We start from the raw sequence: 72,089 nt of genomic DNA, 5'->3' as shown, positions 1-72,089 counted from the left end.
AAAGTGTCAACCAAAAGGTTGGTGAGTTCATTAGTTTATCATAATCATTTATTTCCATCATTTTAATAGACCACAAGAATTTCATTTCCAGTTCTCATAAATATACGTCCCATGCATAGAGACAAAAATAATCATTCATATGGTGAACACCTGGTAACCGACATTAACTAGATACATATAAGAATATCCCCTATCATTCCGGGATCCTCCTTCGGACATGATATAAATTTCGAAGTACTAAAGCATCCGGTACTTTGGATGGGGTTTGTTAGGCCCAATAGATCTATCTTTAGGATTCGCGTCAATTAGGGTGTCTGTTCCCTAATTCTTAGATTACCAGACTTTAATAAAAAGGGGCATATTCGATTTCGATAATTCAACCATAGAATGCAGTTTCAATTACTTGTGTCTATTTCGTCAAACATTTATAAAAGCGCATGTATTCTCAGTCCTAAAAATATAAAGGGTAAAAAGGCAAATGAAACTCACCATACTGTATTTCGTAGTAAAAATACATATAACGTCATTGAACAAGTGCAAGGTTGGCCTCGAATTCACGAACCTAAATTAATTATATATATTTATGTGTTGGTAAATATTTGTCTAACAAATTAGGTCAAGTCATAGTGTACCACAATCCTAATGCTCGAGACTAATATGCAAAAGTCAACAAAAGTAAATTTGACTCAACATAATTTCCAAAAATCTATACATGATTAATATATAGTTTAAATATCGTCGTTTTATATTTTTAAATATTTTTAAAAGATTTATTAGAGTAAATAATATAATTTATTTATTAATAAATAAAATTTTATATTAAAATTATATAATAAAATATACTTTTATATATATTAAGTAATAAAATTTATAGGCCAGGTTCATTTAATATCATAAAGATAATATGATAGGTATTATTAAAGTAAGTTATTACACGTAGTAAAATATGTTTGTATCACATATTTATTTGATAAAATAATATCTATAATGATAGTAAGTAAAAGTTGTATTATTTTGTAATAATAATTATTATTATAAAAATATCAATATTTATAATTACTAAGATGACATTATGATAAAACGATAATTCTAATTATGATAACTTTAATATTTACGATAATTTTTAATATTATCTTTAAAATAATAATTCTATTTAAAATAATAATAATAATAATATTTTATAGTAACAATGACATTTCTATTAAAATGATAATTTTTGTTAAAATGATAGTTTTAATACTAACGATACTTTTAATAATAATAGTAATGATAAAAATAATAAGAACGATAATTTTATCTAAATCAATATCTTATAATATTTTAATTTTATCATGATACTCTTACTCATTATTTCCTAATCGTTTCGTTTCATAGCTTTTAATCATCTTTTATATCGTGTTCATAATAATGATAATAATAGTAATCAAAATAATTAGGTGTTACAAATATTTGTTTTAATTACACTAATATTAATAATGATAGTTACTATAACATTATTAACGATAATACTAATAATTATCTTAATGATAATATAGTAATAATAATAATAATAACAATAACAATAACCATTTTTAAATAATGGTATATATATTAATAATGATAATAATAATAATAATACTAATAATAATAATAATAATAATAATTGGATAATAATAATAATACTAATTATAACTTTAACGATAATAACGATAGTAATAATAAAAAAAATAACAATTTTTAATGATAAATCCCTTTTATTGATAAAGATAATAATAATGATAATAATAAGATAAAACTAGAAGACGATAATAATAATCATTTTTAATAAAAATATCGAAAATTCAATTGATTATAACTTCTAATCCGTTCATCGAAACCATTCGATATCTAAAGAAAAAGTTCTTAATTTTTCGCTAGCTTTCCAAGGACATGCATATCTTATACCTTATCTCAACCGCAAGTGTAACTAATTCAAGATTCAACCTAACCTGTCTAAGGGCAATATCAAAAGTACAAGCATGCATAATCCTAAATACTCGAGCATTAGTCAGGGATACACTATTAGTATGTAAAAGTTAAATTATGAGTACTCACGTATCAATATTGAGATTCAATATTGCAGGAAAGGTACGTAGACGCAACAGAAATGATAAACACTATATTGACCTCACGAGCATACCCATGAACCATACTCAATCACCTCCATAGCTATAACCCATAATTTTCTTAATCCTATCCTACTCGAAAAACAATTTCGAAATCACTCGGACAGCACTCCGTCGTAATATTTTATGTATGCTAATAATATCTTGAAATAATACGGAGTAAATATATATATGTAAATCGATTGAGAGAGTTTAGAGAAAAATATTTTCAAGTTTTTATGAAATAATGAAACCTAATGAATTCTATTTATAATAGATTTTTGAATTATTAAAGTGAATTATTAAAGTATTAATTATTAAAGTGAATTATTAAAGTATGAATTATTAAAGTGAATTATTGAAGTATGAATTATTAAAGTGAATTATTAAAGTATGAATTATTAAAGTGTATTATTAAAGTTAAAGTAAAGTAAAAATAAAGTAGAGGTAAAGTTTAGGTATAGTAAAAGTATAAAACTATGTACGTATAATACGCGTATAAATATATATAATATTAATTTAAATCATTTAATAAAATAAAATATAAATATCGTTATCTTTATCATACTAGTTAAGTAATGAGTTGTCAAAAGTGGTTCTAGATATTTATAAAAGTTATATACGTTTTAATAATAAAGTTCTTTTTAAACTGAAAACGTTTTTGTACGTTTGAAACTAAATAGATCAATCGAGTCTTTATGAGATTCAATCTTCCACTATCCTTTGTCTAGTTTTCAATGATTGACAATTTGTTCTTATTTATAAATCACTTTACCATTTTACGAATATTGTTAAAATGGAAAGATTTCTCAAATCAACGTGGGCCTTTCAACAGAGACTTGTAATCATAATTCAATATATCTGATAATTCAATCATTTGATCTTATCTTCTAATTCCATTGATAAACATTTTGAAACAGATACAATCATATAAAGTATTTAATCTAATATTTTGTTTACGTTTCAAGTTATAATATATATACACATATACATATATAATCATATTCGTTTAATGGTTCGTGAATCGTTGGAACTTGGTCGAGGTTGAATGAATGTATGAACATAGTTTAAAATTCTTGAAATTTAACTTAACAAATATTGCTTATCGTGTCGGAAACATATAAAGATTAAAGTTTAAATTTGGTTGGAAATTTCCGGATTGTCACATCACCTCTGCATTCTCCTTAATCCTCATTATCCACCTGTTATTTTCTAATTGGCTGTCAATTAATTTTCTTAATAACCATAAAAAAGACAAGTGTTGCATTCTTATTCGCCACAGGCTACAATTAACCACCCCATCTACTCCGTATACTGCATAACCTATCTCTTTCACTTAGAAACAACCTCATCTTCTTCATCGGCGTTTGGTCCCTCCGACGACGATAAACCACCTCGCCGCACCCACCAATTTATCCGTTACATTTTTTCGAACATTACGGTATAAATTTTGTATATTACTTCGATTTCAAATCAAGGGCCGCTTCAAATTAAAAAACCTATTCATTCGTCTTCATCTTCTTCCCAATCAAAAACTGAATTTAAGTCGAATGATCGGGTTGCGAGTTGATTAGGGTTCCAAAAATTATACAAACGCCCTCAAAATTATCAATCGATGTTTGAATTTCTGATTAATAGATTCAAACTTTTTTTTAGGGCTAATGGCAATTAGATTACTGTTTTCAAAATTCTCCACAAACCTTGATTCAACCAGGCTTTTGATTCTACTTTTGGATCAATCGATGATTCAATTTAAATCAGGTATGTAAACCATCATATGTAAATCTTCGTTTTTAATTTTTACACTTCAGTTATTGAATTATTTAAGGTTAATCATTATACCCGGTTGTGTAAGATTGACATTCATAAATTAAAGATTGTTTTTTACGCAAATTTAATTTCATGAATTTCACATATATGTATGCTTTCTTATCAATTATATATGTTTCCAGTTTTTTGATTAAGAGTTGTTGGATCAAAACGTGTAAGTTGGCAGGGACACGCTAACCCTGTGTGCCGTAGCACCCACCAATCCCACCCCGAAAGAGACCTGTGCCGGCAAAGTACCTCCTCCCAGGTACTACAGTGACGGCAAGGCGATTTTTACCCCAGCTAGCTAGACCCCCGAAACACTTCACAAATTTCCCCCCGGAGGGAGAAATAATTCCATGCGGGGCGCCCAGACTGAGAATCGAACTTGCGCCTTTCTTGGATCAAAGCTTCCCCTAGTGTAGGCCCAGGGATCAAAGGCATCGGGTACCACATAAGCTCGTTGGTTGATTAAGAGTTGTTGTGCAAGGCTTTAAAGGCTATTAAACATGTATGTTTCCAGTTTTTTGATTAATGGTCTCCGAATTTGATGGGTGCCTCCATGGCCTACGTTAAATGTCTATTCTAATCAAAGGGTTAAAAACTATATCTTTAATCGTTATTATATTCAGATCAACATATCTCAAAATCTTCCCCTGTAAGTCTGTAACACGTAATTCAACACCCAAAACCACTAAAATTTATTAACAAATAAAAAAAAACAATTGATCAATAACAAGCACTGATGTTATCAAAGCTACTTAAACAAAACATACGATTCAAGGCTCAAACTTCATTACTGCCCAAACCCAATTTACAAACTTGGTGCGATAAAAGACTTGATGTTTGAAAGGAAAATAAATAAGTTAATCCCTTTGAACCAACACCTAAAAGGCGACTGTTTGATAACGAGAAATAATAAATTAACAATTACAAAATTATAAATAACACTCGTTCGTTTCACATTGTATGAGATGCACGAATCAGAGCACAGACAATTAACTGGAAAAAAAACAATTATAAAATAAACTGATAAACAAACACGCTTATCAACATATATGTAGCAGATGGTCTCCGGTCATTTGGAGGTTTCCGATCTCGGCCTTTATAATCAAGACCCCATTTTCAAAATCGAGCAGATGCCTTCAATTCCGGCGTCTTTCGTTCTTCGATTTCGACGGTGGTGGTGTACGGCGGTGATTGTGTGCTTTGATTCTTGAGTTGAGATCTTGTTATTGAAATGAGTAATATACGTTCGATGTTATTGAAATGAGTAATATACGTTCGATGGTATATATGCGTTGGATAATACAGGTGTTAACACAATAAATAAGGTGAAATTGGAATGCAGGAAAAGATGTGTTTAATTGAGTACTTCCATAAAATCAGAAAGTAATTTTGATCTGATTTGGTTGAAAGGTTTGTTCAGTTTAGTGTAATGTGTTATTAATTTGAGTTAACATTGTGTGCATCAGTTAAAAAAAATATGTGAGGGACTAATGATTTAATATTGTCTAGAAAAAATAAATGATGTAATATTTTGACAAACATGAGGGACTAATAGTATAATTTTGAAATTAAGGTGACTTGAAGTTTACCTATTATAACAGGTTAAATACATAGAATAGAACAATTTAAAAAGTTGAATACTTACAATAGGAGATTTGAAATTTGAATGTATACAATAGGAATTTGATGAAAGTTCGATGCATTTTCAAACAATTTTCCCAAATTAAAAATACAACTAAAATCAAAAATAAATCAGGGCTTATATATATGAGTTTGTTCTGAATTTAATTACAGATTCAATTACTATAGCGTTTAACATAGCATATTGAAAAAAAAAACTTATAAATAGTTGTAATTAAAATCACAATGTGCTCAAAAGAAAAATCGTTCAGTAAAAAAACACTCTGATCGAGATACGTGCTACAATGAAGTGAATCATACCAAACTATCAAGCCATTATGGAATTTAAACCGATAAATTACCTGTTGAAATTGATTGAGAATTGCGATTGAAGCTTAAATAAACGTTGCCGAACAAACTTCAACCGTCATAATCTCCAGCAATTGCAGCGTGATTGATAGTTTCAAGTGTACAAAACCCTAATATCATGTTACACCTAAAAAGTTTTTGAATATAATTAGGGATTCGGATATGTGAACTCAGATGGAATTTACACAAATCGTTATGTAATTTCACCTGGCAGGAGTTTTTGTTAGGGTTTAATAAATTTGTATCTGGGGATAATATACAAGTGTTAATAGCCAATTTTTTATATCGATAAACATAAAGTACATTTTAGATTGAAACGAGACTGATAGTAGGGCACGTATAAGGGAAGACTGATGAAACTGAAAATGGAGAAAGGGAAATCTAAATTATTTGAGAAACTGAGAGGGATTTCAAAAATCTTTGGGAGACAAAGGAGACAATTTGTGCGCCTAAATTCTAAACTTCTAAATTACTCCTAACACTTTCTATATGTTTTATTATTTTTTATTTTAACTTTTTAACTGATTTTTAAATAATTAATTAATTATGAAGGACATACTGTAAAATAGTTAGACTAATGGATCTTAAATATATCATTTTTATATAATACTTTATATTTTGTATTAACAAACTATTAAATATGGAGTGTTAAAATAATTTTTAATCAACATTACATAATTAAATAACTAAAATGATTTTAGCATTAAAAAGATATCAAATCCGAGAACCCGTGTGTATACACAGGTTTAACCTCTAGTATAATATAATAAGAAAAGAATTGGTGGTTGTGTTATGAAAAAAATCTGCTAATCTTACATTAAAAATTATATATGAATTGTTCTAGTGACGTGATGACTTTTGTTGTAAAAAGAGAATCGTCTCTCTCCTATTGTGGTTTATGGTTGTTCCAATTGGCCTTTGGTGGTTGCACAGCCTAGTTTGTAGTATTCTTGTTTAATTTAATCAGTTTAATGGTTGTGTTGATATGTTTTTGTAGTTGTGTGGTTGCGTCATTCCGGTCTGCCATTATTTGAAGTTTAGGCTTAAGGGTAAATGTGATGATCGCTCCAAATCCATATGGACGAATACGTCATTCATCGATTTCATTGCGAGGTATTTGACCTCTATATGATACGTTTTGTAAACATTGCATTCTTTTGAAAAGGCACACCATAAATGAATATTTAAATCAAAGGTTTTCGACATCTGATGATTTCTACATATAGACAATCACCGTAAATAATAGTTTACAATAGTACTTCCATTGACAATGCAGTCAAAATAAGATACATGGTGATGATTTGGTGAATGCAACGTTTCCTTGAAAAATATGCCATGTAAGACTCCATGCACATAGCTTGTCTAACATATAAGCAAACAGCGGAAGACTTCTAGGGAACCTGAGAATAAACATGTTAACAAGTGTCAACACAAAGGTTGGTGAGTTCATAGTTTTAATGTTTTGCATAATCTGTACATAAAGGTGGATCACAAAATTTCAGTTGTTTCATCCAGAAACGTTTATCAAAAGATTCTACGAAATTGAGCACCATGGTAACTAAACTTAACGTATATATATTTTATACCCTTTGTATAATCATCGTAATAATACACGCAAACCAACGTGTACGCTTCTCAAATAGCATACGTCCGTTAAAAGGCTAGTGCTCTAGCTCGGACGGGGATATCAAGCCCTACGGATCCATATACTACTACTCGCGCCCACCAGTTCTTATAACCGACAGTTACTAGTTACCAAAGCTAAGGGATTTTCGGTTCAAACTCAGTGTAGAATTTAGTATGTACTTGTATCCATTGTGTTTAGAATAAAGTGCATGTATTCTCAGCCCAAAAATGTAGATTGCAAAAGCAATTAAAAAGGGAGCAAATGAAACTCACCTTAGCAGCACATAAAGTCGTTCACCGAAATGTGACCGAAACTCGGAATACCAAATAACCGTAGATCTCAACCTAGAGAACATATGTTGGTCAATAAATGTCTATTAAGCTAGATCGGGTCATAGTGTATCACAATCCTAATGCTCGAGATCGACATACAAAAGTTATCAAAAGTCATTTCAAAAAAATCAATCTGACTCAATACTATAGTTGAATGATCACGGCAATCGAAACATTTTAACATTTCACATAGTTTTCAAATTCTTGTAAAATTAAACTATGGTTTTTATAAGGCTTTAAAATATGATAAAACAATCAATTTTGACAATTGTTCAACAAAACGCGACATGCCTTATTTAAGAATCCATTTACTCGGCTAGTAGTATTAAAAAAAAACCCAATTTATCAATCTCGTAAACAGGTTGTTTAAATATTAAATGCAGATTCAAACACAATTCCAGTTAACGTCAATCATAATTCAGTTGACCATATCTTTTAATTCGTTAATCGAAATTACACGATTTCTAAATGAAAAGTTATTGATTTTTCGCCAGCTTTCCAAAAACATGCATATCATATACATTTTATCAGTAATATATATTTAATTCGTGATTCATCATAAACTGTTTAACGAAGAAATTTAGCATACAAGCATGTATAAACATATATACTCGAGCACTAGACATGGGTACACTAACAATATATAAAAGATAAGATATGAATGCTCACGTATCAATATTGTGATTCAATATTGCAGGAAAGCACGTAGACGCAACGGGGATGATAAACACTAGTTTGATTCACGAGCAAAACTCACGAACCATACCCATAATCTTCATAGCTATAACCCATAATTTCCTTAGCTCTATTCCGCTCATAAAACCCGTTTTGAAATAACTCAATCAAGACCTCGTCGTAGTATTTTATGTAATATACTAATAATAATAATACAACTTAATAATAATACTAAGATTAATAATAATCTTTATAATAATAATCATATAATAATTTTAATTATAATATATATAATTATATATATTTACAGAGAGATAGATAGAAGGATGTATGCTTCTCACAAACTGAAATCGATTGAATTTATAGGACATTTCCAGTACCAGACTGCCATGCGATCGCATGGCCTTCTAGCACCTTTCCCATGCGATCGCATGGGGAGGATTTACAGCTAACATTGTTTTAACGTTTTGTTTGTCGACATAATTTAATAATAATATATATAATATATTTAATTTATATAATTAATTATATATTATATTAAATTCACGTGCATAGTTGATTTGTAATTTTTGGTCCGTTGACTCGTACGTTGTCACTCGACTTATGTCCCGGTTCCGGTTTCTTGAATGCATTTTCGTACCCTTAGAAAACTAGTACTTTTCGTTACGCGACGTGTACCTTTATCAAAAATTAAACTTAATCATTGTTAAACTATGTCACTCGAAGTGTAGCTTTAATCAATTAAGTATTTTGGTTATTTGCTTCTATAAATCATCGTCTCGTAGTATATACATATACATATATACATTTTCATTTTGAAATAGTGTTTACTGTAGCAAAGTTTTTTACTGTAGCAAATAGTGATTTTCGAAAACACTGTAGCTTTTCGGGTACTGTAGCAATTCGAAAATACTGTAGCAAATTAGTGTTTTACTGGTTCATCTTAAACATTTTTGTTAACTTCTCTAAATATCAATCGAATCAATAATCGAATGTTACTATCGTTTACTAAATAACTTGAAATCATATATATATATATATATATATATATATATATATATATATATATATATATATATATATATATATATATATATATATATATGCACATTAAGTTATATATATATTGTTCGTGAATCTTCGAGAACAGTCAAAGAATAATTGTTTACATGAATATAGTTCCAAAACTTTGAGACTCAACATTATAGACTTTGCTTATCGTGTCGAAAACATTAAATCATTTAAAGATAAAGTTTAAATTTGGTCAGAAATTTCCGGTCGTCACAGTATAGAGTTTAGATTATAAGGTTTAGCGTTGAGGGTTCATGGTAGAAGGTGTAGGTGTAGGATTGGGTTTATGGTATAGGGATTATGGTTTAAGGATTTACGGATTTACGATATAGGTTTAGAGTACATGGTTTAGTATTTGAGGTTCCAAGGAAATTCATAAAGGTTATTGTAACGACCCTGAATTTTTCAACTTATATAATTAATATTTATTATTAATACTTGCGTTGTAGTAAATGTATTCTTATACATTTTCCTTGTCACCGTAATTGACTTTCCATTGTCCCTACTCGTCTTTTCGACACGTGCTTTTCACGAATAATATTTCGAATATTATGTACGTTCATAATTACTTATTTTTAATTATTCCTAATTAACTAATGTAAGTAGTTAATTACTTGGGCTTTTTATTTAATTGTTGCATACTTATACATGGGCTTTTATTATAGGACTTGGGATATCAATTCCCACCCTACACCATTTAATGGACTATTTAATGAGCTTATCATTATGCTAATGATTCATTAAGATTAAACAAGATTAATTAAGTGAGGAGACAAAGATGTTTCAAGCATGCATGACCACATTCCCATGTATTTAACTTTATACCTCTTCCTAGCATTCACCATCCTCCCACACATGAAAGAACAAGTTGACCACCACTTTTTGGAGCCTAAAAAGTGTCGGCCTATGGGGCATGGGGAGGGAGTTCAAATTTTTTTTTTTTTTTGTTACTTATATGCTAGCATAAACTTCATTCCACACACATCATTCTTACACCATTTTACTCTAGACTTTTCTCTCTAATTGTAAGTAAAAACTTTAGTTTTCTTTCTTCTTCTTTCCTTTGAAAACCGCCAAGTTCATCATCATCATACTTGTTGTTGTTTGTTGTTAAAGATCAAGCTTTATAATTTGTATCTTCATGTAATCTTGCTTCTTCCATCCTTTGTTTGATGAGGAATCAAGAACAAGGATCTAAGCTTGTTAGCTTATGGTTCTACACTTGAAATATTATAAAGATCTAAAGTTCATAAGCTTTAAGATCTTACTTGTGTTCATGTTTTGGAAACTTAAGGTTTATTGTCTTAAGATACAAGCTTTGACTTGATTCTCCTTAAGTATGAAACAAACATGAACTTGTTACTTATAACTTTAGTTTATTTCTTTTTTTTTATTATTTCAATTCATGATGTTATTAATTTGGTCAAGTATTACTAGTTAAACTTGATCTCATTATTTTTGAAACTAAAGTTTAAACTTTGTAAGTTCAAGAACATGGAAGTTTAACTTTCTAGTTATAACTTCATGCACTTATGTTGGATCTAAGTTTCTATAGCTTATGGTCTTCCAATTTTGTCTAAAACAAAAGCTTATAAGCTTATATATACATTCTAGAAGATTAAAATCTAAGTTTCATAACTTATGGTTTTATTAAAGTAAAGATCCAAGTTCCATAACTTAGGGTTTAACTTAAGAACACTAGATCTAGACTTTTTAGTCTAGGATCTTCAAGATCTAACTAAGATCTAAGTTCTACAACTTAAGATCTTGTTTATTTAGTTTAATTACAAGTTTATAGCTTAATATTACTATTAGAACTCATATATGTGTCGGATCTAAGATCTTGATGTAACATTGGTTCATCAACCTACTTACAACCTTTAAATGAGTTGTGCTATTTATCTTAGACACACACTAGTGTCATGATGGTCAAAACTTGGTTAAGGTGATGCAAACACATCAACGAGTTGTATACTTGAAGCTACAAGCATCAAGGATGAGAACCGTGATGAGCATCAAGCACCAAGAACCCACCGGAACACTTTGCTTACTGTTGTTGAGGTCTGATAAGTCACCAGGGCTACTGGAAAAGTTGATTTCCAGTTAGTTCGGTTCGAGTAGATGACTTTTATTTTAAGACTAGTCTTAATCCGATTTACGGTTTAGGATTTATAGCCTTCCAAAAGTCACTACACCCTTGTAACGTTGTGCTGAAATTTCTGACCTACTCGCACTTAAACCGTCGCCACGGTCAAACGAAGCCGAGTTTGATTCTGGAATTTGGTCAGCAACTAGGGGACTCATATACGGAGCCATGGCCAATGGTCTCACCTCATTTTAGTTTGTATACAGGTCGTGGCAGCTGAACGAAGTCAGCCTTTGTTTCGATCTCTATTCTTGATTGAAACTTACTTTACCCTTTTTGACTTATGATGAATGATGATGATACTTAAGACCTAATTTACATACTTTTAAAACTTTGGGAACGATTTACTGACTTAGTAACTTTTGACTTAGGTTGAGGACCTTTCGGACCAACTACTTGCTTACTTATCTCGTATCGACTTTACTACCTTTCACTGTGAGTTATAGTATCCCTTTTTACTTTAACTATTTTGGGACTGAGAATACATGCGCATTTTACGTTTTACATACTAGGCACGAGTACTTAAACTTTATATATGTGTGGGTTATACAAGGGCATAAACTTTCCCCTTAGCTCGGTAACGTTTAGTCATTGGTCTTTGAACCGGTGAACGCGAATCTTAGATATGGATCCATAAGGTTTGACATCCCCACTCGGGCTAGTCGCGCTAGCATTTAACGGGTGTTTAATACTTCGTAAACTTACGTACTCTCCAAGTGTACTTTTAGGGGGTGATATTTACGTTAAGTTAGTTACCAAGTGCCCACGGTTGAACATATACTTTTCATACTATTTTGAAATACGAAATCTCGTGGCCTACCTTACATTACTATTACATTTAAACTATAGCTCACCAACATTAGTGTTGACATTTTTAAGCATATTTTCTTAGGTGCTTAGAGGTTTGATGCTTCCGCTGTAGTAGTCTTGCTGTGTAGACTCCCGCTGCTTTTGTTAGAGATGTCTCTGCATGAAACGTTTACCTTGCATTCACAAACTATGTTACTTTTGAAACAATGAATTTGTAATGACCATTGGGTCACGTACTATTATTATTGCCTTCTATTCGTAGAAGCACACTATCGGTTGTAAAACTTTTGATGTTGGTTAAGACGTCACCTCTTTTATGAATGCAAACTTATTTTAAAAGAGCATATAGTGTTTGACCTTGTAATGATCCTGTTGTTGATGATCCGTACACGTTGATTTTGTGCGGGGCGTCACATTTGGTATCAGAGCATTTGTTGTAGGGAATTAGGTTGCATTAGTGAGTCTGGACCGGACAGAGTAGAATTCACTAATAGGACTAATCTACAACTTGCTAGTTTACTTGTTTCTGCGGAACTTGCTGCATGCTGCTGCTTACTTTTACTGTATATGTCGTATACTGCTACTTGTTTTCACTACTGCATGATACTATTTGCTTTCGATTGCATGATACTTCTGTAGGATTCGTTCTTATTGCCATGCTATTTACTGCTATAGATGATCTCGACTGTCATAGTTACTTTGCCTAATACATGCTTGCTATATGACTTACTGACATGGAAAAAGTTATTTTTCCTTGTTCAGATGTCGGATATTCCGCCCATTATCATTGATTTGGAGAGCGACTCAGATTCATCTGCCACCTCGACTACCATTGTTGCTGACTCACGGATCCCGTCATCGCTACCCTCCAGCGACTCTGGCGATTCGTCCTCTGGGGACAGTAGCCACGCACCTGACCTGATGATCATCTCAGACGGAGACGAGGATCCAGAGGAGATTCCAGCTCCACCCAGCCCAGGACTCCCGGAGCCACAACACCATTCCGGTGGTGCTGTGATTCCTGGGGGAAATGAGGAGGGTCCTTTCCGTAATGAGCGTGGGCATTGGGTTAGATGCCTTCCTGATGGATGTGTTGTGCCGATTCCACCTGGCAGATACCGACTTATGACTACCACATCCACCTTCAGATGATTCAGACGACTCATCATCCGATGACTCCAGCGACGAGGATTTCGACGAGGATTCTGATGAGGACCCTGCGGATGCGCCCGTGCAGCCGCCCTCTACCCCGCTGATCCATTTAAGCGGGTTTACCCGTACCATGCTGATCCATTCGTGTGTAAGGCTTCCCGTTATGCACCATCTACATCTGGTGCTGGACCGTCTACACCACCGGCACCACCTGTACCATCTGCACCGCCTGCCCCACCAGCATCTCCCTCCGTCGAGGAACTGACGAGGGAAGTGCATATCCTCCGTGCTCGGGTAACCGAACTCGAGGACCAGATGTCCCATATAATGGGCATCCTATACCCACCGTCACCATATGGCTATTGTATTAGATTTCATTATGTAATCCCGTTTATAGTTTCATGTTTTACTCATGTATTGTACGAACCTTATGCGGATATATGCAACTTTCTTATTAATGAATGGAACTTAGTGTTGTTTAATTTTTGTACGGTGTTCTATTTACGTTACTGTATGATGATTTTGTGGTATCTGTATCTAGTTGCATTACTTAATTAAAATGTGTTGTGTTGATTCCATGATGGTTACCATATACTGTATTATTATTATTATTTATTGTATCTGGTTTGTGGTATCTGTATTACCATATATTGTATTATTATTTATTGAAAGCTGGATTTTGACTTAAGTCAAAATTTTTGTTTCCAAGATTAATGGCAAACGGAAGATCAACGCCCACAGCAGCACAGATTGAGGAGATGATAGCTGAACGAGTAGCCGCAGCTATAGCGGATATCAACCCCCAAGCTCCACTAGTTAACCAGCACATTCATAACGGTTATAAGGAATTTCAGAGCTGCAAGCCCCACAATTTCAGTGGTACTGAGGGGCCAGTTGGGCTGACAAGGTGGTTTGAGAAATTAGAAGTTGTGTTTCCGTGTGAGTAACTGCTCAGAAATGAACAAAACTAAGTATGCCTCCTGTACGCTGTCGGACGGCGCTATAACCTGGTGGAATACACTTGTCCAGGCTAAGGGTATCGACGAGGCTTATGCTACACCGTGGGAGGAATTTAAGGGGGCTATGATCGAGGAGTACTGCCCCAGAACGGAGATTCAGAAAATGGAAGCTGAGTTTTGGGAGTTGAAGGTTGTGGGAAACGATCTTGATGGTTATAACCGAAGGTACATGGAATTAGCTCTGATGTGTCCCACGATGGTTACCCCAGAATTTAAGCGAATGGAACGGTATTTGTGTAACGACCCGGAAATTTTCGACCAAATTTAAACTTGATCGTTATATGTTTCCGACACGATAAACAAACTCTGAAATGTTGAGTCTTAAGATTTGTGAACTGTTTACATGAAACAATTGACCTTCGACTGTTCCCAACGATTCACGAACAACTATTTGTAAATGGATTCATATATGTTTAAATATATAGATAGATATAAATAATGATTTGAAGTATAACTTAAGATATTATATGTTGTTAAAATTAACTATGTAAAGTAAAAATAAAATATGATATCATTATTAAAATAAATATGACTCTATATATAAATAAAGTATATTAAAAATAAATAGTAAATGATTTTAATACTCGTTTGATGTTTCGATTGATATTAAGCAAGTTAAATTCAAACTTATGTAACTTTAAAATAAACGGTGATACGAAAATGAGTTCTATAAATTTTAGGCTTATTAAAAAATATATTTAGGAACTATTTGTTAAGTTTTAACACTTTTTATATTTTACCCATAAATGAGAGGGACAGTTGATGTAATTTTTATTTAATAGTTAATGATCGAATTTTATACCATAATGACAAAAATAAATAAATATAGTTAATTTAAAAATATGAGATTTTTCTGGAGACTTTTATCCGCCACTGATTTCGCACGATATACAGCCCGTGTCAACTGTGGGTAGAAATAGACATATAGAGACGGCTAATATGCCATACTGTGTGCATGTGAATGATTTAGATTTATTATTATATTAATATTATTAATAATAAAATTACTATTTGTGTCTTCTTTACAATAATAATTTACGGAGTAATATATTTATTGATAGACATTATATCACCACCTAACATCACTACTACATCTATTTAACTTCTTTTACTCTCTGCAAATATGGCATGACCAACCCACTCATTCACCTTTTACCAAACCCTCAATCCCCCAAGAACTCAAAAACCTCTTCTTGTTCCTTGCCTTACTTCATCGATCATCACTAACACATATTTCACTAACTATTATTATTACTAGTATATTTCTTATGCAATTAATGATAAAAACCATTGACTATCTATCTAAATACCTATTACCATTTTCAATTGATACTTTAAGCATGGAGATATTAAAAACATTCATATTGCTTTCCCTTCGACAAACCATATCCGTCACCTCCACCTTCAAATATCGAAACCCATGAAGATACCATTCCATTTATTTCTTGTTCTTACTCGATGGAATCACCACCACCATCACCAAACCCGTCACCATAACCACCACAAAATCATCACCCAGACCATCATAAAAGGGTACTATTCCTGCTTCGATTATTCTGTTTTTATGCTGTGATCTTTAACTCAAAACAATCATCTCTCGATCACAGCTTCAGCTGTTACTTGTACATACTTGACTAACAACCAAACTAAAACCAAACTTGCAAGAAGTACTGCTACTCGATCAGACCACCTACTCCCACTGCACACAGCTTTTTTATTTTTTTTATTTTTTTCGAACTGCAACTACAGCCTGCTGCTAGCTGCGAACTGCTTCAGCTTCTACCGTGATATTCTGTTTCAAACCACTTCACCGCTGTAACCATACGAATAATGACGTGAATAATAATGATGATGATGATCATGATATACAGACGATGATGATGATAATGATATATGATGATGATGATACATGAATGATGATAACGCATGATGATGATACATGAATGATGATAACGCATGATGATGATACCGTAATGATGATGAATGGAGAAGACGATGAATAATGAAATTTGATGATGACGAGATGATATACGATTATGATATTGATCATAATATTCGCTGTTGGAGATGATGGCAATTTAGATGATGATTATACTATTTTCGTGATTGTTCCTGTATACCGAAACCCTTTTGTTAATGCAACTTGGGTCGATTATATTGCTTTTGGATCGGACTCATATTAAGGTTGTTTAATCGGGCTTGGACATGTGAACATATAAGCCCACTTGTTTCTTAAATAGGAATTATGGGTTAAGTACTATATGTGCTATATGTAAACAGAAAAATGAAAGGCAGTTAGATGGTTGAGAGAGTTGATGGGGTTTCAAGCGGTCTTGGGTTCGAGTCCTGTCTCGGGCAGTCTACTTCTTTTTAATGCTACTAAGGTATAACTTGATTTTATTATTATTATTATTATTATTATTATTATTATTATTATTATTATTATTATTATTATTATTATTATTATTATTATTATTATTATTATTATTATTATTATTAATTATGTTATTATTATCATGATAATGATAATTAGTGATATCCCTAATAGTAATATAATGAATGTTATCATCATTAAAGTAAATAATATTATTATTCCCATCATTGTTACTATAATTACTTATTAGCATTATGTATTATTAATTATTATCAATATTTTTATTAATACATGTTTACTAAAGTTATTATCATTAGTATAGTTTATATTATTATCATTACTAGTATTATCAATAGGTATTATTGTTATTGTTATTATGATTAGTATTATCAATCTTATTATAAATGATACAATTTATTAGTACTTTCATAAATATTAGTATTAATACCATTTTATAACTAATAGAATTATTATTATTACTAACATAAGTATATTATTAATGTTATTATATTTATCATCACTAGTATTAACTTAGTATAATTAGAACTACTTTTTGATAACAAATGAAATATATATATATATATACATATATATATATATATATATATATATATATATATATATATATATATATATATATATATATATATATATATATATTTAACACATATGACATAACAAAATATTTTTTTTTTATATATAAAAGGAATATATGAATCATAAATATATTACTAATATAAAAATGATATAATTAATAAGTTATATATATAAAAACTTATTCAATTACGATTATGTGTGTTAATACATATATGAATGATATAGGTTCGTGAATCCGAGGCCAACCCTGCATTGTTCAGTATCGTCGTATGCATATTTTTACTACAAAATATCGTATCGTGAGTTCATTTGATTCCCTTTTACTCTTTACATTTTTGGGACTGAGAATACATGCGCTACTTTTACAACTGCTTTATTAAATGCTTTTGAAATACATTTTGAACTGCGAATACATGAAATACTTTTATAAATGTTTGGCGTGATAGACACAAGCAAAACATTCCTCGAATGAATTATGTGGACGTGATAATTGCCACCATTAAATTATATGGACGTGATAATTGCCACAATTGATATGAATATTTTCCCCCTGATTATTATTGCTTGGTAACCTAAGAATTAGGGAACATCACTAATTTTGAGAATTAGTGCACGCCTAATTGATGTGAATCCTAAAGGTAGCTACCGGGTTTAACACCCCCACCCAGAATGTTCACTAGACGGAAGGGCTAGTGGGCATGGTGTTTAGTACTTCGAAGTTTATATGATTATTACACAGACGAGATGTTTTGTTTTGGGGATATTATTATGCGCATTATATGTTAAGGTCGGTTACCAAGCCAAGTTATGAAAGCAATGAAAAGTGAATGTTATGTATCGAGAGAATAATTTTATACACAGGTTATGTGTATGTTATTTTTGTGCACGAGATATGTGTACGGTTACTAAGATTTATGAAAGATGATTTCGTACACAAGAAAGGTGTACTGTATTTAAAAGATATCGCATGTACATTACATGTGGGTATAGGATTCGGGCCCATTTGTACCATGCAGCATTTAAATCTTGTGGTCTATCAAAACGATGAATTTTATTGTTTTATGATAAACCTATGAACTCACCAACCTTTTGGTTGACACTTGAAATCATGTTTATTCTCAGGTATGAAAGAAATCTTTCGCTGTGCATTTGCTCATATTAGAGATATTACTTGGAGTCATTCATGATATATTTCAAAAGACGTTGCATTCGAGTCTTCGAGTTCATCAAGATTATTATCAAGTTAATTATAGTTGGATATATTATGAAATGGTATGCATGCCGTCAACTTTCGATGTAAAGAAAGTTTGTCTTTTAAAAACGAATTCAATGTTTGTAAAATGTATCAAATAGAGGTCAAGTACCTCACGATGTAACCAAATGTAATATATTCGTCCAGATGGATTAGGACGGGGCAATAGAGTTGGTATCAGAGCGATGGTCTTAGTGAACCAGGTCTTGCATTAGTGTGTCTAACTGATAGTTGTTTAGATGCATTAGTGGGTCTGGACTTCGACCGTGTCTGCATGTCAAAAGTTTTGCTTATCATTTCTAGTCAGAAATCATCTATTTACCATCCTTAGAAAATTACCTGCTTATCATTCTTAGTCTAGACATATTTTACTGCATTGACTGCATGAATAGTGTATAGACAAAATTCATATCTTAGCGTATCTGTTAATTCATATCTCAGCATATATTACTATAAACTTTGCCTGACAGCTTCCGTAGATTCCTCCGTAATTTATGAGATTTTAATATTATATATGCATATATAAATTATGTATTGCAGGGTACTAATCTACATCCTATAATCTATTTCTTATCAAAAATCTTTCATCTACTCGTACGAGATGAATCCCTCAACCAGTTCAAGTTCCTCGAATTCCGACAGCTATTCCGATATGGAAACACACTTGAGCTTCAAAAGCAGTATAACCGGAATGGATCAACAAATCAGTCATCACCAATTCTGGATGAATTGGCGATGGGTTCGTAGTTGACTTAAACAATGGAGACGCAAATAAGGCGATCCTTTCCACCAACCAAATTGCCCTCTTGGCGAAGAACCTGAAGCACTTACCGGCGAACCTATTCGGAATACCATTTTCTCTCTCATTTCCAGAGTATCTCGTCATGATTATATTCTATCTAAAATTCTAAACCTTATTCATTCACTCGTTCCGACCGACAATCATCCCAGAATAATGGAAGAAGTCAACGAGCTTCGCGCTCGAGTAATCAATTTAGAAAACATGGTGTAAAACTTACCAGCTTCAGCAACATCACCAGCACCAACAGTACCACCAAAAACCCAAGTTTCAACATCATATGCCTCAATATCACATTCTGTACCACGAGCATAATCATCGTTCTACGTATCGTTCTATCTATTTTATCTTCGTTCTTCATGATGATTATGTAATCTCTAATATTTTAGAGATTATATATTCTTGTTCTAACGGTAAATCAAATGAGTTTAATATCATATTGACTCGTTAAATCCATGATTATATCTGAGGAAAATATATATGTATATATGTTTTCATAAAGGTTGTAATTAAAAATTCTTTTGTACAAACTGTTAATGGTGAAAATATTTTAACGGGTAGGTAATACCCGAGGAATATTTATATTTCACATTAACAAATTACACTGTACATTCTTCGATCTGATTCAACAGCCATTTATTATCCTACTCACATCCACAGATATACGAATCCGTTCACCACAGAATAACCATTTTCATTCAATTTCATGTTTGGATTTTGACTTATCAGAATTCAACAAGTGGCATAATGAAGAAAATATTGGACAAAATAAAATTTGTTAGAAACAAACAAAGTAATTATGAGAAATTTTGTTAAGAATCCACGCTAACTATTCCTAGCTAACTGTTCCTAGCTAACTGTTAATTCTGTATTACATTTTATTTATCGCAATTTATTTATCGCAATTTATTTATCGCAAATTATTTATCGCAATTTAAATTCTCGCAATTTTATTTATCGTCATTTAATTTCTGTTATTTATTTTACGCACTTTAAATGTCGGGACACATATACAATGTTTTGACATATCATATCGACGCATCTATATATATTATTTGGAATAACCATAGACACTCTATATGCTGTAATGTTCGAGTTCGCTATACAGGGTTGAGGTTGATTCTATAATAATATATATACTTTGAGTTGTGATCGAGTCTGACATGTACACGGGTCACGATACGTATTAATTAATTCGAATATTATAAACTATATATGAATTATTGAATTAGTAACTGTGGACTGTTAACTATGGATTATCGACTGTGGACTACCAAGATTGGACAATTAAAATGAATTAAAATATTAATTATAACATATGAAACTAAACAATTCTTCAAGTTTTCCACTTGATTTCATCTTAAACTTCATTTGTATCTTGACGATTACAATCTGCGTTCAAACCTTTCACGATTCTTAAAAACACCTCAATCAAGAGGATGAACCAACCGCACTTCATCTACGGAAGAAAAGATTGATACATATAGTTATGCACCTGAAAGCACCCAGAACCTGAGTAAACGTTTAACACGTATCTGTGCTAATTCCTTTGACATTATTATTACCGAAAATAACTCTGCAATCTCTTTCTATATTAGCCAATTTTGTCACAGCTCCAGCAAATCAACTTCGACTTTCATTCGAATAAGCCTTATAATAACCATTGATATATAAGTTTTCCTTTCATCATCGTTACCGAAGAACCGTTTATATCTCATCACATTAGTAGTAAACTTACCAACAACTTTGTTGATCTTTGACTTTCCGAATAATCATTATATTTATCGAAACCCTACTCATCTGCACCTGATAACGAGAATTGCCGTACTAAATACCGAGAATCAGCAATCAGTATTTTGAAATCTCGCAGTGTGTCGACGTCAACAATTATATGTGTACATATAATGTCTATCTCCTAAACTTACATACTTTAATGTGAAGTTTCTGAAAAAAAAACACCCAGAACTGCAAACTAGTTCTCCAAATTTTGGAAAGATGCTGATGAAGCAGAAAAAAAAAACTGTAGACGACGTTAACAGCCAAAGGTTTGATGATAAAGAATAAGTGTGTTGGCAAAGCTCAAAAGTTTTTGATACTGAAAAATGAATCGAGCAAACCATGAAGGATACCAATGACAAATACAAGGACCAACCCTGTATTTAAAGAATCCTGATGATTCTGTTTCTGATGAAATCTTTAGTGAATACCTTACTCCTTAATCGCTCTAAATTATTGTGAATGAATTTCTTCATCACACTTTGAATCCAAAAATTCTAAGATATTATCGTATCTTTCATTGCAAATATCCTCAACATTTCCGAAGATATCTTCATAAATATTCTTGTCCGATATTAATTATCTCTCCACTCTATCTGTGTTATATCATAAAAGAAACTGTTTTAGTTTCTAAAATTCTGAAAAATTTGAATTTGAATTATGAATGATTTTGAAGAAGTGTTGAAAATTGATGCACGAGTTAGTATAATATAATGACACTTGATCAACGTGATTATATTACAGTAAGTCATGCTGAGTTTCTAATGGGATGTGATGATTCACAGATCATAACGTCATCACGTGTCATGTTACATAACTCTTTTATTCTGCTTAACTTTTGAACATATCAAGAAAATATATATTCTTGATAGCTCTATTCTCAGTGATTCTGGTAATTTGACAAATCAAATCGTGCTATTATGTTCTTTCTTGTTTAGAACATTAGGTTCATTTGAAGTTCCATACTTACGAATTCTGGACCATTACTCGCTTTACTAGAGTTCGAGAAGATAATAAAAAGGCAAAGAGCTCCAAAATATAAGAGAAAATATAAAGCCCAATAACAACACGGAGGTTACAAACCGTGGATATTAATACGAATAGCAATATAAAGACACGGTAGAATTAAGAATAGTATCATCCCAAGATAATAGTAAAAGTAAACAAATTTTTCTGGTGGAAGATTGAAAAGAAGGATGACAGAAATGATAATTAGGAAAATATCAAGGATTAGAACTGGATTAAGCATTTTCACAATCTTTTGGATGTATGAACTAAGAAAGAAAGTATAGGAATGGTGAAAATAATGGAACGGAAAAAGTTTAATTTATAATGGAAATATCATACAGAGTAATCTAGGCGGATCACCGTATTTAATTATGGAGATCTTAATTTCCTTATTCTCCGAAGAATTAAATCTTTTAGATGTCGAAGATTTTCTTTAAATCCCTTGAATTCCGGAATTCACCCATGACTACGTCATCAGTTAAAATGAACCTGCATTATTTCATATCACTCTTTTGTGACAGCTTCATTCGTACTCTTCGATTAATCAAATTGTTTTATCCATATTACTCAATGATGATAAAACTGTATTTATCAACTCATATTCGTTATGAAATTTTTTTTATTGTTAGCCATGACCACCTCACTCAAATTTCGGGACGAAATTTCTTTAACGGGTAGGTACTGTGACGACCCGAAAATTTTCGACCAAATTTAAACTTGATCGTTATATGTTTCCGACACGATAAACAAACTCTGAAATGTTGAGTCTTAAGATTTGTGAACTGTTTACATGAAACAATTGACCTTCGACTGTTCCCAACGATTCACGAACAACTATTTGTAAATGGATTCATATATGTTTAAATATATAGATAGATATAAATAATGATTTGAAGTATAACTTAAGATATTATATGTTGTTAAAATTAACTATGTAAAGTAAAAATAAAATATGATATCATTATTAAAATAAATATGACTCTATATATAAATAAAGTATATTAAAAATAAATATTAAATGATTTTAATACTCGTTTGATGTTTCGATTGATATTAAACAAGTTAAATTCAAACTTATGTAACTTTAAAATAAACGGTGATACGAAAATGAGTTCTATAAATTTTAGACTTATTAAAAAATATATTTAGGAACTATTTGTTTAGTTTTAACACTTTTTATATTTTACCCATAAATGAGAGGGACAGTTGATGTAATTTTTATTTAATAGTTAATGATCGAATTTTATACCATAATGACAAAAATAAATAAATATAGTTAATTTAAAAATATGAGATTTTTCTGGAGACTTTTATCCGCCACTGATTTCGCACGATATACAGCCCATGTCAACTGTGGGTAGAAATAGACATATAGAGACGGCTAATATGCCATACTGTCTGCATGTGAATGATTTAGATTTATTATTATATTAATACTATTAATAATAAAATTACTATTTGTGTCTTCTTTACAATAATAATTTACGGAGTAATATATTTATTGATAGGCATTATATCACCACCTAACATCACTACTACATCTATTTAACTTCTTTTACTCTCTGCAAATATGGCATGACCAACCCACTCATTCACCTTTTACCAAACCCTCAATCCCCCAAGAACTCAAAAACCTCTTCTTGTTCCTTGCCTTTCTTCATCGATCATCACTAACATATATTTCACTAACTATTATTATTACTAGTATATTTCTTATGCAATTAATGATAAAAAAACCATTGACTATCTATCTAAATACCTATTACCATTTTCAATTGATACTTTAAGCATGGAGATATTAAAAACATTCATATTTCTTTCCCTTTGACAAACCATATCCGTCACCTCTACCTTCAAATATCGAAACCTATGAAGATACCATTCCATTTATTTCTTGTTCTTATTCGATGGAATCACCACCACCATCACCAAACCCGTTACCATAACCACCACAAAATCATCACCCAGACCATCATCAAAGGGTACTATTCCTGCTTCGATTATTCTGTTTTTATGTTGTGATCTTTAACCCAAAACAATCATCTCTCGATCACAGCTTCAGCTATTACTTGTACATGCTTGACTAACAACCAAACTAAAACCAAACTTGCAAGAAGTACTGCTACTCGATCAGACCACCTACTGCCACTGCACAGCTTTTATTTTTTTTTATTTTTTTTTCGAACTGCAACTACAGCCTGCTGCTAGCTGCGAACTGCTTTAGCTTCTACCATGATATTCTGTTTCAAACTACTTCACCGCTGTAACCATACGAATAATGACGTGAATAATAATGATGATGATGATCACGATATACGGACGATGATGATGATAACGATGTATGATGATGATGATGATACATGAATGATGATAAGGAATGATGATGATACCGTAATGATGATGAACGGAGAAGACGATGAATAATGAAATTTGATGATGATGAGATGATATACGATTATGATATTGATCATAATATTCGCTGTTGGAGATGATGGCAATTTAGATGATGATTATACTGTTTTCGTGATTGTTCCTGTATACCGAAACCCTTTTGTTAATGCAACTTGGGTCGATTAAATTGCTTTTAGATCGGACTCATATTAAGGTTGTTTTATTGGGCTTGGACATGTGAACATATAAGCCCACTTGTTTCTTAAATAGGAATTACGGGTTAAGTACTATACGTGCTATATGTAAACAGAAAAATGAAAGGCAGTTAGATGGTTGAGAGGGTTGATGGGGTTTCAAGCGGTCTTGGGTTCGAGTCCTGTCTCGGGCATTCTACTTCTTTTTAATGCTACTAAGGTATAACTTAATTTTATTATTATTATTATTATTATTATTATTATTATTATTATTATTATTATTATTATTATTATTATTATTATTATTATTATTATTATTATTATTATTATTATTATTATTATTATTATTATTATTATTATTATTATTATCATGATAATTAGTGATATCCCTAATAGTAATATAATGAATGTTATTATCATTAAAGTAAATAATATTATTATTCCCATCATTGTTACTATAATTACTTATTAGCATTATGTATTATTAATTATTATCAATATTATTATTAATACATGATTACTAAAGTTATTATCATTAGTATAGTTTATATTATTATCATTACTAGTATTATCAATAGGTATTATTGTTATTGTTATTATGATTAGTATTATCAATCTTATTATAAATGATACAATTTATTAGTACTTTCATAAATATTAGTATTAATACAATTTTATAACTATTAGAATTATTATTATTACTAACATAAGTATATTATTAATGTTATTATATTTATCATCACTAATATTAACTTAGTATAATTTGAACTACTATTTTGATAAACAAATGAAATATATATATATATATATATATATATATATATATATATATATATATATATATATATATATATATATATATATATATATATATATATATATATATATATATATATATATATATATATATATATATATATATATATATTTAACACATATAACATAACAAAATATTTTTTTTATATATATAAAAGGAATATATGAATCATAAATATATTACTAATATAAAAATGATATAATTAATAAGTTATATATATAAAAACTTATTCAATTACGATTATGTGTGTTAATACATATATGAATGATATAGGTTCGTGAATCCGAGGCCAACCCTGCATTGTTCAGTATCGTCGTATGCATATTTTTACTACAAAATATCGTATCGTGAGTTCATTTGATCCCCTTTTACTCTTTACATTTTTGGGACTGAGAATACATGCGCTACTTTTACAACTGCTTTATTAAATGCTTTTGAAATACATTTTGAACTGCGAATACATGAAATGCTTTTATAAATGTTTGACGAGATAGACACAAGCAAAACATTCCTTGAATGAATTATGTGGACGTGATAATTGCCACCATTAAATTATGTGGACGTGATAATTGCCACAATTGATATGAATATTTTTCCCCTGATTATTATTGCTTGGTAACCTAAGAATTAGGGAACATCACTAATTTTGAGAATTAGTGCACACCTAATTGACGTGAATCCTAAAGGTAGCTACCGGGTTTAACACCCCCACCCAGAATGTTCACTAGACGGAAGGGCTAGTGGGCGTGGTGTTTAGTACTTCGAAGTTTATATGATTATTATACAGACGAGATGTTCTGTTTTGGGGATATTATTATGCGCATTATATGTTAAGGTCGGTTACCAAGCCAAGTTATGAAAGCAATGAAAAGTGAATGTTATGTATCAAGAGAATAATTTTATACACAGGTTATGTGTATGTTATTTTTGTGCACGAGATATGTGTACGGTTACTAAGATTTATGAAAGATGATTTCGTACACGAGAAAGGTGTACGGTATTTAAAAGATATCGCATGTACATTACATGTGGGTATAGGATTCGGGCCCATTTGTACCATGCAGCATTTAAATTTTGTGGTCTATCAAAATGATGAATTTTATTGTTTTATGATAAACCTATGAACTCACCAACCTTTTGGTTGACACTTGAAATCATGTTTATTCTCAGGTATGAAAGAAATATTCCGCTGTGAATTTGCTCATATTAGAGATATTACTTGGAGTCATTCATGACATATTTCAAAAGACGTTGCATTTGAGTCTTCATTAAGTCAATTATAGTTGGATATATTATGAAATGGTATGCATGCCGTCAACTTTCGATGTAAAGAAAGTTGGTCTTTTAAAAACGAATACAATGTTTGTAAAATGTATTATATAGTGGTCAAGTACCTCGCGATGTAACCAAATATAATGTATTCATCCAGATGGATTTGAACGGGGCATTAGAATTTGTGGGGACTTTCCAAGACCATTCAGGGAAATGTCACCTCCTCGAAACCACCAAATGTCCCGGAAGCTATGCGCATGGCGCACACCCTGATGAACCAAATTAACAGCAAAGAACCAGAAAGGGCTAAATCCGAATCGGGAGCTAGTAATGAGAAGCGTAAGTGGGACAGCAACAAGGGAAGGGTCTTTGATCAAAACCCAGCTAAGAGGCATGAGGGTTTCAAAGGAAACAACGACGGAAGGAACCCCAACCCGAACACTAGTTCGAACCCAAACTACAAGGGTAGTCTTTCGCAGTGTAAGAGATGCTATAAGCATCATACTGGGTACTGCAATGTGGTATGTGAAAAGTGTAAAAGGACTGGGCACATTGGTAAAGACGGCAAGATCACCACCCCAACTGTGAAGACAAACCCTACTGGATCAAGGGAGTGCTATGAGTGCGGACAGCAGGGCCACTTCAGGAATGAATGTCCCAACAAGAGAAAGGACGGCGGGCCAGCGCGTGGAAGAGCTTTCAACGTAAACGCAAGAGATGCCCGTGAGAACCCCGACTTGGTTACAGGTATATTCACTATCAACAATCTATTAGCTTCTGTCCTGTTTGATACTGGTGCCTAAAGGAGTTATGTATGTAGACACTTTTGCTCTAAGATAAATTGGTCGTTAGTTCTTTAAAGGAGAGTATGCATGTTGAGGTAGCCAATGGAAAACTTGAGAAAGTTGACCAAATTAGCCGAGGAGGTATTATCAACATAGCTGGTGTGGATTTCAAGATTGACTTGATACCCATCAAATTGGGAAGCTTTGATGTGATTGTCGGTATGGACTGGTTGACCAAGGTAAGAGTCGACATTATCTGTGGAGATAAAGCTCTTCGTATACCACACGGAGATGGTGAGCCACTGATTATTTACAGAGAGAGATGTAACTCGAAGCTGAACCTCATTAGTTGCATGAAAGCACAAAAGATCATGAAGAAAGGACGTCTTGCTGTTTTAGCACATGTGAAAACGTTAGAAACCGAGTTAAAGAGTGTGGATGATGTACGAATTGTGAACGAATTTCCCGATGTCTTTCCAGAAGAATTGCCTGGATTACCGCCATCGAGAGCAGTGGAGTTTCTGATCGATTTAGTGCCAGGAGCTGCACCTGTAGCTCGCGCACCTTACCGACTCGCACCTTTCGAAATGCAAGAGTTGCAGAGTGAACTACAAGAACTGCTAGACCGTGGATTTATCCAACCAAGTTCTTCGCCTTGGGGCGCTCCTGTTTTGTTTGTGAAGAAGAAGGACGGATCTTTCTGCATGTGTATCGACTACCGCGAACTCAACAAATTGACCATCAAGAATCGGTATCCCCTTCCCCGAATTGACGATCTTTTCGATCAGCTGCAAGGATCAAGCGTTTACTCTAAGATTGATTTGCGATCCGGTTATCACCAGTTGAGGGTGAAGGAGAGTGATGAGATGAAAACTGCGTTCAGAACCCCATATGGTCACTATGAGTTTCTCGTAATGCCATTCGGTTAAACCAACACACCTGCCGTGTTCATGGATCTCATGAATCGTGTATGCAAGCCATACCTAGATAAGTTCGTTATCGTCTTCATAGATGATATCCTCATCTACTCCAAAAGTGAAGAAGAACATGAGCAACATCTTCGACTAGTGCTTGAACTCTTGAGACAAGAGCAACTCTATGCCAAATTCTCCAAGTGTGAATTTTGGTTGAAGGAAGTCCAATTTCTAGGTCATATTATGAGCGATCAAGGTATCAAAGTTGATCCCACAAAGATCGAAGCTATCAGCAAGTGGGAAACTCCCACTACTCCTACTCACATCTGCCAATTTTTAGGCCTCGCCGGTTACTACCGATGATTTATTTAAGGATTCTCTCTGATTGCGCGTCCTTTGACCGCGCTGACTCACAAAGGGAAGAAGTTCGTTTGGGAAAACGAACAAGAATCAGCATTTCAAACCTTGAAGCAGAAATTGACCACCGCACCTATCTTATCACTTCCTGAAGGCAGTGACGATTTCGTCGTATATTGCGATGCCTCAAAAAATGGTTTTGGTTGTGTATTGATGCAAAGAGCGAAGGTCATTGCTTATGCTTCTCGTCAATTGAAGATTCATGAGCGAAACTACACTACTTATGATCTCGAACTTGGAGCCGTTGTCTTTGCGCTCAAATTATGGAGACACTATCTTTATGGAACTAAAAGTACTATCTTCACTGACCACAAAAAGCCTCCAACACATATTTGATTAGAAACAACTGAACATGAAACAGCAACGATGGATCGAAATGCTGAACGACTATGATTGTGAACTTCGTTACCATCCTGGCAAGGCAAATGTTGTAGCCGATGCCTTGAGCTGAGATGAAAGAACGGCACCTCTTCGTGTCCGCACCTTGAACATCACCATTCATTCAAATCTCAATAGCCAGATCCGAGTAGCCCAAGATGAGGCTCTCAAAGAGGAGAATATATCTCATGAACGCCTGAATATTCTCGTTTCTCGATTTGAGGTCAAGAAAACTGGACTCTGATGCTTTGCCGGAAGAATTTGGGTACCTAGTTATGGAGATCTACGGAGCCTTATACAAGATGAAGCCCACAAGTTAAGATATTCGATTCATCCAGGAGCCGGTAAAATGTACCATGATCTCAAGGAACAGTATTGGTGGCCTAATCTTAAGAAGGACGTTGCAACTTATTTTGGTAAGTGTTTGACTTGTTCGAAAGTTAAGGCCGAACATCAGAGGCCCTCTGGGATACTTCAGCAACCGGAAATCCCGCAATGGAAGTGGGAAAGGATAACAATGGACTTCATTATGAAGCTACCAAAGACAGTGGGCGGATACGATACCATCTGGGTTATTATTGACCGTCTTACCAAATCTGCACACTTCTTAGCCATGAAGGAAATGGATACGATGGATAGACTCGCTCAACTATACATAAAAGAGGTTATATCTCGTCAAAGTGTGCCCTTATCGATTATCTCAGATCGCGATACCCGTTTTGCTTCCAGATTTTAGCGTTCTTTGCAAGAAGCCTTGGGGACCCGTCTCGACATGAGTACTGCGTATCACCCGCAGACCGACGGACAAAGCGAACGCACAATTCAGAATTTGGAGGACATGTTGCGTGCTTGTGTCATTGATTACGGAAAGGCTTGGGAAAGGCATTTTCCGCTAGCCGAATTCTCTTACAACAACAGTTATCATTCAAGTATTAATGCCGCACCTTTTGAAGCGTTGTATGGCCGCAAATTTCGTTCTCCTATTTGTTGGGCTGAAGTAGGCGAAAAGCAAATCACCGGACCTGAGTTAGTCCATGAAACAACTGAGAAGATTGTCCAAATTCAAGCGAGACTTAAGACGGCCCGTGATCGCCAAAAGAGTTATGCCGACCTTAAACGTAATGACTTCGAATTCAATGTGGGTGACCGTGTAATGTTGAAAGTCGCCCCTTGGAAAGGTGTGATTCGTTTTGGAAAGCGCGGAAAGTTAAACCCGCGATACATTGGTCCTTTCGAAATCTTGGAGCGTGTTGGACCCGTTGCTTACCGTTTGGATCTTCCGACACCATTGAGCTCCGTTCATCCTACTTTTCACGTATCGAATTTGAAGAAATGTCTTGCTGAACCAGAACTTATCATACCACTGGAGGAACTTACAATTGATGACAAACTCCACTTTGTGGAAGAACCTGTCAAAATTATGGACTGTGAGGTCAAAACTTTGAAACGTAACAAGATTTTGATCGTTCGAGTCCGATGGAATGCCAAACGAGGACCTGAGTTTACCTGGGAACGAGAGGATCAAATGATGTAGAAGTATCCTCACCTTTTCCCAACTCCTCCATCTACCTCGGCTTAAAATTTCGGGACAAAATTTTTTTTAACAGGTGGGTAATGTAACGACCCTGAATTTTCCAACTTATATTATTAATATTTATTATTAATACTTGCGTTGTAGTAACTGTATTCTTATACATTTTCCTTGTCACCGTAATTGACTTACCATTGTCCCGACTCGTCTTTTCGACACGTGCTTTTCACGAATAATATTTCGAATACTATTTACGTTCATAATTAATTATTATTAATTATTCCTAATTAACTAATGTAAGTAGTTAATTACTTGGGCTTTGTATTTAATTGTTGCATACTTATACATGGGCTTTTATTATTGGACTTGGGCTATCAAGGCCCACCCTACACCATTTAATTGACTATTTAATGAGCCCATCATTATGCTAATGATTCATTAAGATTAAACAAGATTAATTAAGTGAGGTGACAAAGATGTTTCAAGCATGCATGATCACCTTCCCATATATTTAACTTTATACCTCTTCCTAGCATTCACCATCCTACCACACATGAAAGGACAAGTTGACCACCACTTTTTGGAGCCTAAAAACCATCGTCCTTTGGGGCATGGGGAGGGAGTTCAAAATTTCTTTTTTTGTTACTTATATGCTAGCATAAACTTCATTCCACACACATCATTCTTACACCATTTTACTCTAGACTTTTCTCTCTAATTGTAAGTAAAAACTTTATTTTTCTTTCTTCTTCTTTCCTTTGAAAACCGCCAAGTTCATCATCATAATACTTGTTGTTGTTTGTTGTTAAAGATCAAGCTTTATAGTTTTGTATCTTCATGTAATCTTGCTTCTTCCATCCTTTGTTTGATGGGGAATCAAGAACAAGGATCTAAGCTTGTTAGCTTATGGTTCTACACTTGAAATATTATAGTTAAACTGTTTACATTTGGCCAAGTTCTTTTTTTTTTTATTTCAATTCGTGATGTTATTAATTTGGTCAAGTATTACTAGTTAAACTTGATCTCATTATTCTTGAAACTAAAGTTTAAACTTTGTAAGTTCAAGAACATGGAAGTTTAACTTTCTACTTATAACTTCATACACTTATGTTGGATCTAAGTTTTTATAGCTTATGGTCTTCCAATTTTGTCTAAAACAAAAGCTTATAAGCTTATATATACATTCTAGAAGATTAAAATCTAAGTTTCATAACTTATGGTTTTATTAAAGTAAAGATCCAAGTTCCATAACTTTGGGTTTAACTTAAGAACACTAGATCTAGACTTTTTAGTCTAGGATCTTCAAGATCTAACTAAGATCTAAGTTCTACAACTTAAGATCTTGTTTATTTAGTTTACTTACAAGTTTATAGCTTAATATTACTATTAGAACTCATGTATGTGTCGGATCTAAGATCTTGATGTAACTTTGGTTCATCAACCTACTTACAACCCTTAAATGAGTTGTGCTATTTATCTTAGACACACACTAGTTTCATGATGGTCAAAACTTAGTTAAGGTGATGCAAACACATCAATGAGTTGTACACTTGAAGCTACAAGCATCAAGGATGAGAACCGTGATGATCATCAAGCACCAAGAACCTACTGGAACACTTTGCTTACTGTTTTTGAGGTCTGATAATTCACCTGGGCTACTGGAAAAGTTGATTTCCAGTTAGTTCGGTTCGAGTAGATGACTTTTTGTTTAAGACTCGTCTTAATCCGATTTACGGTTTAGGATTTATAGCCTTCTGAAAGTCACTACACCCTTGTAACGTTGTGCTGAAATTTCTGACCTACTCGCACTTAAACCGTTACCACAGTCAAACGAAGACGCGTTTGGTTCTGGAATTTGGTCAGCAACTAGGGGACTCATATACGGAGCCATGGCCACTGGTATCACCTCATTTCAGTTTTTATAGAGGTCGTGACGGCTGAACGAAGTCAGCCTTTGTTTCGATCTCTATTCTTGATTGAAACTTACTTTACCCTTGTTTACTTATGATGAATGATGATGATACTTAAGACCTAATTTACATACTTTTAAAACTTTGAGAACGATTTACTGACTTAGTAACTTTTAACTTAGGTTGAGGACCTTTCGGACCAACTACTTGCTTACTTATCTCGTTTCGACTTTACTACCTTTCACTGTGAGTTATAGCATCCCTTTTTTACTTTAACTATTTTGGGACTGAGAATACATGCGCATTTTACATTTTACATACTAGGCACGAGTACTTAAACTTTATATATGTGTGGGTTATACAACGGCATAAACTTTTCCCTTAGCTCGGTAACGTTTAGTCATTGGTCTTTGAATCGGTGAACCCGAATCTTAGATATGGATCCATAGGGTTTGACATCCCCACTCAGGCTAGTCGTGCTAGCATTTAACGGGTGTTTAATACTTCGTAAACTTACGCACTCTTCAAGTGTACTTTTATGGGGTGATATTTACGTTAAGTTAGTTATCAAGTGCCCACGGTTGAGCATATACTTTTCATACTATTTTGAAATACGAAATCCCGTGGCCTACCTTACATTGTTGTTACATTTAAACTATAGATCACCAACATTCGTATTGACATTTTTAAGCATGTTTTCTCAGGTGCTTAGAGGTTTGATGCTTCCGCTGTAGTAGTCTTGCTGTGTAGACTCCCGCTGCTTTTGTTAGAGATGTCTCAGCATGAAACGTTTACCTTGCATTCACAAACTATGTTACTTTTGAAACAATGAATTTGTAATGACCATTGGGTCACGTACTATTATTATTGCCTTCTATTCGTAGAATCACACTATCGGTTGTAAAACTTTTGATGTTGGTTTAGACGTCACCTCTTTTATGAATGCAAACTTATTTTAAAACAGCATATAGTGTTTGACCTTGTAATGATCATGTTGTTGATGATCCGTACTCGTTGATTTTGTACGGGGCGTCAAAGTTATAAATGGTTCTGGTTTTGGTGATGGATCTTTGTGTAAAATTTATGAATTGGTGGTGTTTCGGCGCGTATTTGATTTAGTTTTAGGGTTATAAATGAGCCTAGATACTCGTGAGCTAAACTCGTTAAAAGCTCAATTCAAGCTCGAGCTTAAATATATTATATAACTCGTTTAGTAAACGAGCTCGAGCTCGGGCATTTTTTACCATGGATGGAAACGACCCCGTCTCACGCCGTTGCGGCGGTTTTGTGATGAGCCTCTCTCGTCTATGTCTCAACCGTCTCGGTCAACAATACAAAAGTAAAACTTATGACTATCGGTCAGAAGTTGGGTCAAAGCCGGTCAGAAGTTAGGTCAAAGTCTGTCAAATGAGTCAAAATTTTCGTATTTTAGTTTAATTTTTCTAATAAATTAACGATGATAGCGATTATAGTTACAAGTTAATTATCAAAAGTTTTTTCTTCAAATATGTAGTTAGATATATATTTAAATATTTTAATATTTGAAAGTCAATGTTGGTCACGTGTTCACAACAACAAATACTGTATATCACAACAATCCATACTTTCATTCTCGAATCATGATAGTCCAATAAGAAATTGTTAAAACTTAACAAGTAAAACGTCAATCGTCAATTATGAAATGAATGACTGTGAGTTCAAAGTGCTAAACACAACATCAATTGGAACTTTCCTAAATAGGAGCAAAAACTTCTTAAAAATTAATGTGATACTCTTAAATCCGTATTGACACCCATCATTGCCGAAGATGACGAAGAAAACGAAGAGGAAGAAGATACGCATCTCGACTGGTTTTATTTTATTTATTATAAGTTTCGTATTATTTACCATTTTCTTTAATTTTAATTACCAAAGTAATGTTTATCTACTTATGTAATGTTTTGTTTTTAATAATTCAATTCAATGTTTAATTAATCTAGTGTAATGTTTTTTATATTAAAGTATCATGCTTATTTAATTATTGTATTTAAAACATTATTTAAATGGGTTAAAGTGTAAGGTAAAAGTGTAAGATAGAGAAGGTTTAGTTAAAAAAAATGTTAAAGTTTTTTGTGCCGATGTAGCGCTGATGGATAATGACATTAATAAAATATTGATCTATAACGAATAGAGGCATCCATATTGACAAGGTCGAGGGGATAACGTCACAGCCTGATGAAAGGAAAGCTAAAGGTCCCTCTTAGTTTCTTTTGGTTTATGTTGACAGAATTGATAAATCGTATAGTCTAACAGCATGTAGGACACATAAGTCCAAGAGTTCATCCTTTTCTAAAACCAATTGGTGATAGAGAGACTCCCCCTTTGACTTATATACATACATTTGTTTTTGTCCATGACCGATGTGGGATAGCTTCCCAACACGCCCCCTCACATCGAGGCGTGGAACGGTTGTAGAGATGGCGGCAAGAGGAAGGCCTGACTCAATCTCTTTGTAGCGACGGCGGCACACTCATAGCGGCCTGACTCGGACTCGCCCTAGAACAAACCGTCCACCTAAGCTCTGATACCATGACAAAATTGATAAATCGTATAGTCTAACAACATGTACGACACATAAGTCCAAGAGTTCATCCTTTTCTAAAACCAATGGGTGATAGAGAGACTTCCCCTTTGACTTATATACATACATTTATTTTTGTCCATGACCGATGTGGGATAACTTCCCAACATATGTAATAATGCGTTTTATGTTTGTAGGGGTTTTCTTTTCTTAGAATTGTTGGATTTGACATGACCTTCGTTTGGTTGGTTATGTTTTGTTAATTTTTCCAGTTCTTTTTTAACTCGCTTTAATAAGCTAATATTAGATTTGTGTGAGAGTTTTTATTTTTTCCGAACTTTAACGGTCATCAGTTTATTATATCAATTTATATGATTTTTCATTTATGAAGACGAAGACAACTAATATTAATAATAATATAATCCTTATTTAAGCAAAAAATAAAAATAAGATTACCAAAAGAAACTAAAAGTTTTTCACGGCCGGGAAAATCAGCGCCAAAACTTGTGTGTGTTCATCCCCAAATATTTTAACACTTCCATCCTAAATTTTGTTCTCACCTTCAAAAGCTTTAACCTTCTTTTTCATATTAGGTCTATAGGGCAGAACCTTTTTGTTTTGGCATCTAGATTGAAAAGGAATGAGAAACCCAAACTTAAAAGGAAATCAATTTGTATTTCAGAAGGCTAAGCACCTAGGGTTTCAATTTCGAAGGGGTGTCAAAAAGGAGCTTTCTAATTCTTATAAAGTTGTTGAAACACAAGAAGAAGCGGGTTCACCGTTTGCTTTATTTTTGCCCAAATTTCTTTCAAGTTTTCAATGTCTATTACCACATCAACTGTTAAAGAAGATCATGTGTAGTCTATTGGCATTGTTGAATGTATCATCTTCCATCAAAGTTTCAACCGCCCAAGTTTACGGTATGATTATACTCAATATAAAATGTTGTGTCACGATTTGCTTATGATTAACGGTTGATGTGGTCTATTGGTTAAATTTAGTAGTTTTATAAAGACTTAGATTGTTTTTTATTATTTTGCAGCGATGATCTGACTTTTAAGCATTGGAGTGTAGACATTGGAAGAATGCAATTTGGTGATAGCTGCATTTCAGCGAGTGGAACAAGCTTTTCAGGGGCAAGAAAGAATGTCTCAAGCTTCTGGAATTTGGTGAAAGCTGATGGTATTGTGTATGACGGTTACAGATCTTACCCACTAAATAAATGCATATAATCAGGTTAGAAACAATGTTATTTTATGTTGATATTATTAACTTATTTGCAGTAGAAAATGCAAATAAAAATGCAACTCATATTATTATCTATGTGCACTTTTGTTGCTGTGTGTTAGGGATGTCATTTAGGCGGTTTCTAGGTGGGTTCAAATTGAATTTTTCACCTTTTATTTTGTTACATATTTATTTATCGAAAAGTTTATAATAAGTAAACTGGTATAGTATAATTGCTTCTAAATGTCTATATACAAACATATATTATATATTAGGAAGAGAGAATCGCCTGGACGTTGGGAGATACAAATTTGAGAGAAAAATAACTCTATTACTCACAAGAATAGATTACACGAGTATTACAAAACTAAAAAAAAAAAAACTCTCAAACTCACACACACTCTATAGGTTATGATTACACTTCTCTGAGTGATTTGGAATGATATACAATGAAAGTTTGCATCTCTATTTATAGCAAAAATTCTATGGCGGTGAATGGTGTAAACGAGGAAGGTTGGCGGAAGTTGGCGGCCGTCATTGTGTCCAAGTTTGCCACTTCCATACGCGTTGTCAACATCGGCAGCTTTGAACATCTAGATGACGGCTGGAACAGAGCCATCTAGATGACAGCTGGAAACCACTTGAAACCATCAATTCTCCCCCTCCAGCCGAATCAACGAACATTCCAGTTATGTCTCTGCATAACTCCAACTTCTCTCGAGTCACCACCTTTGTTAACATATCCGCAGGATTCTCCTTTGTATGGATCTTCACTAGTCTCAACAGTTGTTGATCAATTACCTCGCGTATCCAATGATAGCGAATATCAATATGTTTTGTACGGGAATGGTACATGGAGTTCTTGCTCAAATCTAGAGCACTCTGACTGTCACAATATACCTTGTACTCCTTTTACTTGATTCCAAATTCTTGAAGATAACGCTTTAACCACAACATTTCTTTTCCAGCCTCTACGGCAGCAATATACTCTGCTTCAGTTGTGGATAATGCAACACACTTTTGTAGTCTTGACTTCCATGAAACAGCTCCTCCTGCAAAAGTGTAAATGAATCCTGAAGTAGATTTCCTACTATCAGGATCTCCGACCATATCCGCATCTGTATAGCCTTCCAAGATTGGATCAGCTCCCCCGTAACAAAGACATAGATTCGTTGTACCTTTAAGATATCTGAGAATCCATTTTACTGTATTCCAATGCTCTTTCCTGGGGTTGGAGAGAAAACGACTCACCGTTCCCACTGCATGAGCAATATCGGGCCTTGTACACACCATCGCATACATCAAACTTCCAACTGCTGAAGAATATGGTACCGAAGACATCTCTTCGATCTCTTCCTTGGATGAGGGACAAGAACTCTTGCTTAACTTGAAATGGTTGGCTAATGGAATGCTAACAGGTTTGGCATTGTTCATATTGAAACGTGAAAGCACTCGTTCAATATACTTCTCCTGAGATAGCCATAACCTTTTATTCTTCCTATCTCGGGTTATCTGCATTCCCAAAATCTGTTGAGCCTGTCCTAAGTCTTTCATGTCAAAAGACTTCGAGAGTTCCTTCTTCAGCTGGTTGATCTTTGTTGCGTCTTTCCATACGATCAAAATATCGTCTACATATAGTAGAAGAGCAACGAAATTTCCTTCAGAAAACTTCTGAATGTAGACACACTCATCTGCTGCAGTTTTCTTGTACCCTTGACTCACCATGCACGAGTCAAACTTCTTGTACCACTGCCTAGGTGCCTGCTTCAAACCATATAAACTTTTCTTCAGCTTGCATACGAGGTTATCTCCTGAAACCTCAAAACCTTTCGGCTGCTCCATGTAAATTTCTTCTTGTAAATCTCCATGAAGAAAAACTGTCTTTACATCCATCTGTTCAAGCTCCAAGTTCATACTTGTGACCAATCCAAGTATGACTATAATTGAAGTCATCTTGAAAACTGGTGAAAATATCTCGTCAAAATCAATCCCTTTCTTCTGTTGGAATCCTTTGACTACAAGTCGTGCTTTGTATTTCACCACTTTTCCACTGCCATCCTTTTTCAGCTTGAACACCCATTTATTTTTCAGTGCCTTCTTCCCGCGTGGAAGTTCTACAATCTCATAAGTTTGATTTTTCTGCAGAGAATCCATCTCATCCTGCATTGCGAGCAACCATTTTTCTTTGTCCTTATGAGATACTGCTTCATGAAAACTCTCTAGTTCTCCATCTTTAGTAAGTAGAAGGTACTCGGATTCTGGATATCTACTCGATGAAATTCGACCTCGTTCAGATCTACGAACTTCTGAAACATTCTGAGGAGATCCACCATCATCTAGACCTTGTGATGGTGCTGAAACGTCTGGCAGATGGGGTTGTGGCTCCCCCTACTCAGCACCGTCATTTTCCTCATTATCTTCTACTTCTGGCTAGGGGTGTTCATCGGTTCGGTTTTCGGTTTGTTCGGTTTATTCGGTTCGGTGTATTCGGTTTTGAATTTTTTTGCGCAAAAACGAAAACCGAACCGAAAACTGAATTCAAAGTTAAAACCGAACCGAACCGAAAGCCGAATTCAAATTCGGATTCGGTTCGGTTTTCGGTTAAAACCGAATATTATGAAAAAACTGAGAACGATGGTAGTTTAATTGTGACGTTACTGATGTCTTAGTTATTTGTATCCTAAAACAATGACGTACTATTAAATTATCAAGAATTCGATGATTTATTAATATTTATAGCTTAATTATGATGTTTACCACTTCTGTTATTAAGAAGAAGAACATAATAATTTGAGTAACTTAATTATAATGTAAGTTACCAAATCGTTATATGGGTAAGAACATATTTTATTGATTGGGTCCCAAATTATAATGACATTAAAACATAAATATACAAATTAAATATATAAAAATTTTGAATTCGGTTTTGAATTCGGTTTTCGGTTAAACCGAATTCAGAATTTACAAAACCGAAAACCGAACCAAAAACCGAATTCAAATTCGGTTTCGGTTTGAGTCGATCCGAAAACCGTTTTTCAAATTCGGTTTGGTTTTTTTCCGGTTTGGTTTCAGTTTAGCTTTCGGGTTCCACGGTTTCAAACCAAATACTGACCACCCCTACTTCTGGCATTTCTTCTTGCACTGAAAATTCATTTCTCATTAATGATTCCGTTGTTGCCTCTGGCACCTGAGCAGCAACATTTGTCTTCTGAGATATTGTGGGCTTTTCAATATCTTCTATTGTCTGGCTTTCATGGAACACCACGTCCCTACTTCTGATCACCTTTTTCTCCTTTGGATCCCATAATCTGTATCTAAATTCTTCATTTCCATAGCCTATGAATATGCATGGAGTGGTCCTTGCATCCAGCTTCTGCCTGAGCTCCTTGGATACATGTGCGTACGCCAAACATCCAAATACTCTTAAGTGAGAGTATGATGGATCCTTTCCAGACCAAAGTTTCTCCGGAACTTCAAAATTCAGTGGTACTGATGGAGATCGGTTGATCAAGTAACATGCGGTTCTGACTGCTTCTCTCCAGAATAGCTTTGGCAGCTTAGCCATACTGAGCATGCTCCGAACACGTTCCATGATTGTTCGGTTCATTCTTTCTGCTATACCATTATGTTGAGGGGTACGTGGAACTGTTTTCTCATGTCGGATGCCATATGATCTGCAATAGGCATCGAACTGCCTGGAGGAGTATTCACCGCCGTTGTCGGATCGAAGATACTTTAACTTCTTTCATGTCTCACGTTCTACCATGACATGAAACTGTTTGAAGTAATCGAACACCTGGTCCTTTGTCCGTAAGAAATATACCCACACCTTTCGAGAAGCATCATTGATAAACGTCAGAAAGTATCGATTGCCGCCAATTGAATAAACCTCTAATGGACCGCAAACATCAGAGTGTATCAGACTGAGTAACTCTGATTTTCTCGTTGAAGAGGAATTAAACGAGACTCTATGTTGCTTACCAAATAGACAATGATTGCAAGGATCTAGTGCAGCGTCCTTGTCTACATTGATAAGCTTCTTCTTTATTAGGGTAGACAACCCTTTCTCACTCATGTGACCGAGTCTCTGGTGCCATAAATTTTGTGAAGCCTCCTTTTCTGCAACATTAAGGCTGTCTGTGCAGATCTTCACATGAGTTTTGTATACTGTGCCACAAATGTGTCCTCGAGCGACTATCATAGCGCCTCTTGACAATTTCCATGTGCCTCTACTGAAATGACTATCATAGCCCTGTTTGTCGAGAGCTACCCCAGAAAGTAAATTCAGTCGAAGATCTGGCACATGGCGGACATCCTTCAAAGTGATTGTGCTTCCGGAACTTGTCTTTATCTTGAAATCACCAATTCCGACAATCTCAGCAGAACTGGAATTTCCCATCTTCACAGCTCCAAAGTCACCAGCTTTGTATGTTATGAAGTATTCCTTATATGGAGTCACGTGGTAGGAAGCTGCAGTATCTACCACCCATTCTGTTTCTTCTCGTGAGACGTGAAGGCATGTCTCATCATGGGTTGAACAATAAGCTACATCACCAGTGATAGTAACTAATGTTTCTCCACCCTTATTCTTCGGCTGTGAACTGCTTTGACCTTGTTCCTCTTTCAATCTATAGCAGTTCTTTTTCATATGTCCTTCTAATCCACAATGATGGCATTTATATATTGGTTTTCTGCCATCAGCAGACCTGCCCCTGCTCTTGCTTCTGCCTCTCCATTTGTTTTTGCTACTCATTCGCTGTCTCCCCCGATTCTCTGTGACAAAGGCATGGGTCTGATCTGTGCCTATGTCTTTTCTCCTTGCCTCTTCACTGAATAGGGCATCCTTGACCATTGACATGGTAAGTTTGCCATTCGGAGCTGAGTTGCTGAGTGTTATGACCAGTATTTCCCAGCTATCGGGAAGAGAACTAAGTAGTAATAGCGCCTGAACTTCATTGCCAAGAGGCATCTCTACAACTCACTGGTATGCTCGGGAAGAGAACTGGTTGACCAAGCTCTAGAACTCACTGGTATGCTCGGCAACTGAAGTTCCACTTTTAAGCTTCATGTTGACTAAACGCCTCATCAACATGGCTTTATTCCGAGCAGTCTTAGCCTGGTACATGTCCTCCAACTTTTTCCAGAGGACATATGCATCTGTCTCTTGTGCAACATGGTGGAAGACACTATGATCAATCCATTGACGGATCTGACCAATAGTTTTTCGGTTTGATTTCTTCCACTCTTTCTCTTTGGCAGAATCAGGGTTTATACCCTTCAATTCAATAGGATTGAACAAATCCTTACAGCTGAGGAGATCTTCCATCCGAGATTTTCACAATGTGTAGTTTGTGGCTGTGAGCATAATCATAGCTCCCGAAGACGATGTTGACTCTTCTATGGACATTATCACCTTACAAATAATTTTTCAACATAAACGAGGTTGAATTGTAGAAAATAGAGATCACCGTTATGTCCGGAACGGTTGAAAATGGTGGAATAGACACTTCGCAGCTTAAATTCCACTTACGGGAAAAAATTATAATTTTTATAAACTTCAGGAACAAAAAAATGAAATTCTGAAAATTTCAGGGACCAAATTATAAAATTTCATAAGTGCTACAGTACTGCTACAGGAACGTGCTACAGTGCCGCCAACTGCTACAGTGAATTGCTACAGTGAATTGCTACAGGACTTTCTTCTCCGGCGAAAATTCCGGCGCTAGTCGTCTTCTCCGGTGAGATTCCGGCGAGTTTACCAAACTTTAACCGCGTTTTCTGGGCTCGTTATAACTCCGTTTAAGTCACCGTTTTTTGCGTTGGACTCGGTTTGACGAGACGAATCCAATGGTACACTCAAAATTGGATTTTGAGGAAACTTCAGAAGACCCAAAAACTCAACCAACATCTCTAACCAAGCTCTGATACCACTTGTTAGGAAGAGAGGATCGTCTGGACGTTGGGAGATACAAATTTGAGAGAAAAATAACTCTATTACTCACAAGAATAGATTACACGAGTATTACAAAACTCAAAAAAAACTCTCAAACTCACACACACTCTATAGGTTGTGATTACACTTTTCTGAGTGATTTGAGATGATATACAATGAAAGTTTGCATCTCTATTTATAGCAAAAATTCTATGGCGGTGAATGGTGTGAACGAGGAAGGTTGGCGGAAGTTGGCGGCCGTCATCGTGTTCAAGTTTGCCACTTCCATACGCGTTGTCAACGTCGGCAGCTTTGAACATCTAGATGACTGCTGGAACAGAGCCATCTAGATGACGGCTGGAAACCACTGGAAACCATCAACATACCTATACTGGATACTTTCTACTACGTATTAGTTATGTTCTTCTTTTCACTACACATGAGTTGGGAAGGTAGCCAGAAAACAATAAAATTTCCAGCAACATCACACTTACAAGGGTTAGGGAACACTTAACCAATTGATTTATGATTTCTTAGTTATACACATGGACAACTCCTGTACATGGTGAGGTGTTCCAGTTGCATATCGAGATGGAGACGTTTTGCTTTCATTCGATTCATGGGTGTAAAGAATCATATCGAGATGGAGAATAGAATGGCGAACATTTGGATTGGACCATTTCATCTTTATATCAAGACATCCAGATTCGATAGAAAACCTTTTGCGTCTTATGTTAAGAAGGTAAATCAAAACACGGGGACTAAGTATACTTCAATTAAGCAGCCCTCTCCTGTTAAGCTGAATGATAATAGTCAATCGTGTAATAATTATGCTGCATCAGTGACTGGCGTGAAGAGGGAAAAAACCCTGCTATATTAGTGTTGGATGATGCAGACTTGGTCTCGATTAAGAAAGGACCATCTAATCATGGGCAAGTTGAAGGATTTGGCTTCATTAACCTCGATTACTCTTTTATGCTCGATTGAAGGCTTTGAGGAGGTGAAAGTTCAATATGTTGGAGGTTATTGGTTATGGTTCAAATTTCCTTCATCTGATTGCTGCATGGCATTTAAAAATAATGCTAATCTTTCTTCATTGTTCTCAACAATCAGGGATGCATCAGAGAATTTCGTCATTGATGAACGTATTATTTGGGTTGAAATATCTGTATTACCTACTTGTGCATAGGGCACTTATGCTTTCAAAAAAGTGGCTTCGTTGGCGGGACAATTTTTTTTCGAGTCGAATTGCAAATCGCCTTTATCATCGAGTCGTGTGTGTGTTGCTACTCACTTTAAGAAGCGTGTAGTTGTCAGTGAGAGTGTTCCTATCAATGGCCTTGATGTGGACATTATTATACAAGAAGTTGGTACATGGTTTTTTGACCTTGAAGCTTCACGTGTTGGTAACTAGAACTCTGTTATTTTTGATGAGGATTCAAGTAGCACCTAACCTGACATTAATTCTGAAATTTGAGATAAGGATGATGACCCCTTAAAGAGTTTTCTGGTGTTGAAATTGGTGATTCATCTCAAGGTGCTGCTTCAGCTAATTCTCTTGAGTTAAATGCCATGTCACACGACGCTGATTCTAACACAAAACGAGTCACGGTTGGTAGTTCCAGTATCCCTTGTCCACCAGGCTTCAGGTCTTTTATCAATGCGTTTGGTAGAGAGTTTTCAGGCGGTTCGGTGAACTGTTGCACCCCTTTCTTTTTTGACAAACCAAAAAAGATAATGAGTGATTTTCAAGTTAAATCCAAGGACGAAAATTTGTTAGAAGTGGCTGATATACTCGATTATGATTTAAATAATTGTGTTGGTTTTAAGGGTCGAGATCATGTATTGTTTGGCTTTCAATGAAGATTATTTCACTTAATAGTTGCGGCTCTAAAGAGTATCAGAAGCGTGAATGGAGTCATGAAGTATGTAAATCCTTTAATGTTCAGTTTTTAGGTTTACAAGAATTGAAAATGTCTACATTACACTTGTTTAGACTGAAATCGATTTGGGGCAATACTCAATTCGACTATGCCCTAAGGTTGTCTCGAGGTTTCTCAGGAGGCATTATCTCTATTTGGGACCCAAATGCTTTTGTAAAAGAAAGTATCTGGTGTGATGACCATTACGTGATTGTCAAAGAAAGGTTGATTTGAGAGGAGTTAAATGTTTATATGGTCAATTTTTACGCTCCACAAAATTTAACCGATAAAGTATCATTGTGGAATAAAATTTCTGATTTCATGTTGGCTAATCCGGACGACTATATTTTATTCGGCGATTGGAATTCGGTTCAATTTTTGAATGAAAGAAGCGGCTCTGAGTTTGATGTTAATGATACGTAGGCGTTTAATGACTTTGTGGGGTCTAATTCATTACATGAAATCCCTATGGGTGGTCTCAACTTTACTTAGAGAAACCGATCGGGTAAGAAACTTAGTAAGTTTGACCGTTTTTTTGTTACTAACAATGTTTTGTTGCATATAGATGATTTAAAAGGTAATGTTTTGCCTCGTGGGTGTTCGGATCACTCGCCTATTCTTCTTTTCCAAGACAAAGTTGATTTTTGGGCTGACTTATTTCAAAGTGTTTGATTCATGGTTTGAACGGGTTGATTTCAATAATTTGGTTCGTAATGCGAGGGCTCAGTTCAATGTCGTCCCAAATTTGCATATTGTGTTCAAGTTACGGCTTTTGAAAGGTCATTTGAAAACATGGATCCATTCCACCAGGTCTAATGATTCAGGTAGATTGCAAGAAGTGGCAGCACGTATCAATGCTATTGACGTTTTGATTGATTCAGGTAGTACAACGGATGATATTATTCGGGATCGTACTACTTTATGTCATGAACATGAGGAGATCACAAAGTTTAAATCTCTTGATCTTATCCAAAAATCACGTATTAAATGGGATGTGGAGGGCGATGAGAATTCAAAGTTTTTTCATTGTGCTTTCAAGCATAAGCGTTATGTACAACACATTCAAGGTTTAATGGTGGACGGAAACTGGGTTACGGATCCATTGACTGTAAAGAACAAATTTTTCGATATCTTTAAAACTAAATTCGATGTTGTTAACGCATGTGCTTGTTTTAACTCTATATAGCCTACTGTTTTGCTCTCTAATGAAGATGTCAGTTTTTTTTAGAACGTGAATTGGATGACACAGAGATTAAGAATGTAGTTTGGGATTGTGGTTCTACCAAGGCACCGGGTCCTGATGGTTTTTCTTTTAAAGTTATCAAATTTTTCTTGGATCATTTTAGTCATGACTTTTGTAGAGATGTTCGTTTGTTTTTCATGACTTTGACGATGTCGAATAGTGCAAACTCGGCCTTTTTTTTATTAATACCTAAAGTGGAAAATTCGGTATTCATTACAGATTTTAGACCGATTTCTCTGGCGGGCGTATTTTACAAAATCATCACTAAGCTCCTTACTAACCGCTTTCCTGTTGTCATTGACAAGATCATTTCTCCGGTTCAGTCGGCATTCATAGCAGGTCGTCAAATTCTAGACGAACCGTTAATGTTAAGTGAAGTTATTGCTTGGGCTAAAAAAATGGACCGCAAATTATGCTTATTCAAAGCAGATTTCAAGAAGGCTTATGACTCGGTTAGTTGGGATTATCTTATGTTTATGTTCCGGTCGTTGGGCTTTGGTACGGTGTGGTGTAATTGGATTTTGGATTGTTTAAAAATAGCCCGAATGTCAGTTCTTGTCAATGGAAGTCCAACAAGCGAATTCTAGATAAAAAGGGGTTTAAGGCAAGGGGATCCTCTCAGTCCTTTCCTGTTTATCATAGTGATGGAAGGTTTACACTTGGCTTTTAAACAAGTGTTATCCGCAACTTATATTCGTAGGGTTCGAGTGGGTTCGAATGAAATTCTTCTATCTCACTTCTTTTACGTGGACGATGTTATTATTATGTCAGAATGGAACAACTTTGAGCTTGATCATATTTTACATGTTCTTGAAATATTTCATCTGAAAGGACCCGTCCTAATCCATCTGGACGAACTCCACATCGATTGTAAACGATTCATAACAGTTGATTACATCGCAAGGTACTTGACCTCTATATGATACATTTTACAAACATTGCATTCGTTTTTAAAAGACAAACATTAAAAGTTGACAAACATGCATCACATTTCATAATATATTAGACTATCAACGACTAAATAATAATCTTGATGAATTCAACGACTCGAATGCAACGTCTTTTGAAATATGCTATGAATGACTCCAAGTAATCTCTTTAAAATGAATAAATGCACAGCGAAAGATCTCTTTCATACCTGAGAATAAACATGCTTTAAAGTGTCAACCAAAAGGTTGGTGAGTTCATTAGTTTAACATAAATAATCATTTCATAATTTTTAATAGACTACAAGATTTCATAATTTCCATTACTCATAAACATACGTCCCATGCATAGAGACAAAAATATCATTCATATGGATTGAACACCTGGTAACCGACATTCACAATATGCATATAAGAATATCCCCATCATTCCGGGATCCTCCTTCGGACATGATATAAATTTCGAAGTACTAAAGTATCCGGTACTTTGGATGGGGCTTGTTGGGCCCGATAGATCTATCTTTAGAGTTCGCGTCAATTAGGGTGTCTGTTCCCTAATTCTTAGATTACCAGACTTAATAAAAAGGGCATATTCGATTAGATAATCCAACCATAGAATGTAGTTTCGATTACTTGTGTCTATTTCGTAAAGCATTTATAAAAGCAGCGCATGTATTCTCAGTCCCAAAAATATATATTGCAAAAGCATTTAAAAAGGGAGCAAATGAAACTCACAATACTGTATTTTATAGTAAAAATACATATGACGACATTGAACAATGCAGGGTTGGCCTCGGATTCACGAACCTATATCAATTTGTGTTTGTATTAAAATATAATCGTAATCGAATAAATATATATATTATTATTTTTGATATAATTTTTATATTAATAACTTATTTATATATTTCATTATTCAAATAAATGTATTCATTTTGTATATACAATATTAATATAGTTAAGTTATGTATATTAAATATACTTTTGTGCGATTACTCTTTTATTTACAAAATACTAGTTATAATAACCTTAGAATAATTATACTGATAATAATAATAATTTTCATGGTACTAATAATATAAACGATAGTATTAATAGTAGTTTTTATAAAAATATAGATTTAAAGTAATGATACCTTTAGTAATAATTATATTAATTTTCAATAATAATTACTTGTTAATGATATTCATGTTAACGAATGTACTAGTATTAATAATAATACTTACGTCAATATTGATAATACTAAAAATTTTAAAATGATACTAATACTATTATTAAAGAAAATAGTAGTAAGTTTTATTATTTTCATGATGGTAATATTATTCATAATAATAATAATGATATCAATACATAAATGATAATATTATTAATAATAAACACATTATTAATATTTAATAATAATAATATTATCAATAATGACATTACTTAAATATACTTAATTACAATAATAATAATATTCATAATCTTAATAATAATAATAATAATAATAGTACTAATACTAATAATAAAAATATTAATCAAAATCATATTGATAATAATGTTAATAATTATAATAATAATCATTATAACAATAATAATGGTAATAATAATAATTTGTACTAATAATAATAATAATAATAATAATAATAATAATATCATAATAATAAAAATATTAAAAGGGCTACCTTAATGAAGTGAGCCTAAAAAAAAAATAAACGTCCCGGCACGGGCTCGAACCCGGGATCCCCTGAATACTCGCTAACACCCCAGACCATGCCGCTGTTACCATTTTTCTGTTATAATACTCAGTACCTAAGTTTTTAATCTATAACAATCTGTTTCACTCTTTCTTCTTCTTTAATAAAACATTCAATTAGAGATCGAGTAATATATCGATTTGGATTTAGTAAATACACATAAATAGATTAATAAACATATTGTGATATCAAAATAATCAAAATAAAAATAAAAATAAAAACACTTACAGCAGTCGCTGTAAAAAAAATAAAAACTCCAACACTGATTCGATTATTTGAACGTTTTTAGGGAAGAGTTATAACATGAAAATGATTCTAAATTGCTTTTATAAACATCCTGGATCCTCAATTTGTTCAGAAACATTTGATTGAATCTGAATTTTGTGAAGAACAAATTCTTTGACTTTTTATTCTTAAACTTTGACTCTCAAATTCATCTTGGATTTTTCAAATTAGGACTTGCAAAATTGCAGATAGAATCATGACTTGAATTGGAACCTTTCTGCATTTTTAGTTTTTGAATTTTGACTCAAAATCGAGCTTTTGATTTTTCTTTTGTTCAAGAACAAGGCCGATGGTTTTTTTTTCTTTTTTTTTTATATACAAAATTTCAATGTAATAAACCAGCAAATTAGTATCTGTAATTGAATGAAGTAAAAAAAAAATTTGTATCAGTTTTCCAAAAACACTTCGTAATAACCGGTTTTGTAGCGATGTTGAAAGGGAATCATTTAAGCAGGAAAGAAAAAAAAATAAATAATAAAAGAAAACAAAGTGGGGAATGACTCATAACAGAATTTGTCAAGTACTGTTAATTTGACAATAACATGTAAGCATTTAGAGACACAAACAAATTACAGCTATATCTTGAAAGGTACTGGAAACTGAGTTGAGATTTGAAATTCACACGTACGGTTTTATATTTATATTAGTGATAATCTAAATACAATTAATAATAATAATAGAAAGAGTAGTAAAAAAATACAATATTAAAATAATAATATCAAAATAATTAGCTAATAAGAATAATTATAATAATAATACTACTTTTATTAACATTACCAAAAATAATAATAAAGATGTTAATATCAAATATAATGATAATTATTAGAATAATGTTAATAATGATATCAATAATAATAATAATAATAATAATATTACTAGTTATATTAATAGTTATGAAGATGATAATACTAATATTATTAATTATGATAATATTAATAATGATTATTAAGGATAAAGGTGATAATAACATCTAATGATATTACAAGTAAAAATTAGTATATACAAATTACATGTGTCAAATTTTATATCTATATAATATATACTATAATAATATTAATAATTAGAATTAATATTATTAATAATAGTGAGAGTAACCATAATAATATAGATATATCACTATATATAAACTTGTAATTTTATTTAATTTATTAATATTACGTACGCCATTTCTGTTATATATTTTAATATACACACAATATTAGTTTTATATAGAATAATATATGTATCGATATTCATTTTACCGGTAACTGAATTGTTTTGTATATTATTCTACATTTTTAAATCAACTGTTAAATTTTTATATTTTAAATTTCAAATTGTTTTATGTACTTACACACACACACACACACACACACACACATATATATATATATATATATATATATATATATATATATATATATATATATATATATATATATATATATATATATATATATATATGTATGTGTGTGTGTGTGTACAAATAATTGTTCGTGAAATGTCGGGAATGGTCAAAGGGTATTTGAATACATAAACATAGTTCCAAAATTTACAAAATTCAACATTACAGACTTTGCTTATCGTCTTGGAAACATATAAAGATTAAGTTTAAATTTGGTCGGAAATTCCCGGGTCATCACAGTACCTACTCGTTAAAGAAATTTCGTCCCGAAATTTGAGTGAGGTGGTCATGACTAACAATAAAAATGTTTTCATGACGAATATGGGTTGATAAAATAAAATTTTATCACCATTAGGTAATATAGGTAAGATAATTCGATTATTCGAAGAGCGCGAATGAAATTATCACAAAAGAGTGAAATGATTAAATAAAGTTTCGTTATATCTTTTGACGTAGTCACGGTTGAATTTCGGAATTTAAGGAATTTAAAGAAAATATTCAAAATTTAAAAGATTTGATTCTTCGGCGAGTAAGGAAATTAAGATCTCTATGATTAAATACGGTGATCTGCCTCGATTACTCCGTCTGATATTTCCATTATAAATTAAGCTCTTCCGTTCCATTATTCTCACCATTCTTATACTTTCTTTCTTAGTTCATACATCCCAAAAGATTGTGAAAATGCTTAGTCCAGTTCTGATCCTTGTCCTCATTTTTATTATCGCAACAATCATTCTCCTTTTCCAACTTCCACCAGAGGAATCTGCCTTCTTCTACTTCGCCCTTGGGATTATAATGTTTTTAATTCTCCCGTGTCTTTATGTTGCGATAAACATTGATATGCACGGTTTGTAATTTATGTGTTGTTATCAGGCTTTATATTCTCCCTTATATTTCAAAGTTCTATGCTTTTGCTTCCTCTTCCCGACTTCAAGTCAAGCGAATAATAGTCCATAATTTGTAGATATAGAGTTTCGAATGATTATAATGTTCTAAGCAGGAAGGAATGTGATAGCACGGGTTGATTTGTCAAATTACCAGAATCACTGAGAATAGAACTATCAAGAATATATTTTCTTGATATGTTCGGAGGTGAAGTAGAATGAACGAGTCGTGTAACATGGCACATGATGATGTTATGATCTGTGAATCATCACGTTTCATTAGAAACTCAGCATGACTTACTGTAATATAATCACGTTGATCAAGTGTCATTATATTATACTAACTCATGCATCAGTTCCCAACACTACTTCAAAACATTCGTATTTTAAACTTGAAAGTTTACAGAATATAGAAACTAACAGTTTCTATATGATGTAACACTGATAGCATGAAGAGATTAATGATTTCAGATATGATTAGTTATGAAAATATCTTCAGAAATTTGGAGGATATTTATAATGAAAGATACGATGATATTTTAGAATTTCTAATATCGATGGATGATGAAGAAGATTTATCCGTAAGGGTTTAGATTCGGAAGCAAGGTATTCGCTAAAGATTTCATCAGAAACAGAATCATTTGGATTCTTTGAAGTCAAACTTATTCTTTGTGATTTGTCCACGGCTTTCTTCATAGTTTCGCATAATCTGCTTTTTGGTACTAAATTTTCTATTGAATGTTTCCAATATAATGATAAACAGGAAGCACGAAGAGGTATATAATTTTGGACGAGAATATTTATGAAAATATCTTCAGAAATATCGAAGATATTGATGATGATATTTTGGAATTTCTAAGTTCGATGGTTGATGGAGAAAGATTTTTCGCAAGATTTTAACATGACTTCGGAGCAAGATATTCTCTAAAGATTTCAACGGATCCAGAATTACCAGAATCCTTTGAATATAGGGTTTGGTCCTTGTATTTGTCCTTGGTCTCCTTCATGGGTAGCTCAATCTGTTTTTCAACACCCAATTTTCTATCGAGTGTTCCTAACACTCTTTTCTTTATCATCAAACTTTTGGCCGTTTAGACCATCTACCATATTTCTGTTTTCTCTTCATTTAATGCTATGATATCTGAATTATCGGTTATTAATCCGAGGTGGTTTTAGGAGAATTGTGTTTTTAGATGATTAAACGCTGATGGTAATATGGTGGAATATGGAAGGTTCCCTGGTAACAATACAAGAGCACGCATATATATCAATGTTATGGTAAGGCTAGTCCGACTGAAAAATCGAAGTTGACTTGATGGATCTGTGACAAAATTGGCTAATTTGGAAAGGGATTGCAAAGTTATTTTCGGTAATAACAACGCCAAAGGAGCTAGTGCTGATATGTATTGAATGTTTAATCAGATTCAGAGTATTTTTCAGGTGCATAACTATATGCATAAATCTTTTCTTCCGTAGATGAAGTGCGGTTGGTTCATCCTCTCGATTGAGGTGTTTTCAGGAATTATTGCAGGTTTGAACGCAGATTGTAATCGTCGAGATACAATGAGGTTTAAGATGAGATCAAGTGGCAACTTGAAGAATTGTTTAGTTTCATATGTTATAATCAATATTTTAATTCATTTTAATTGTCCAATGCTATTAGTCCACAGTTGACAGTCCAATAATTCATATATAGTTTAATATATAATATTCGAATGTCGTGACCCGTATACGTCTCAGACTCGATCACAACTCAAAGTATATATATTATTTGAGAATCAACCTCAACCCTGTATAGAGAACTCGATCATTACTGCATATAGAGTGTCTATGGTTATTCCAAATAATTTATATAGATGCGTCAATATGATATGTCAAAACCTTTGAATACGTGTCCCGATATTTAAAGTGCGTAAAATAAATAACAGAAATTAAATAACGATAAATAAAGTGCGTAAAGTAAATAACAGAAATTAAATAACAATAAATAAAATTGCGAGAATTAAATTGCGATAAAATAAATTGCGATAATTAAAATGTAATACGGAATTAACAGTTAGCTAGGAACAGTTAGCTAGGATTTTGTTAGCGTGGATTCTTAACAAAATTTCATATTGTTAATTAGTGTGTTTCTAATCAATTTATATTGTGTCAATTTTTTTTTTCATTATGCCACTTGTTGGATTCTGATATGTCAAAATCCTAATATGAAATTTGAATTTGAATGAAAATAGTTATTCTTTGGTGAACGGATACGTATATCGGTGGATGTAAGTAGGATAGTATATGACTGTTGAAACAGATTCGAAAAACGTACAATGTAACTTATTAATGTGAAATTTAAATATTCCTCGGGTATTACCTACCCGTTAAAATATTTTCATCATTAACAGTTTGTACAAAAGAATTTTTAATTACAATCTTTATGAAAATATATATACATATATATTTTCTTCAGATATAATCATGGATTTAATGAGTTAATATGATATTAAACTCATTTGGTTTACCATTAGAACTAGAATACATAATCTCTAAAACATTTAGAGATTACTTAATCGTCATGAAGAACGAAGATAATCGATGTAGAATGATACGTAGAACGATGATTATACTCGAGGTACATAATGAGATGTTAAGGCATGGATTGTTGATGGTACTGGTGCTGTTACTGATGGTATTGTTGGTATCGGTGATGTTACTGAAGCTGGTACATTTTGTACCATATTCTCCAGATTGATTACTCGAGCGCGAAGTTCGTTGACTTCTCCTATTATTCCAAGATGATTGTCGGTCGGAACGAGCAGATGAATAAGGTTTAGAATTTTAGATAGAATATAATCGTGACGAGCTACCCTGGAAATGAGGCTGAAAATGGTGTTTCAGATAGGTTCGCCGGTAAACGCTTCAGGTTCATTGCCAAGAGGTGAATTCGGTTGGTGGAAGGGATCGCCTTCTTCACGTCTCCATTGATTAAGTCGACTACGAATGTATCAGATGAATTGGGAATGGCTGATTGATTGATTCATTCTGGTGACATCGCTTTCGGAGCTTAGGTGAATATCTATGTCGGAATAGCTGTCGGACTAACTATCGGAATAGCTATCGAAATCTGAGGGACTCGAACTGGTTGAGGGATTCATCCCGTACAATCAGATGAAGGATTTTCGATAAGAAATAGATTATAGGATGTAGATTAGTACCTTGCAATACATAATTTACATATGCATATATAATACTAAAATCCCATAAGTTACGGACGAATCTACAGAAAATGTCAGGCAAAGTTTACAATAACAGATACGCTAAGATATGAATTAGCAGATATGCTAAGATATGAATTTTGTCCATACACTAATAATGCAATCAATGCAGTAAAACTTGTCTAGACTAAGAATGATAAGCAAGTGATTCTCTAAGAATGATAAGCAGGTAATTTTTGACACGAAGTGATAAGCAAAACTTTTTACATGCAGACACGGTTGAAGTCCAGACTCACTAATGCATCCTAACGACTTATCAGTTAGACACACTATTGCAGACCTGATTCGCTAAGACCATCGCTCTGATACCAACTGAAAGGACCCGTCCTAATCCATTCAGACGAAGTCCACATCGATTGTAAATGATTCATAACAGTTGATTATATCGCGAGGTACTTGACCTCTATATGATATATTTTACAAACATTGCATTCGTTTTTGAAAGACAAACATTAAAAGTTGACAAACATGCATCACATTTCATAATATATCAGACTATCAACGACTAAATAATAATCTTGATGAATTCAACGACTCGAATGCAACGTCTTTTGAAATATGCTATGAATGACTCCAAGTAATCTCTTTAAAATGAATAAATGCACAACGGAAGATCTCTTTCATACCTGAGAATAAACATGCTTTAAAGTGTCAACCAAAAGGTTGGTGAGTTCATTAGTTTAACATAAATAATCATTTCATAATTTTTAATAAACCACAAGATTTCATAATTTCCATTACTCATAAATATACGTCCCATGCATAGAGACAAAAATATCATTCATATGGATTGAACACCTGGTAACCGACATTCACAATATGCATATAAGAATATCCCCATCATTCCGGGATCTTCCTTCGGACATGATATAAATTTCGAAGTACTAAAGCATTCGGTACTTTGGATGGGGCTTGTTGGGCCCGATAGATCTATCTTTAGAGTTCGCCTCAATTAGGGTGTCTGTTCCCTAATTCTTAGATTACCAGACTTAATAAAAAGGGCATCTTCGATTAGATAATCCAACCATAGAATGTAGTTTCGATTACTTGTGTCTATTTCGTAAAGCATTTATAAAAGCAGCGCGCATGTATTCTCAGTCCCAAAAATATATATTGCAAAAGCATTTAAAAAGGGAGCAAATGAAACTCACAATACTGTATTTTGTAGTAAAAATACATATGACGACATTGAACAATGCAGGGTTGGCCTCGGATTCACGAACCTATATCAATTTGTATTTGTATTAAAATATAATCGTAATCGAATAAATATATATATTATTATTTTTGATATAATTTTTATATTAATAACTTATTTATATATTTCATTATTCAAATAAATGTATTCATTTTGTATATACAATATTAATATAGTTAAGTTATGTTTATTAAATATACTTTTGTGCGATTACTCTTTTATTTACAAAATACTAGTTATAATAACCTTAGAATAATTATACTGATAATAATAATAATTTTCATGGTACTAATAATATAAACGATAGTATTAATAGTAGTTTTTATAAAAATATATATTTAAAGTAATGATACCTTTAGTAATAATTATATTAATTTTCAATAATAATAGTACTTGTTAATGATATTCATGTTAACGAATGTACTAGTATTAATAATAATACTTACGTCAATATTGATAATACTAAAAATTTTAAAATGATACTAATACTATTATTAAAGAAAATAGTAGTAAGTTTTATTATTTTCATGATGGTAATATTATTCATAATAATAATAATGATATCAATACATAAATGATAATATTATTAATAATAAACACATTATTAATATTTAATAATAATAATATTATCAATAATGACATTACTTAAATATACTTAATTACAATAATAATAATATTCATAATCTTAATAATAATAATAATAATAATACTAATACTAATAATAACAATATTAATCAAAATCATATTGATAATAATGTTAATAATTATAATAATAATCATTATAACAATAATAATGGTAATAATAATAATTTGTACTAATAATAATAATAATATAATAATAAAAATATTAAAAGGGCTACCTTAATGAAGTGAGCCTCAAAAAAAATAAACGTCCCGGCACGGGCTCGAACCCGGTATCCCCTGAATACTCGCTAACACTCCAGACCACGCCGATGTTACCATTTTTCTGTTATAATACTCAGTACCTAAGTTTTTAATCTATAACAATCTGTTTCACTCTTTCTTCTTCTTTAACAAAACATTCAATCAGAGATCGAGTAACATATCGATTTGGATTTAGTAAATACACATAAATAGATTAATAAACATATTCTGATATCAAAATAATCAAAATAAAAATAAAAATAAAAATAAAACACTTACAGTAGTCGCTGTAAAAAAAATAAAAAATAGAAACTCCAACACTGATTCGATTATTTGAACATTTTTAGGGAAGAGTTATAACATGAAAATGATTCTAATTTGCTTTTATAAACATCCTGGATCCTCAATTTGTTCAGAAACATTTGATTGAATCGAATTTTTTGAAGTTCAAATTCTTTGACTTTTTATTCTTAAACTTTGACTCTCAAATTCATCTTGGATTTTTCAAATTAGGACTTGCAAAGTTGCAGATAGAATCATGACTTGAATTGGAACCTTTCTGCATTTTTAGTTTTTGAATTTTGACTCAAAATCGAGCTTTTGATTTTTCTTTTGTTCAAGAACAAGGCCGATGGTTTTTTTTTTCTTTTTTTTATATACAAAATTTCAATGTAATAAACCAGCAAATTAGTATCTGTAATTGAATGAAGTAAAAAAAAAATTTGTATCAGTTTTCCAAAAACACTTCGTAATAACCGGTTTTGTAGCGATGTTGAAAGGGAATCATTTAAGCAGGAAAGAAAAAAAAATAAATAAATAATAAAAGAAAACAAAGTGGGAAATGACTCATAACAGAATTTGTCAAGTACTGTTAATTTGACAATAACATGTAAGCATTTAGAGACACAAACAAATTACGGCTATATCTTGAAAGGTACTGGAAACTGAGTTGAGATTTGAAATTCACACGTACAGTTTTATATTTATATTAGTGATAATCTAAATACAATTAATAATAATAATAGAAAGAGTAGTAAAAAAATACAATATTAAAATAATAATATCAAAATAATTAGCTAATAAGAATAATGATAATAATAATACTACTTTTATTAACATTACCAAAAATAATAATAAAGATGTTAATATCAAATATAATGATAATTATTAGAATAATGTTAATAATGATATCAATAATAATAATAATAATATTACTAGTTATATTAATAGTTATGAAGATGATAATACTAATATTATTAATTATGATAATATAAATAATGATTATTAAGGATAAAGGTGATAATAACATCTAATGATATTACAAGTAACAATTAGTATATACAAATTACATGTGTCAAATTTTATATCTATATAATATATACTATAATAATATTAATAATTAGAATTAATATTATTAATAATAGTGAGAGTAACCATAATAATATAGATATATCACTATATATAAACTTGTAATTTTATTTAATTTATTAATATTACTACGCCATTTCTGTTATATATTTTAATATACACACAACATTAGTTTTATATAGAATCATATATGTATCGATATTCATTTTATCAGTAACTGAATTGTTTTGTATATTATTCTACATTTTTAAATCAACTGTTAAATTTTTATATTTTAAATTTCAAATTGTTTTATGTACTTACTTATATATATATATATATATATATATATATATATATATATATATATATATATATATATATATATATATATATATATATATATATATATATGTGTGTGTGTGTGTGTGTGTGTGTGTGTGTGTGTGTGTGTGTGTGTGTGTGTGTGTGTGTGTGTGTGTGTACAAATAATTGTTCGTGAAACGTCGGGAATGGTCAAAGGGTATTTGAATACATAAACATAGTTCCAAAATTTACAAAATTCAACATTACAGACTTTGCTTATCTTCTTGGAAACATATAAAGATTAAGTTTAAATTTGGTCGGAAATTCCCGGGTCATCACATCATCTTGTTTCAGGTTTAAAATTGAACGTTTCTAAGTCACACGTGTTTGGAGTGGGGATTGAACAACATGTGGTCGATAACGTAGTGTATGAGGTAGGGTGCAGATCGGGTAACCTTCCCACTAATTACCTCGGCATCCCTCCTTGCATCCAATATGAAACGTATAGTAAGTTGGTCCGGTTTACTTAATAAATTTTCCTCACGATTGGCATATTGGAAGGCAAATTTAAATTCTTCAGGGGCAAGATTAACTCTCTTAAATTCGGTCGTAGGAAGCTTAGTGTTATACTTGATGTCTTTATTTAAGTGCCCCGTTACTGTTGTTAATAAACTCAAAGCAATTCGTGGCAGATTTTTTTGGGGTAGTAGCGATACCACAAAGAAAATGGCATGGATAAAATGGGACTCGGTTATTTCTTCGTTCAATAAAGGCGGATTAAATGTAGGGAGTGTCAAGGCTTTTAATTTGGCCTTATTGCAAAAGTGGAGGTGGCGTTATCTTGGTTGCCCGGATGACTTGTGGGTTAATGTTATTAAATCTATCCATGGTAATTTGTTTGAATCTACCTTTGGTAACAGTCCATGGGTGCCAATTGTAGAGTCTTGCAAAAAGCCCATTACGAATAACTTGTTACCTTCGAATGTGATTTTCAAAGATGTTGGGAACGGGAGAAGTGTTAGTTTTTGGCATGACATATGGTGTGGCACTTCTACTTTTGCTTCACGGTTTAATCGTCTTTATCATCTAGACGCCAACAAGTTCGATAAGGTAGCAGACAAATGGGTCGATGGTCAATGGATATGGAACTGGTCATGCGAGATCAATGGAGGTCGTAACAGTGGTCTATTTGCTTGACCTTTAGATCAGATTCAACAATATCACATTTTAAATATAGATAATAAATGGATGTGTTCTTTAAGTTCCGAAGGGTTGTTTTCGGTTAAAGTTATTCGTGATTCTTTGGATCGAGCCTTGCTTCCTTCCTTGCCTACCTCGACTACGTGGTTGAAACAATTACCTAGAAAAGTTAACAGTTTTTTGGTGGCGTTTAAAGTTGGATACTCTTCCTTTCCGTTGGAATCTATCCACGAGAGGGTTAGAGATTGCTAATTTGGAGTGTCCGATTTGTCGTCAAGGAATTGAATGTCAAACTCACCTTTTCTTCGAATGTGGAGCTTCTATTGAGGTATGGAACAATATTCGGATTTGGATCAACTTGGGTAGGCCTTTATTCACTTCGTTGGCGGATGTTCAAGAATGGCTCGATGGGTTACAAACGACTATTGCTAAATTGCTTCGGATTAGAGTTATTGTCATCTCGATTTATTGGGTTCTTTGGCGATTTCGAAACGAGATTGTTTTCAATGATATTTTTATTCGTAGGAGTTATATTTTAGATGTTATCAAATTATACTCCTTTAGATGGCTAAAAAAGCAAGGTCATGTAGTTTGAAACTGGAACTTTTGGCATCAAATGCCTTTGTAATTCTCTTTTAGAATCTTGCTAGGGAGCGTTTCTCTCTCTCTCTCTCTCTCTCTTATATATATATATATATATATATATATATATATATATATATATATATATATATATATATATATATATATATATATATATATATATATATATATATATATATATATAGTGGTAGGATCAAGAGGGAAGTAACCAATCGGAGGGAAGCAATTTTTTTTTTCGTTTTTTGAAATAACTTTGTTCACTAACATTATAGATTGGATGAAAATATGAACATTTAATAAAGACACTTTATGATAAATGTTTTTATTTTGGCGGGAAAATGCTCGAAGAAGTAATATATAACAATTATCGTGTTTTTCGAGCGTATGTTGAGGTTTTAGATATTATGGTTTAGATATTAATGTTTAGATATTAGGGTTTATAGGGTTTAGATATTAGGGTTTAGAAATTTAGGGTTTAGGGTTTAGATTTAGAGTTTAGATTTACGATTTAGATTGAGTTTTTAACACGAACGGTTTAGAGTTTAGGGTTTAGGGTTTAGGGTTCAGGGTTTGGGATTTAACGTAAATGTAAATATTTGAGAATGTTTTGATGATTCATAGATTTAATGTTGGAAGAAATTCAAATTCATCAACATCTTGTAGGAATGAACATTCCATAAATGAAGGAATCTCAAGATTCCAAGAAATTTAATTCCTTCCAAAATATGTCAACTAAACGGAGCGGTGTAAGAAATTCAATCCAATTCCATCAATCCCTTGGTATTTCGTGAGCCAAACGGGGCCTTAGTGATAGTGTACCCAATATCTCGAGCTAATTCCATAAGGCACAAAACAATTGCTCGAAGGCAATGGATAACGAAGACATCCTAGGTACCAATACCGAAGGACTACAACCATGTCACATGACTGCATGGAACGAAGAGATATGGAAACTATTTTCTACAAACAGTATTCGGCGACACCAATGCAAATGAGGAAGGAATCTGATATCGGGCAAAAAGTCACATTTTTATCCCCAATATTAAGCCCTAGAACAATAAAGATTAAAACTTTGTCGTTAAATTATCGCTTTTTGGTTTATTTTGTAGATTAAGTAATTACGAAGGCGATGGAAAAAGAATCAAGTGAAATGGAGCTAAAACGAATATTCTAGAGCGAAAATGGTGAAAGACAAGAAATCAAGTTACGATCCAGTGAATCAAGACTGATCAGGCACAAAAACGGCCTGCCATACGGCTTGCCAGTATGGCAAACGGCGTGCCAAACGGTCCAGCAAACGGCCTCGATAAATGGCCTGCCTTGCAAACGGCTTGCTAAATACGGCCTGCCAAACGGCTTGCTAAATGGCTTGGCAGCCGTTTGCAGGCAAAAATGGGGTCTATTTAAAGGGCTCTCTCCATCCATTCCAACACACACTCAATTTGTAATTCATTTCATATTTTCAATCTTTTAGTTAGTTTTTAGTAGTAGTTCGCTTAGCTTTTATTTTTCGGAGGATATCCCGGCGAGTCCCTGCGATCTCGGGCAGATTTCTTCGGCCTTTTCAGGTTTTTATCCGAAACGCTTGTCTTTTGTATTAAACATGTGTTCTTACTTTCTATGTTTAATAATGCGTTCCGATATTACCATGATAGCTTAATTAATCTGTATGTTGTCATGATAGAAGTTTGGGTTAGCGTAATTATGTTAATTTAGTAGGAAAACTGTTATAATATTGAACTAGGAAGTCTGATAGATTTGTATGCTAGCATCTTAAGGATTGACCAACCTAGGTTGTGATCATGACTTGTCTATCTATATGAAATTAGCTACTTTATAGGATTAAGACCCCTGGTTATACTGTATCTGAAGATTCTATGAACTCGGTATGGCCGGAGTTCCCGAGAGGCATCTAATGCACTTCTAGGACACGGAACTTAGGAATTGAGACATGAATGACCTAGTATGCCTATTGAATGTTTCGAGAGACCTCTTAGGAGCTGTTAAGATCTAGTTAGTGCCTTTACTGTATGACCGAAGCCTATTGCATGTTCTTGTCTGATTGTTGCCTTAGGTCTTAGTCATATCAACTATTTAGGTATTCATTAGGTTTCTATCTACTTTACTATCAGTATGATAACTGTGATGCTGTATAATGTTTGAATTGTTGTGATCTCATTAGTATGATGAAATGGTTGTTAGTTTTCATTTAAGGTTTTGCCAACTTAAACCGACGGATTCCTTCCGTTTGTGATCAGTGTTAAATCAACACGACACGTTGTTATTCAGTTATCTAAACTGATGACGAGGGTTATGATTAGAGCTTAACTTACTAATAAACCTAGTACTTTACTGAGGATAACCTTCGATGTATTGTTACCCTTCAATTATACGACCAAGTGACATACTTCTCACTGCTTAAAGAGAACTCCGAGAGTTCAGAGACAAGTAGGTCTGTGTAATTGGCTCATACAACCAGATCTACATCATTCCAAGCATAGTCTTAACATAAGCATAATTACCTTTCTCTAACCCAATACTGATATCTTGGTCAACATTTCCCTGATCTGCATACTCCGGATATCCTTCCACTTTATTTACTTTTCTGCATTTAGGACTTTTAGCTAAAATCAACTACTATCTTTTATCCATGTAATTTAACTGAAAGGCAATTATCCACTTGATTTTCAATTCGTTAATCAGCATAAAAATACGACACTAGGTTAACTTACACCTTCTATGTAGTGACCCGAACTTTTCCATGTTTATATATATTAATTGAGATTGATTTTTACATGATTAAATGTTTCCAACATGTTAAGCAATCAAACTTGTTAAGACTTGATTAATTGAAATAGGTTTCATATAGACAATTGACCACCCAAGTTGACCGGTGATTCACAAACGTTAAAACTTGTAAAAACTATATGATGACATATATATGGATATATATATATATATATATATATATATATATATATATATATATATATATATATATATATATATATATATATATATATATATATATAGTTAACATGATATTATGATAAGTAAACATATCATTAAGTATATTAACAATGAACTACATATGTAAAAACAAGACTACTAACTTAATGATTTTTAAACGAGACATATATGTAACGATTATCGTTGTAAAGGCATTTAATGTATATATATCATATTAAGAGATATTCATATATGATAATATCATGATAATATAATAATTTAAAATCTCATTTGATATTATAAACATTGGGTTAACAACATTTAACAAGATCGTTAACCTAAAGGTTTCAAAACAACACTTACATGTAACGAGTAACGATGACTTAACGACTCAGTTAAAATGTATATACATGTAGTGTTTTAATATGTATTTATACACTTTTGAAAGACTTCCATACACTTATCAAAATACTTCTACTTAATAAAAATCCTTACAATTACATCCTCGTTCAGTTTCATCAACAATTCTACTCGTATGCACCCGTATTCGTACTCGTACAATACACAGCTTTTAGATGTATGTACTATTGGTATATACACTCCAATGATCAGCTATTAGCAGCCCATTTGAGTCACCTAACACATGTGGGAACCATCTTTTGGCAACTAGCAAGAAATATCTCATAAAATTACAAAAATATGAGTAATCATTCATGACTTATTTACATGAAAACAAAATTACATATCCTTTATATCTAATCCATACACCAACGACCAAAAACACCTAAAAACACTTTTATTCTTCAATTTTCTTCATCTAATTGATCTCTCTCAAGTTCTATCTTCAAGTTCTAAGTGTTCTTCATAAATTCTACAAGTTCTAGTTACATAAAATCAAGAATACTTTCAAGTTTGCTAGCTCACTTCCAATCTTGTAAGGTGATCATCCAACCTCAAGAAGTCTTTGTTTATTACAGTAGATTATCATTCTAATACAAGGTAATAATCATATTCAAACTTTGGTTCAATTTCTATAACTATAACAATCTTATTTCAAGTGATGATCTTACTTGAACTTGTTTTCGTGTCATGATTCTGCTTCAAGAACTTTCAAGCCATCCAAGGATCCTTTGAAGCTAGATCCATTTTTCCCATTTCCAGTAGGTTTATCCAAGGAACTTGAGGTAGTAATGATGTTCATAACATCATTCGATTCATACATATAAAGCTATCTTATTCGAAGGTTTAAACTTGTAATCACTAGAACATAGTTTAGTTAATTCTAAACTTGTTCGCAAATAAAAGTTAATCCTTCTAATTTGACTTTTAAAATCAACTAAACACATTTTCTATATCTATATGATATGCTAACTTAATGATTTAAAACCTGGAAACACGAAAAACACCGTAAAACCGGATTTACGCCGTCGTAGTAACACCGCGGGCTGTTTTGGGTTAGTTAATTAAAAACTATGATAAACTTTGATTTAAAAGTTGTTATTCTGGGAAAATTATTTTTACTATGAACCTGAAACTATATCCAAAAATCATGGTTAAACTCAAAGTGAAAGTATGTTTTCTAAAATGGTCATCTAGACGTCGTTCTTTTGACTGAAATGACTACATTTACAAAAACGACTTGTAACTTATTTTTCTGACAATAAACCTATACCTTTTCTGTTTAGATTGATAAAATAGAGTTCAATATGAAACCATAGCAATTTGATTCACTCAAAACGGATTTAAAATGAAGAAGTTATGGGTAAAACAAGATTGGATAATTTTTCTCATTTTAGCTACGTGAAAATTGGTAACAAATCTATTCCAACCATAACTTAATCAACTTGTATTGTATATTATGTAATCCTGAGATACCATAGACATGTATACAATGTTTTGACCTATCATGTCGACACATCTATATATATTTCGGAACAACCATAGACACTCTATATGTGAATGTTGGAGTTAGCTATACAGGGTTGAGGTTGATTCCAAAATATATATAGTTTGAGTTGTGATCAATACTGAGATACGTATACACTGGGTCGTGGATTGATTCAAGATAATATTTATCGATTTATTTCTGTACATCTAACTGTGGACAACTAGTTGTAGGTTACTAACGAGGACAGCTGACTTAATAAACTTAAAACATCAAAATGTATTAAAAGTGTTGTAAATATATTTTAAACATACTTTGATATATATGTATATATTGTTATAGGTTCGTGAATCAACCAGTGGCCAAGTCTTACTTCCCGATGAAGTAAAAAATCTGTGAAAGTGAGTTATAGTCCCACTTTTAAAATCTAATATTTTTGGGATGAGAATACATGCAGGTTTTATAAATGATTTACAAAATAGACACAAGTACGTAAAACTACATTCTATGGTTGAATTATTGAAATCGAATATGCCCCTTTTTATTAAGTCTGGTAATCTAAGAATTAGGGAACATACACCCTAATTGACGTGAATCCTAAAGATAGATCTATCGGGCCCAACAAGCCCCATCCAAAGTACCGGATGCTTTAGTACTTCGAAATTTATATCATGTCCGAAGGAGGATCCCGGAATGATGGGGATATTCATATATGCATATTGTTAATGTCGATTACCAGGTGTTCACCATATGAATAATTTTTATCTCTATGTATGGAATGTGTATTGAAATATGAAATCTTGTGGTCTATTGTTACAATTTGATATATATAGGTTAAACCTATAACTCACCAACATTTTTGTTGACGTTTAAAGCATGTTTATTCTCAGGTGAATACTAAGAGCTTCCGTTGTTGCATACTAAAATAAGGACAAGATTTGGAGTCCATGTTTGTATGATATTGTGTAAAAACTGCATTCAAGAAACTGATTTCGATGTAACATATTTGTATTGTAAATCATTATGTAATGGTCGTGTGTAAACAGGATATTTTAGATTATCATTATTTGATAATCTACGTAAAGCTTTTTAAACCTTTATTTATGAAATAAAGGTTATGGTTTGTTTTAAAAATGAATGCAGTCTTTGAAAAACGTCTCATATAGAGGTCAAAACCTCGCAACGAAATCAATTAATATGGAACGTTTTTAATCAATAAGAACGGGACATTTCAGTTGGTATCAGAGTATTGGTCTTAGAGAACCAGAATTTTGCATTAGTGTGTCTTATCGAGTTTGTTAGGATGCATTAGTGAGTCTGGACTTCGACCGTGTTTACTTGAAAAATGATTGCTTAACAAACTTTGTTGGAAACTATATATTTTTAACATGTGAATATTATATGATATATTAATCTCTTAACGCATTTGATATTATGTGATAGATGTCTACCTCTAGAAAAATTCCCATTGACTCACCTAATAATAATGAAGAGTCAAATGTAAATTGGAATGATTCATGGACTGATTCACAAGTTCCCGAAGAGGAACCGGAAGAAGAGTCGGAACCGGAAGAAGAATCAGAACCGGAAGAGGAGGAACCGGAGGAGGAAATAGAACCGGTGGGGGAAATATTAAAACGGTTAAGTAGAAGAAAATCCTCAACCAACCGACCAAAGTTAATTATGGTCAATGGTGTTTCCACCAAGGAAGCAAAATATTGGGAGGATTACCAATTCTCCGATGAATCGGATTCCGACGAGAATTCCGAGGATGTTATAGAAATTACCCCAAATGAATTTAAAAAGGCAAAAGAAAATAATAAGGGAAAGGGCTTAAAAATAGAGAAATCTAATTCCAACCCCGATGAACTTTATATGTATCGTCAACCCCCGAAGTCCTTAAGTTGTAACAATGACCCGGGAACCTCTAAACCACCAGGTTTTTCTAAACCAATGTGGAAAATTAAGGCTCGTATTAGGGGAACATCATATATCCCTAGAAACTTGGCAAAACGAACCAAAACCGAAGAAGAAGAAACAAGCGAGTCGGAATAAGATAGTTGTATTCGTGTGGTGTAATATATGTAATATAGTGTGCTTATGCTTTATGATATATGTAAAAATTGCTTGTGTTAATAAGTATTTTTTTTTATGAATCTAACTCTTGTCTATTTTACAGTATAAAAACACAAAATGGATAGACAACCCAATATTTTAAGAGACCTACCCGGAGACATGATTGATGAAATCTTGTCTAGAGTCGGTCAGAATTCTTCGCCACAACTATTTAAGGCGAGATCAGTTTGTAAGACATTCGAAGAACGTTCCAAGAATGCCTTGGTTTATAAAAGGCTTTCGTTCGAAAGATGGGGGATATCACATTGGGAAATCCATAAGTTACGATGTGTTTACTTTGACGCATATATTGCGGGGAACCCAAATGCTATTTTACGCAATGGGTTAAGAAATTATTTTGACTCAATATATCCGAATATTGGACTTCGTGATTTAGAAAAAGCGGCTAACATGCAACATAAAGAAGCATGTTATACTTACGGATTAGTAATGTTCGCTTCTCACCAAAGTGAGAACAAGAACATCGGGCTACAACTATTAAACAAAACGTTCCCACAAGTGACGGAGTCGGTAATTGGGGTAAGAAATGAGGTTTTTAGATTGTTACGGGACTGTTGGACATTACGTAACCCTCGTCCCTTTGACGACGTTACAACACGTTGTCTTATCAACGGCCATAACGGTTATGTTCCACAATGTGACAACCCGGAAATTTCCAACCAAATTTAAACTTTAATCTTTATATGTTTCCGACACAATAAGCAATATTTGTTAAGTTAAATTTCAAGAATTTTAAACTATGTTCATACATTCATTCAACCTCGACCAAGTTCCAACGATTCACGAACCATTAAACGAATATGATTATATATGTATATGTGTATATATATTATAACTTGAAACGTAAACAAAATATTAGATTAAATACTTTATATGATTGTATCTGTTTTAAAATGTTTATCAATGGAATTAGAAGATAAGATCAAATGATTGAATTATCAGATATATTAAATTATGATTACAAGTCTCTGTTGAAAGGCCCACGTTGATTTGAGAAATCTTTCCATTTTAACAATATTCGGCAAATGGTAAAGTAATTTATAAATAAGAACAAATTGTCAATCATTGAGAACTAGACAAAGGATAGTGGAAGATTGAATCTCATAAAGACTCGATTGATCTATTTAGTTTCAAACGTACAAAAACGTTTTCAGTTTAAAAAGAACTTTATTATTAAAACGTATATAACTTTTATAAATATCTAGAACCACTTTTGACAACTCATTACTTAACTAGTATGATAAAGATAATGATATTTATATTTTATTTTATTAAATATATATAACAATTTAAATTAATATTATATATATTTATACGCGTATAATACGTACATAGTTTTATACTTTTACTATACTTAAACTTTACCTTTACTTTATTTTTACTTTACTTTAACTTTAATAATTCACTTTAATAATTCATACTTTAATAATTTATACTTTAATAATTCACTTTAATAATTCATACTTTAATAATTCACTTTAATAATTCATACTTTAATAATTCACTTTAATAATTCATACTTTAATAATTCATACTTTAATAATTCAAAAATCTATTATAAATAGAATTCAATAGGTTTCATTATTTCATAGAAACTTGAAAATATTTTTCTCTAAACTCTCTCAATCGATTTACATATATATATATTTACTCCGTATTATTTCAAGATATTATTAGTATACATAAAATATTACGACGGAGTGTTGTCCGAGTGATTTCGAAATTGTTTTTCGAGTAGGATAGGATTAAGGAAATTATGGGTTATAGCTATGGAGGTGATTGAGTATGGTTCATGGGTACGCACGTGAGGTCAATATAGTGTTTATCATTTCCGTTGCATCTACGTACCTTTCCTGCAATATTGAATCTCAATATTGATACGTGAGTACTCATAATTTAACTTTTACATACTAATAGTGTATCCCTGACTAGTGCTCGAGTATTTAGGATTATGCATGCTTGTACTTTTGATATTGCCCTTAGACAGGTTAGGTTGAATCTTGAATTAGTTACACTTGCGGTTGAGATAAGGTATAAGATATGCATGTCCTTGGAAAGCTAGCGAAAAATTAAGAACTTTTCCTTTAGATATCGAATGGTTTCGATGAACGGATTAGAAGTTATAATCAATTGAATTTTCGATATTTTTATTAAAAATGATTATTATTATCGTCGTTTTTATCGTCGTTCTAGTTTTATCTTATTATTATCATTATTATTATCTTTATCAATAAAAGGGATTTATCATTAAAAATTGTTTTTTTATTACTATCGTTATTATCGTTAAAATTATAATTAGTATTATTATTATTATTATCCAATTATTATTATCATTATCATTATTATTATTATTATTATTATTATTATTATTATCATTATTAATATATATATATATATATATATATATATATATATATATATATATATATATATATATATATATATATATATATATATATATATATATATCATTATTTAAAAATGGTTATTGTTATTGTTATTATTATTATTACTATATTATCATTAAGATAATTATTAGTATTATCGTTAATAATATTATAGTAACTATCATTATTAATATTAGTGTAATTAAAACAAATAATTGTAACACCTAAATATTTTGATTACTATTATTATCATTATTATGAACACGATATAAAAGACGATTAAAAGCTATTAAATGAAACGATTATGAAATAATGAGTAAGAGTATCATGATGAAATTAAAATATTATAAGATATTAATTTAGATAAAATTATCGTTCTTATTATTTTTATCATTACTATTATTATTAAAAGTATCGTTAGTATTAAAACTATCATTTTAACAAAAATTATCATTTTAATAGAAATGTCATTGTTACTATAAAATATCATTATTATTATTATTTTAAATAGAATTATTATTTTAAAGATAATATTAAAAATTATCGTAAATATTAAAGTTATCATAATTAGAATTATCGTTTTATCATAATGTCATCTTAGTAATTATAAATATTGATATTTTTATAATAATAATTATTATTACAAAATAATACAACTTTTACTTACTATCATTATAGATATTATTTTATCAAATAAATATCTGATACAAAATATTTTACTACGTGTAATAACTTACTTTAATAATACCTATCATATTATCTTTATGATATTAAATGAACCCTATAAATTTTATTACTTAATATATATAAAATTATATTTCATTATATAAATTTAATATAAAATTTTATTTATTAATAAATAAATTATATTATTTACTCTAATAAATCTTTTAAAAATATTTAAAAATATAAAACGACGATATTTAAACTATATATTAATCATGTATAGATTTTTGGATATTATTTTGAGTCAAATTTACTTTTGTTGACTTTTGCATATTAGTCTCGAGCATTAGGATTGTGGTACACTATGACTTGACCTAATTTGTTAGACAAATATTGACCAACATATAAATATATATAATTAATTTAGGTTCGTGAATCCGAGGCCAACCTTGCACTTGTTCAATGACGTTATATGTATTTTTACTACGAAATACAGTATGGTGAGTTTCATTTGCCTTTTTTACCCTTTATATTTTTGGGCTGAGAATACATGCGCAAATTTTATAAATGTTTTACGAAATAGACACAAGTACGTGAAACTACATTCTATGGTTGAATTATCGAAATCGAATATGCCCCTTTTTATTAAGTCTGGTAATCTAAGAATTAGGGAACAGACACCCTAATTGACGCGAATCCTAAAGATAGATCTATTGGGCCTAACAAACCCTATCCAAAGTACCGGATGCTTTAGTACTTCGAAATTTATATCATGTCCGAAGGAGGATCCCGGAATGATAGGGGATATTCTTATATGTATCTAGTTAATGTCGGTTACCAGGTGTTCACCATATGAATGATTATTTTTGTCTCTATGCATGGGACGTATATTTATGAGAACTGAAAATGAAATTCTTGTGGTCTATTAAAATGATGGAAATAAATGATTATGATAAACTAATGAACTCACCAATCTTTTGGTTGACACTTTAAAGCATGTTTATTCTCAGGTGTTAAAGAAATCTTCCGCTGTGCATTTGCTCATTTTAAAGATATTACTTGGAGTCTTTCATAGCATATTTCGAAGAACGTTGCATTCGAGTCATTGAGTTCATCAAAGATTATTATTAAATCAATTTATAGTTGGATAGTGGATATTATGAAATGGTATGCATGCCTGTCAATTTTCGATGTAAAGAAAGTTTGTCTTTTAAAAACGAATGCAATGTTTGTAAAATGTATCATATAGAGGTCAAATACCTCGCAATGTAATCAACTATTGTGAATCGTTTATAATGTATATGAACGGGTCCTTTCAATTGGTATCAGAGCGGTGGTCTTAGCGAACCAGGTCTGCATTAGTGTGTCTAACTGAAGTCGATAGGATGCATTAGTGAGTCTGGACTTCGACCGTATCTGCATGTCAAAAGTTTTGCTTATCATTTTGTGTCGAAAATTAACTACTTATCATCCTCAGGAAATTACCTGCTTATCATTTTTAGTCTAAGACACGTATTGGTGTATTGATTGCATGAATAGTGTATAGACAAAAATTCATATCTTAGCATATCTGCTAAATCATATCTTATCGTATCTGTTACTTTAAACTTTGCCTGACATATCCCGCAAAGTCTTCCGTAATCTACGAAATCTTTTGATCTATATATATATATATTCTATGTAATTAGAATACCATCCGTTAGCCAAAATCATTTCATATCGAAAAAAAAAAAATCCTTTATCCAATCGTACGAAATGGAATTCGTCATCAGTTCAAGTCACTCAGATTCTGAAATGGAATCCCATTCAAGCTCCGAAAGCAGTGTGACCGGAATAGATCAACCAATCAGTCATCACCTATTCTGGATGAATTGGGGATGGGTTCGTAGCCTCCTCAATCATTGGAGACAAGAAGAAGGTGATCCCTTCCATCCACCACATTGCCCTCTGGATGAAGAACCTGAAGCACTTACTGGCGAACCTGTCCG

At 32.5% G+C, this 72,089-nt stretch overlaps 1 protein-coding gene across 1 annotated transcript; it reads left to right on the top strand.

The window, feature by feature from the left end:
• Positions 1–45,398: 45,398 nt before the first annotated feature.
• Positions 45,399–59,472, top strand: LOC139893226 (uncharacterized). The gene is made up of 3 exons (XM_071876381.1): positions 45,399–45,926; positions 46,037–46,513; positions 58,837–59,472. Exons 1-3 carry the CDS (start codon positions 45,399–45,401, stop codon positions 59,470–59,472), a joined length of 1,641 nt encoding a protein of 546 aa, XP_071732482.1.
• Positions 59,473–72,089: the final 12,617 nt, after the last annotated feature.

The sequence above is a fragment of the Rutidosis leptorrhynchoides genome, chromosome 1, assembly GCF_046630445.1.
Source record: "Rutidosis leptorrhynchoides isolate AG116_Rl617_1_P2 chromosome 1, CSIRO_AGI_Rlap_v1, whole genome shotgun sequence".
NCBI classification, from domain to species: domain Eukaryota; kingdom Viridiplantae; phylum Streptophyta; class Magnoliopsida; order Asterales; family Asteraceae; genus Rutidosis; species Rutidosis leptorrhynchoides.
Note: the sequence above shows the minus strand (reverse complement) of the source record. Positions and strands in the feature narration are given on the sequence as shown.

What these genes read in the sequence shown, in the direction of transcription:
- LOC139893226 (XM_071876381.1), top strand. Translation starts at nt 45,399, where the DNA reads ATGTTTTGCCTCGTGGGTGTTCGGATCACTCGCCTATTCTTCTTTTCC. An exon ending in GGGTTACGGATCCATTGACT is followed by an intron (nt 45,927 to 46,036) that starts GTAAAGAACAAA and finishes TGAAGATGTCAG; the next exon opens with TTTTTTTTAGAACGTGAATT. An exon ending in TCAAGAAGGCTTATGACTCG is followed by an intron (nt 46,514 to 58,836) that starts GTTAGTTGGGAT and finishes GCATATTGGAAG; the next exon opens with GCAAATTTAAATTCTTCAGG.